Source organism: Taudactylus pleione, unplaced genomic scaffold, assembly GCF_031769625.1.
Source record: "Taudactylus pleione unplaced genomic scaffold, aTauple2 ptg000318l, whole genome shotgun sequence".
NCBI lineage: Eukaryota > Metazoa > Chordata > Amphibia > Anura > Myobatrachidae > Taudactylus > Taudactylus pleione.
The window spans coordinates 1,656,647-1,717,594 of record NW_028284719.1 but is presented as its reverse complement, the minus strand read 5'-3'; the positions used below and the strand labels follow the sequence as shown (position 1 = coordinate 1,717,594).

At 41.0% G+C, this 60,948-nt stretch overlaps 1 protein-coding gene and 1 pseudogene across 1 annotated transcript in view; both read left to right on the top strand.

Annotated features, from left to right (window-relative positions):
* The first annotated feature begins 4,016 nt into the window (after positions 1–4,016).
* On the top strand, positions 4,017–34,043 carry LOC148509622 (nicotinamide N-methyltransferase-like; annotated as a pseudogene).
* A 22,289-nt stretch (positions 34,044–56,332) lies between these two features.
* LOC148509621 (nicotinamide N-methyltransferase-like) overlaps positions 56,333–60,948 on the top strand; it is a 7,581-nt gene continuing 2,965 nt past the window's right edge. Inside the window, exons 1-2 of the mRNA XM_088442883.1 lie at positions 56,333–56,483; positions 59,802–59,997. Of these exons, the coding sequence (XP_088299009.1) occupies positions 56,333–56,483; positions 59,802–59,997 (347 nt within the window). The remainder of the gene's footprint in view (positions 56,484–59,801; positions 59,998–60,948) is intronic.

The window sequence follows — 60,948 nt, the reverse complement described above, 5'->3', positions numbered from 1 at the left end:
GAACCAGTTCCACCTCCTCCGGCCCATCTAACCCATCCTGTCAGCCTGACGCTACAGGGAGATGCCGGGTGCCCGCTGAGATTTTGTTACCAGCAGGCGTCCGGCTTTTTACCCGCAGCTGCAGCTGGAGACTGAAATTCACGTCTGAGCTCCAGCTTCCGGCTCCCACAGTGTGAACTATGGGAGAGACATCATGAAGTCTCTCCCATAGTGCCATGGAGCGAACAGCCAGATGGAGAGCAGATGATGCAGGAGCGGGGCTTAAGGTAAGTATCGTTACTGTTTTTTGTAAGGGGCACTACTACAGGGGACACTACTAATGGGGGCATTACTAATGGGAGCATTACCACTGGGGACATTACTACTGGGGGCATTACCACTGGGGGTACTACTACAGGGGGCATTACTACTGGGGCACTACTACAGGGGACATTACTACTGGATGCATTACTATTGGGGGCATTACTACTGGGAGCATTACTACAGGGTGCATTACTACTGGAGGCATTGCTAATGGGGCACTGCATAGGGGGCAATACTACTGGGGACACTAGTACAGACAGTATTACTACTGGGGGCACTACTATTGGGGGCACTGCATAAACGCCACCACTACTGTGGGCACTGCATAAGGGGCACTACTGCTGTAGGCATTATGTGTAATGAGCACTACTTCTGTGGGCATCGTATAAGGGACTCTACTACTGTGGGCATTAGGTGTATTAGGGGCTTTACTACTGTGGGCATTGTGTATAAGGTGCACTATTGTGGGCATTGTGTAAAAAGAGAACTACTGTGTGTCATAACATGAATAAGGGACACTACTATGTGGTGTATTGTAAATCAGGGAACTATGTGCTGTGTAATGTGAATACGATTGTGCTACTGTGTGGTGTAATTTGAATTGGGCATACTATTGTGTCACCATGCCCCTTTGCTTTTGAGACCACACCCCTTTAAAGACCACACAACCTACTGCGCATGCAGTCCCATTATAAGCACCGGGGGGCAGTGGTGTAACTAGGGCAGGGCCTCTGGGGCTCATGCCCTGGGTGAAGGACCGGTGGTACCGGCCCTTCCTAGTTAGCCAGTGTAGTGCTGACCGCGCAGGCTTCCCTGTGCCCAGTGCTGTCCTGTGCTGTATCGCCCCTTCCCTCCCCCTGAGTGCTTACCCAATAGCATCAGGCAAAGGGTGGGAGGCAGGCTCAGGCTAGCCAGTGCATTTACACACACATTTCTGCCAACGTGGTGGCAAAATGTGTGTTTCAGCAGCCAATGAGAGTCAGACAGACTCTCATTGGCTGCTGCTGCGCCCACTGCAAGAGTCGAGCTGGAGCTCACTCATGAGCTCCACCTTCTGGTTCCTGCAGTGAGTGATGGGAGAGACATCATGACATCATGACAACTCTCCCATAATGCAGAACGCACCAGCCTGGGAAGGCCGAGGTGTAGACGGTGGCGGGATCAGGGATTCAGGTAAGTGGTTTTTTTTAATTTTTTTTACTTGTGTGTCTGCTTTACTGGGGGCACTGCATCGGGATGGGGAACTTTACTGGGAGTGGGATTGCTACTGGGGGCACTGCATCAGGGGGACACATCTACTGGGGGGAACTACTAATAGGGGTACTACATCGGGGGTAACCTCTAATGGGGACTACTACTGGGTGGGGGACTACTACTGGGGGCACTGCATCAGAGGGGACCACTACTGTGGGCACTATTGGGTGGGGGACCTCTACTGGGGGGGAATACTACTGGGGGGCACTTCATCAGGGGACCACTACTAGGGGCACAATCTAAAGGGCACTGCATAGGGGGTACCACTACTGTGGGCACTGCATGGGGGAACTACTACTGGGGGCACTATATAAGGGGTACTGGATAGGGATGACCACTACTGGGGGCACTGAACAGGGGGGACCACTATAGGGGGCACTGTGTAAGAGGCACTGGATAGGGGGATCACTACTGGGGGCCTGCATAGGGGGACCACTACTGGGGGCACTGTCTAAGGGGCACTATTGGGGGCACTGCATAGGGGTGACCACTGCATGGGGCACTGCATAAGGGGGACCATTACTGGGGGCACTGTATAAGGGGCACTAAAGGGGGCCTGCATAAAGGGGGCCACTACTGGGGGCACTGTATAAGGGGCACTACTGGGGGCCTGTAAAAGGAAGACCACTACTGGGGGCACTGTATAAGGGGAACTAATGGGGGGCGGCATAAGGGGAACCACTATTGGGGGTACTATATAAGGGGTACTACTGGGGGCCTGCATAAGAGGGACCACTGCTGGGATCATTGCATACTGGGGGTACTGTATTAGGGGCACTACTGGGGGACCACTACTGGGGGCACTGTATAAGAGGCACTACATTAAGGTGCATATGGAATGGAAAGGAATGTTCTGAGTGATGATAAAGGGGTGTGTGTCATGTTGACACACCCCATTTTAAGTGGCCATGCCCCTTGTGACCACGCCCATTTTTGCCATACGCGCCTTCGGCGAGTGCACATGGGGGGGGCTTCATTTTTCAATTTGCCCTGGCTCAAAATAACCTAGTTACACCACTGCCGGGGGGGGGGGGGTGAGTTCCACACATTCTTTGGGACCACTTTAAGCACGGGGCAAGATCATGTACATTACATTAAGTACCTGATTTATCGCCAGAAAAACCAGGTTGAATTAGCATTTTAAGTGCCTGCTACTTTGCAACATGCTGTTGTTTTGCATGGGACCTACCGATGTTGAAGTTCACAACCTGTTACATGTACCCCCTGGGCTTACCAGTTTGGGGCTGGTTTTAAATAATGGCAGGGTGAACCCACACATTTTTTTTAAATTAAGCCTTTATTTACTCTTTTAAACACAAAAGTCTGCACAGATCTTTGGACAAACATGGAGCTCATAGTCAGGTCTTATGACTTCATGCATTGTGCAGCGATTTTGGTGTGAGTTTGATTGTGTTTGGCAACTTGATTCTTAGTAAATCCATGATTTGTATTTGAGAACATGTAAAGGATACAATGTATGGTATGATGGTGCATTGCACTGAATTAGTGTATAAAGTCATGTTTCACCTGCAACTTGCAACCAAATTTTTTAATCTCAGATTTGCATAATCACACCAAAATCAAAAACAAACCCACAAATTTGGCAAAAATTTACTTTAGTAAATTGACTCCCTATACACATGTTCATTTTAATATGAAGACAATATTTCACAGTAAATGACCAGATATCCCATCCTGTCATTATATCTTATATCACTTTGCATACAAATATTAAGGGCTCCATTCAACAATGATCCGTATTCTCAGTGACATATTTCATGTAGTGTTACAGTGATACTAATGATTACAGCACCAGTATTTAAAATAAAATGTGAGGTCCTAGTGTGTCCCTCTCCTCGGCGCCTTACTTTTCTCTTTCTCTGGCAGCCTATCGCTACATAATGTGCAGGTGTGATGGCCGCCTACTCATGTATATTACAGTTTCATCTGAAAGGGACTCGGCAAAGCTTGAAGGGCTTTGCTGAAGCTGGAAAAGCTTTTACTGGGCTCCCATCGCCACCGATATGGACCATACCATTATTGCCATCTATATATATAGCTGAGTGCACCATTATTTTTTAAATTGATCAGAGCTCATAACCCCTTTTAGTAAGTGCTAAAGGCGTATGGCTTGCTTTTAAATGAAGCCCTACGTATTTGCTACTATACACAGCCCATAGCAGTTTTTCATAACAGAAACCCAAACACATCATGAATATGTATTACTATATTATTACCGGGGGCAGAGCAGCTGTTGTTTTACATCTTTTATAAATAGCCATTATATTAACATCAAGTTTCACATGACAATAACTAAATTCAACTTTGACATTTGTTATGTGTACCTATGGTGCATATGCTTGGTGTGTAATGTTTAATGTGTGTTCATATTGCTCAATAAAACATATTTATATCTGCTATTTGGCCACGTTAGTATCATACGACTCTCCTGTGTCAGGATGGATCCCAGCTGTGTTAAACACTATCATTTACATGAGTGTGATCCAAAAACTATGTTTAATGTATATTTTTCTTCAACTACTGAAAAGCAACTGTTTTAAGAAATTGTAACATTCCCTATGGAACAGCTTCAGAAACTCAAGACTTTAGGTATGTACAGTATGGATTGGTTTATGTCAGTCTTTATGTCAGTCTTTTGCCACGGAGGGATACATTTTCAAGACATAAGAGCATTCTGTTTAGTGCAGTTAGAGAGCTGTTTTTAAATAATATAATACCTTCAGAGCCGTAACTAGACTTTTTTGGCGCCCTGTGCCAGAAAGAGCATTGGCGCCCCCCTCATTTTTCAAAGGGACATAATGCACCCAAAAAAGAGCCATAGCCTCATGGGGAAGGTCCAGGGAAGAGATATGAGAGGCCAGGAGATGCTGGAGATGAAATAAGAGGAAGCTACAAGCAAGAATGATAATAAACAGAAATTTGACAGGCCCAAACAGCGCCCCCTGACCAGTGGTGCCCTGTGCGATGGCACCGGCCGCACTTCCCTAGCTACGGCCCTGAATACCTTATTCCTCCCAACTGATAGTGGAGAAGGACATGTCCTGTAATAGTATGTTTCAGAGGCTAGTACTAATTGCTGCTGCCATATCGTACTAAGGGGTCTATGTATTATGACCTGGGCAGAGATAAAATGGATGGAAATAAAGTACCAACCAATCAACTCCTAAATGTCATGCTTTAAACACAGTCTGTAAAGTTGGTTGGTACTTTATCTCTGTTTACATTATCTTGGTACTTTATCTCTGGTTGGTACTTGATTGGTTGGTACTTTATCTCTGTTTACATTATCTGTCTCCAAGGCTTAGTACATAGACCCCATAAGGATGAGCAGGAATGAATTCCTTCCCCTCTACCTATAGCTTCTATTATATACAATTATAAATATCGCTGAGAATAAAGAGGGATGGTAAAAGGGTTGATGAAAGGGGAATGTTGGGGCAGAGACAGGGGTGTGATAAGTAGATCAAAACATTTTGAAACTTTATTGAATCTTATTGATTTGCATTCTCTGAACATGTTTGAGGTACACTCGCCAACACATATCAACTCATACTGGGTACAATCTATTTTACTTTGTCTGTTTATACATATATCTACTCTCCCACCACAAATAGCATAGAACTGGCATGTCTTGTGATAAAGCTTTTATTTTGTGTTAAAGAAAAATGTAAGGATAAAAAAATTGCTAAAAGATAATGGTTTAGGTAGGTTCTTCTCTTCATTTTGACAGTTCTAAGGACTCACAGTCCTAAAAGATTTAAAGAAACTGTTATGTGACCATTAGATCTCTCAGCTATTTGAGGGCATTTAGTATTAATTACATTTTAAGAAGTCAGCCTAGCAATATTACACCGTTGTCTCTATTCGCTCAATGAGACATCTGAAAAAAACAAAAAACATTCTGTAAGTATCTCAAATTTGTTACTTTCCATGCAGGGATCCTGTGAGGTTTCACGTGCTCACATGTTTTAATGTTTACATTAAATTCAGTATATTTGTTATATAACCATTTTATTGATATAGATGTTTCTGTTACATACAATTTCCAATTACATTGGATCTTATTAGAGATGTCTTGTAAATCTTTGGAATACAAACAGGACATGTGTCTGGGACTTTCATTGTCTAAATATCATATAGTAGAGTCCCCAGGGTAAGCCACAGTTTTCTTTGAAGTGCAGGTTACAGATTTGTTTTTAATTTTCAGGTTCCTCTATATATTGTCCATTGACAAGTCCATCAACTACTAAGGCCATGCTAAAAATAAGCACTTATTTGGAGCTTGATAATTTGCCTACTAGCACAGATCCCATAAGCAACGGTTGGGAGAGCTTCTATGACAGACAGCAGAAGGACTTTCATAAAAATGGCTCTATGGCATAAATTATTCTGCAAGCCTAAAATATTTTTAATAAATGGATTAGCATTAAATATAGATGGCTAAGATATGTACAGATGTGCGGTGATGGAGTGAAGCATAATTGGCCCACCAGGAGAATGCAGTGATAGGGGCCCATGTTAAAGGGTGTGGCCATCAACCAGGGGCTTGGCTAACCAATAGGCAAATCTATAAAAGCAGACCAAGAAACAATGTTTATCAGTGGTCCTGCTGACCCTATACTAGAGTAACAATGCTCAGTCAGGAACATGACTAGAGGAGGGGGTGGGCCTCCAGGCAGTGGACCCACTGGGGACTTCCCCTGTACCCCTGTGGGTCAGTTCAACCCTACAGATGTGTAATAATATACTGTGGCTTCAGTCGCACAAAATAGCCCCTCTTGGCATGCCAGGTCTCAGATGAGCCCACAGTGTGCATGGATTCATGTGTATTTTACCTGTATATATTTTATTGTGTTACCAACCCTAAGTTCTGATGACCATCTTTTATGTGTATAATAACTTTGTCATCTCTTTAGATTAAGTCTAATCACCTTATCCCAATGATTTTTGGGTAAATTAGATTCAAGTATAATATACAGTATATCCCATTAAATTGGGTAATCTGTAATTAAGTACACTATGTAGACAAAAGTGATTGGACACTGACAGCAAATACATCAACAAGATTTTATTGATGTCAGTACTTTGTATGTCAACCACGTGCAGCGATTACTGTAGACTCCCTTCTTGGCAAACTGTCCACAAGTTCTGGACAACAGCTGGTGGTATGTTTTGACATTCCGCCTTATTTACAGTGACCAACTGTGACACTGAGGAAGGTCGAGTTGTCCTAGAATGCACACGTGGCTACAATTCATCCAAGAGGTTCCCAATGGGATTCAGATCTGGACTCTGAGCTGGCCAGTCCATTCGGGTTACTGAATGTTCTGTATACCAGGCCAGCATTGCCCATGACAGGTGGCATTATCATCTTGATAAAAACATTTGTTGTTTCCATAGAACTGCAAGTGAATGGGCCTCCCTACAAAATGTTCTTGTCAAAGCCACCACATTAGTGGCCACCTGGAACTCATGTGAAATGGTATGCATGGGACCATTTTGCTTGTGTAGGGGTGTTCAATTACCTTTGTCTACATAGTGTACATATTTCAGATCACAGCACTGTATGTATCCACATACTGTATTCTTATTTCTAACCTGCATGTTGAAGCCAAAATTATCCTGCAACTGTTTCTGCTGAAGTCCACCAGCACTTTAGACTGCCTGCCTCTTTCCTGGTTAATCATCCATTATTTATCCCTGAAATTGTGACAGTAATAAATGCATTAAGTAAAAGCAAAGCATAACATTTCACAGTTTCTTCTATCTCCGAGGATCCCCTACCCAGCGTTTCATATTTATCTTTTCTCTTGATTGTATATTTTATAAAAAAAAACATTTAAAAAATATAAGTTTATTAAAATGTAAATGTTACTCTTTTGCATTTACTTTTAAGAATACATTTGTTTGATTGTTGATGGTACAAAATGCAGCTTCCAGGCTAGTAACCAACCAACCCCATTCTAGCCACATAACACCCATTCTCTACTCCCTTTACTGGCTGCCTGTCAGATGGCAAATTGTTTCCAAAATTGGCTTACTAACTTTCAAAGCCCTACATGACCAGGACTCATGGTACCTGAAGCAGATTCTGATCCCTTACTGTCCCACTCGAGTACTGCAATCCATTGATGAAGGATTATGAACAGTACCTAGAATCTCCCAGAAATCATCTGGGGGTCGAGCTTTCAGCTTTGTGGCTCTGACTCTACGGAACTCGCTTCCCTACACAGTACGAGAAGCCTCCACTCTAGAGTCCTTCAAAAATAGATTTAAGACATTGCTGTTCACACACACATTTCACTAATGTCCACTGTTAAGCTTGTTTTGTATTTTGTGCTGTAAAGGCAACTGTAAAGCACTTTGAGTCCTTTTAGGAGAAATACGCTATATAAATAACATCATTATTACTATATAACTAACGTTATTATTGTTATTACTCTGAAGGTTTTATTTTTGTTTTTTTATGGTTTATTTCATAGGAGATGTCTTGTGTGATTTTTCCACTGGACCTACAATGTTCCACCTGTTGACAATCTGTGAAGATTTTAATGAATTTATTGTTCTTGATTATCATGATTCCTTCATTAAGGAATTGGAGAGATGGAAGAATAAGGAGGAAGAAGCTTTTGACTGGCAGCATCTCTCTCAGTGTTTTCCTGAACTGGGAAGTGACTGGTAAGTGAATGCTCTGTGGTTAGGTCACATGTAACTGCAGAAACATCTGAATAATATATATTATACAGTACGTAAGGGGCAATTATATATTGTAATAAAAGATTATATATTGTAATAAAAACGCTAAAAAATAAAAAAATGGGAGCTACGTGTGCCCCAGATTCCTGGTTTCTACCTGTTGGACAAAAACTAATTAAAAACCTTGAGAAGAAACAAAGTGTAGCGCTAGTAGACAACAATGATAAATTTAATTGACACAATTAAACATACGTGCACATGAAATTATACATACCTGATCAATGTCTAATGTGATTAACCAAGCTGCTGTAATTAAAAATTGTTGGGGAGGTTCTTGCAATATGTTCCCTGACACAGGTCAGTCCGGGATTAGGAACAATTAATGAATAGAATTGTCTCACCCAAATATAGAGGCTCTGCAATGTCTTATCCACAGGGCACAAGGGAGAGATTTCCCAATGATATCTACCTGTACAATACAGGAGTGGGGAAGATGAAAATATGGCAACCGTGTGTAGAGGTGCCACAGTGTAATTCCCTCTGGGGTCCGTGTGGCTCACCTCAACCAGAGATAATGTCTCCCAAAACTTCTCCTGCGGTGACAGTGACAATGCTGTGGGTGGCCGCCGGGGCCCAAAGTAATGTCCGTTATGTCCATAGTCTCCCTCAAAATGAGCTGACAGCTGGACTATCTCCAAAGTAAGGCTCCAATGTATGCACAGCCAAACAGGGCTGGATAAAGGACGGGAGCCGGCCGCTTAGTAATCTCTGTGTGCGGCCGCTGGATGTCACAGCTGAAATGAGATCCAAAGTGTCGATGTGAGGTGGAAAGGATGGTAAATCATAGGCAGAGCGTCTTAAGTGTAGCAGTGAGATTCAGGATATCCCCTGTGCACTGACGCTCTGCCTATGATAAATAAAAGTAGCTGTGGATGGTGTACTACTAATTGACTGCTGTGCGAAAGCGCTACTGTCTACCCTAGGAAATAACATCCTAACACTGTTTTTGCCACTATAAATATATATATATATATATATATATATATATATATATATACTGTATATATGGAATTGGTATGAAATACCGACATCTGAATACCTGCTGGCTTTCATACCGACGCTAGAAGTCCAATGAAGACATCATCTGACACAAAAGTACTCTAACCCTCCCCCCCAACCCTAACCCTCCCTTGGTGGTGCCTAAGCCTAAGCCCCCTGGGGGGTGCCTAACCCCCTCATCCCCACACCCTAAGCCTAACAATCTTCGGGGGGGTGGGCAACCGTAGCCTCCCCAGGCCATGCCTAACCCTAACCCCCCTCCCCCTAGCCTAACCCTAACCCTCCCAGGGGGGTGCCTAACCCTAATCCCCCCTGGGGGTGCCTAGACCTAACCCTCCCCCCCAGGAGCTGAGCTAACAATCCCTGCTTACCTTTGTTCAGGATGCGGCCATCAGGATTTCGTCATCGAAATAACGATAGGCATTAGGTTTTTGACACCTATCTTTAGTCCCGGGTCAGCCTTCCAACATCAGGATTCTGACGGCTGGCATTCCAATATATATATACACATATAAACGTACAGCATAAGTTATGGAGATCGACACTGCTGTGATTCAAACATCAAAGTGTTTATTCACAGTATTTGAAATATACAGCAATGTTTTGGGCAGCCATGTGCCGTTTCCTAAGTCTTGACTGTCCAAAATATACTGTAGCTGTATAATTAAATTCCTGTATTTAAGAACTTAGTGTGTGAATCACAACTTGCAGAGTAATTTTCCATCTCTTACACTGCATCTTATATATTTTGGCACCCTTGGCAAAACAGTGGGCGCTGGAGTGCCTATTTCTTCTCTCTTTCTCTCTCTCTCTCTCCCTCTATATATGTATATATACAGTAAATACGTATATATATTTCTATAAAATGTAATAGTAAATGCAATTCAAAATAAAAAGTATAAGTAATAGAAACTATTAAAATAATTTTAGATATAATATTATACCACAGTGATAAAATATAAGAACACAAATCATGAACACATTTTTAAAAAAAAGAATCATATACTTAGTAGAATATTATTAAAATTGTATTATTTATTAAATTAAATTAAAACAATGCAAGGCACTGGATCTGACGAGGCTGAAGTTGGCTTCTTATTCACTTCTTATTCATTTCTTATTCACTTCTTATTCATTTCTTATTCACTTCTTATTCAAGCTCCAGCATCTTATTCAGAAAATGTTAAATTTAAATATTTAAATAAAGTTAGATCACTAAACTAATGCTATGTAAACAAAGAATTATGTCCCTTACACAGTCTACAATTATTATTTTTCTGGCACAATAAGGATTTGGGCATGAAAAGGGCAGTAAAGCGGGCACAGGCACCACATTTTGTCATTTTGAATAAGAAGCTGTAGTTGTGCAGGGGTTAACTAGCTTCGGTCATCAAATGTTACACTTGAAACCCACAGAGGGTGGTCTGGTACATATGACCCACTTGTCATTTGTCTTGACCAACAAGGATTTTGGCATGAATAGGGCAGTAAACGGGCACAGGCTCCAGAATTTGTAATTTTGAATAAGAAGCTGTAGTTGTGCAGGGGTTAACTAGCTTCCGTCATCAAATGTTACACTTGAAACCCACAGAGGGTGGTCTGGTACATATGACCCACTTGTCATTTGCCTTGACCAACAAGGATTTTGGCATGAATAGGGCAGTAAAGTGGGCACAGGCACCAGATTATCTCATTTTGAATAAGAAGCTGTAGTTGTGCAGGGGTTAACTAGCTTCGGTCATCAAATGTTACACTTGAAACCCACAGAGGGTGGTCTGGTACATATCACCCACTTGTCATTTGTCTTGACCAGCAAGGATTTGGGCATAAATAGGGCAGTAATGTGGGCACATGCACCAGGTTTCTTAATTTTGAATAATTACCTGTAGTTTTTCAAGGGTTAAATAGCGTTGGTCAACAAATTTGACAATTGGGGTCTTTCCCTAAACCTCTGAGCATGGTCTGGTATTGGAATACAGGAAAAAAAATCTGTGCAGGGTTCACCTTTTCTTCCGATAACCAGCACTAGGTTGGTTATAGGGAGGAAGGGGTTAACACTATAGCAGGGAGACACACTTAGCGTGGTGTCCTCCTGCCATCACATTATCCAGCACAAGGCTGGTTATAGGGAGGAGGGGGTAACACTATAGCAGGGAGATACACTTAGCGTGGTGTTCTCCTGCCATCACATTAACCAGCCCCAGACTATTCAGCATGTTTCTGGAATCTCTCAGAAAGCTGGTACACCGGCAGTGGCGTAATAAGGGGGTGCGTGTGGGGCACCTTGCCCTGGGCACCATCTGACAGGCCCGGCAGAGGGGGGAGCTGATGTCCAGGGCGATGTCCAGTGCTCAGTAGCGTAACTAGGGCAGGGCCGGTGACGATACTGGCCCATCCTAGTTAAACAGTGTAGTGTCAACCGCAGTGAGGAGCTCATTCAGAGTTGGTCGCTGCTGGTGGCTCTGCATGTGGGCAGGTGTTTTTTTTTTTTATCTCCGGCCGCTCGCAAAGCTGTGTGTGACCATCCACAGCTTGTGCGAGCGGGCTGTAGACAGTCATAATTATCATGACCGTTGGGCTTGCGACGAGACCCTGGGGTAGGGTCTAGCTGCCGCAAGCCCGAGTGTACTTCCTGCTCTAATAGAGCAGGAAGTCCACTACTGACATCACTAGTGATGTCAGTAACCCCTCCTAAAAATGACAGACGTTCCTAAGGGAACGCATGTGTTTGTCTGCCCACAAAACAGGGCGAGCTGTCAATCAACATCGACAGCCGTCCCGTCTTGTTGTGAGCCACGTAGCAACTGACCTTCAGTCGCTCAGCTGGTCTCGCACATGCACCTGCTGGACGCAGTGCATACGCAAACATCGAGCTGCTTGCGATCGCTGTGCGCTCGTGAGTGGCTCTGAGTGAGCTCCTGAGTGTGGTCAGCATTTACTCAGGACCAGCGCTAGGCTTCCCTGCGCCCAGCACTGTCCTGTGCTGCACAGCCGCCCCCTTCTCTCCCCCTGAGTGCTTACCTAATAGCACCAGGTGAAGGGTGGGAGGCGTGGTCAGGATAGCCCATAGAGCCGCCAGTGCATTTACAGCAGCCTATGAGAGTCAGACAGACTCTCATTGTCTGCTGCTGCGCCCACTGCAAGAGCTGGGCTGGAGCTCACTCATGAGCTACGACTTCCAGCTCCAGTAGTGGGTTATGGGAGAGATGTCATGACGTCTCTCCCATAATGCAGAGTGCGCCAGCTCGGGAGGACTGCGGTGGTGCGGACGGCGGCGTGAGCAGGAGCGGGGATTCAAGTTATTTTTTTTATTTTTTTTACTTGTGTGTTTGTCTAATGGGGGTACCATTTTTTGTCACACGCATATAGGGAGGGGTCCATTTTTAAACTTGTCCCGGGCTCCATATACCCTAGTTAAGCCACTGCCAGTGCTGTGGCCAAATGCTTGATCCCAGTGCCTTAGTCCTGCAGTCCGGTGAGATGTATCCCCAGCAGGACACATAAGTGTCCGATGGTGCCTAAGGGCGCATGCACACGACGGAGGGAGCTCCGTCATGTGCATGTGCGAGACCTGGCGAGTGATGGGGAATCTGTCGCTCGGGGTCTCGCACCAAAGGGGGCGTGCCGGGGGCGTGGCTGCCAGACGGAGGCGTTCCCATGGGAACGCCTACCATCTGGGTCCGGCCCCACTGACATCACTATAAGAGCCAAAATCACTCCTGGGCTTGCGGCAGCGAGACCCTACCGCAGGGTCTTGTCGCAAGCCCGATGGTCGCGATGGTCTTGACCATCGCGACCATCATCATGGATGCTCGCATAAGCTGTGGGTGGTAACCCACAGCTATGCGAGCGTTCAGGAGGCCGCTCCAATGTTAGGTAGGAGGGCCCTGATCAGAGCGAGCGCTCTGGTCAGAGTGTCTGGCTCTGAATCAAGCCCAGTATGTCTGTTTTCAGTGCCGGTCAAGGGCCAGCAGCGGCTGACATGTGGCGCCAGCTAATAGCTGAATGCAGCTCTTTGACCGCCGGCCATTGAAGAGGGGTGACAATTTGAATTTGAGCCAATCACAGTGGTGACAATTTTGACAATCTGAGCCAATCACAGCGTGCACCGGAAGCCAATAGAAATCGGCCACAGTAAGCCATTTGTTGTAAGCCGCATCATGGCTGGCTACGCCCGTGGCGTCTAGCATCAGATGTCTCTGGGAGGAAGAGTCAATTTGGCGGAAATGGGTGAAGAGCTCCAGTGGCCGTGGAAGAGTCCAGAAGACACCGGGCTCAAAAGAGAAGAGCTCCAGCGGCTGCAGAAGACGCTAGGAGACACTGGGCTCAATAGAGTAGAGCTCTTACAGCGCCGCTACTGGCCAGAATGGGCCAGCGACAGAAAAATGCGGCTGAGGACCGGAGAGTACTGCAGTGGTTGGGAAGTAAAAGAGCGAATGAAGATCCTCACTGCATCCTCTCCCACCCGACAGATAGACCCTCTTTGAGGCCTTACCATCATTAACCCCTCCCTAGACCATCAGATTGTTAGGCAGCAGGCACATAAGGGTCATGAGGCCTTAAGCCTGTGGCACAAATAGGCGGGCATTAGGCCCATGCTCCTAAGGCTATAATTGACCCTTGGCAATAGGCCCAGGTCACATAAATAAGTGAGGTGCCAACTTCTCATCTTGCCTGGGTGCCAAACACCATAATTATTCCCCTGGACCTTGGTCACTGCTACCTGGGTGAAGATTGCTGTGGCAGTGGGAGTTTGCCAGCTCAAGGTGAAGACTACAGGAAGCACTGAGATCGTGGGAGTCGACCCACCTCGGGTGAAGAACACATAGTAATTGTGGATGAACTAGGCTTAGTTCAGCCAAAGACTACTGCACTGGTAAATCTAATTGCATTGTATTTTCATTCAATTGCATGCTATTTTAATTGTCAGGCATTAGGCCCATGGCCACTGTGGGTGTTAAGCCCTAACCATCAGGGACAGCCTTTGCTAGGCGGACAATAAGCCTGAGCCAGAGAGGGCACTAGTCCCACAAGGTATAAGGGGCATTAGGCCCTATAGGGTTAATTTGGAATCCACATCATTAACCTATTGTTAGGTGTCATTGATCCCCTAGAAGGCAGGCACTAGGCCTGACGCAGCAGAAGATGATTAGGCCCTGTAGTACTGTTGTTCTGATTTGATAAGAATGTATTGAGGTTTGTAACCTTGTTACCTCGTCATCTCAGCTACTACAATCAGGCCTCCATTAAAAGGTAGGCTGTAGTAAGGTACCTGTTTGTGATTATGGTAATGTTTTGTAACTGTATTATTCCCTTGTCCTGTAACAATTATTGCATTATTGGTGTAGATGCATTGTTGGGGAGCATAGGTGTAGCATGGTGATATGGAGTGCACTACATCCACCCTGTATTGCTGTTGGCAGGGTGCTGATGTATGTATGAGTAGTCAAGTTGGTGTGTGTGGTCAGAAGCATCACCTACCTTGGTGTCACCTGGTGCGGATGCTCTGAGTCCTCCTGCGCGCCATAGGCGTGTGCTCCCGGAAGGGGCGTGGCTTCGCAGGAAGGGGCGTGACCTTGCCCGTAAAGCGACACCCCTTATGTGAGCCGATCTTGGGTGCGTTACCGCCTCCCGTTCTCGTCACACAGTGGGCTTCCCCAGTGCTCCTGCAGCTGTTGGGGCAGCCCACATTCTCTCCCTGCCTCTCTCCGCGTCCTGGCATCACGGTGACACCATCCGACGGGGTGACACCAAAATAGCAGAGCAGCTCTGCTATTTTGGTGTCAAAGCCTTCGGATGGTGTCACCCAGTGCGGCCCACCCCCAGTGGCGGTTCTAGGTTCGGGCTAACAGGGCAGTCACCCAGAGCACCGGCCCCTAGAGGGCACCACTGATTCCCCAGGAGGGCAAAAATAAAAATCCCATAAGAAAAATTTAAAAAAAAGCAGCGACAGTCACCCCCGCATTGATATTTGTTATCAGCGGGCACCCGGCTCCCTCTCTGCAGCGGCAGTCGAAGCTCACTCCAGAGCTCCGGCTCCCGCATAGAGCACTATGGGAGGGACGTCCTAATGTCATGACATCTCTCCCATAGAACCGTGGAACCGGAGCTCACTCCTGAGCTCCGGCTCCAGCAGAGAGCACTATGGGAGGGACGTCATGATATCTCTCCCATAGATCTGTGGTGGAGCCGCGGTCGGACCAGACGGCAGCGGACGCAGGAGTGGGGCCTAAGGTAAGTATTATGTTTGTATGTTTTATTTTTCAGAAGGGAGACATGGGGCATTACTACTGGGGGCATGTCTATAAGGGGGCATTACTACTGGGGACATTACTACTGGGGACATGTCTATAAGGGGGCATTACTACTGGGGGCACTACTATAGGGGGCACTAATGGGGGCATTACAACTGTGGGCACTACTATAGGGGGCATTCCTACTGTGGGCACTACTACAGGGGGCATTATTACTGGGGGCACTACTAATGTGGGCACTACTATAGGGGGCACCACTATTGGGGGCATTACCAATGGAGGCACTACTATAGGGTACTTTACCAATGGGGGCATTAACTCTGTGGGTACTACTGAGGGCACTGCATGGGGAGCACCAATACTGGGGCCATTGTGTAAGAGACACCACTGCTGTGAGCATTCTATAAGGGGCACCACTACTGTGGGCATTGTATTAGGGGCACTACTACTCAGTACTGGACCTTGTGTATAAGGGGCACTAATTTGAGCATTGTGTAAAAGGGGCACCACATGAATAAGGGATTAATGTGTGGCGTAATTTGAATTGGGGACACTGTATTATAGAGGACATAACTGTGTGTGGCACAATGTATTATACAGGGCATTACTGCGTGTGACAATGTATTATACAGGGCATTACTGCGTGTGACATAATGTATTATACAGAGCATTACTGCGTGTGGCATAATGTGTTATACAAATTCTTACTGCGTGTGGCATAATGTGTTAAACAGGGCATTACTGCATGTGGCATAATGTGTTATAAAAGCCATTACTGCATGTGGCATAATGTGTTATACAGGGCATTACAGCATGTGGCATAATGTGTTTATAAAGGGCATTACTGTGTGTGGAATTATGTGTTATAAAGGGCATTACTGCACATGGCAATTAATCGCCACGAGGGGGAGAGCTTGAGGGGAAGACCAGCACCTTCGTAAGTGCTGGGCACGCCCTACAGTGTGATGAATTGGGGGAGATCCGCAAGGACACACCCCCTTTCCGGAAGCGCATGCGCTTTCAGTGCAAGCTGAGGAACGTCTTCTAAAAAAAAGTTGGCAACTAAAAGTTGGCCCTAAGCTCCACAATGTCTAGAACCGGCCCTGTCCGCACCCCCCTTGTGGTGCCAGTGTGTGTGGTAAACACTAAAGAAAGAAGTCAGTATAGTGAAGCCATGTAGGTGGCTGTTGTTTTGTGTTTATCTGCAGGTACCGAGATCCGGATCATTTCTCCATTGCCCAAATTAATTATGCCAAAATCCTTGTTGGTGAAGGGAAATGGCAAGTGGGTCATGTGTACCTGACCCCCCTCTGTGGGTTCCAAGAGTCAAATTTATTGACCAAGGATAGTTACCCCCTGCACAACTACACATACTTATTCAAAATGACAAATTATGGAGCCTGTGCCCACTTTACTGCCCTATTCATACCCAAAACCTTCTTGGTCAAAGCAAATGGCAAGTGGGTTATATGTACCAGACCACCCTCTGTGAGATCCAAGTGTAACATTTGATGACTGAAGCTAGTTAACCCCTGCACAACTATAGCTTCTTATTCAAAATGACAAAATATGGTGCCTGTGCCCGCTTTACTGCCCTATTTATGCCCAAATCCTTGCTGGTCAAGACAAATGACAAGTGGGTGATATGTACCAGACCACCCTCTGTGGGTTTCAAGTGTAACATTTGATGACCGAAGCTAGTTAACCCCTGCACAACTACAGCTTCTTATTCAAAATGAGATAATCTGGTGCCTGTGCCCGCTTTACTGCTCTATTCATGCCAAAATCCTTGTTGGTCAAGGCAAATGACAAGTGGGTCATATGTACCAGACCACCCTCTGTGGGTTTCAAGTGTAACATTTGATGACTGAAGCTAGTTAACCCCTGCACAACTACAGCTTCTTATTCAAAATTACAAATTCTGGAGCCTGTGCCCGTTTACTGCTCTATTCATGCCAAAATCCTTGTTGGTCAAGACAAATGACAAGTGGGTCATATGTACCAGACCACCCTCTGTGGGTTTCAAGTGTAACATTTGATGACCGAAGCTAGTTAACCCCTGCACAACTACAGCTTCTTATTCAAAATTACAAATTCTGGAGCCTGTGCCCGTTTACTGCCCTATTCATGCCAAAATCCTTGTTGGTCAAGACAAATGACAAGTGGGTGATATGTACCAGACCACCCTCTGTGGGTTTCAAGTTTAACATTTGATGACCGAAGCTAGTTAACCCCTGCACATCTACAGCTTCTTATTCAAAATTACAGATTCTGGAGCCTGTGCCCGTTTACTGCCCTATTCATGCCAAAATCCTTGTTGGTCAAGACGAATGACAAGTGGGTCATATGTACCAGACCACCCTCTGTGGGTTTCAAGTGTAACATTTGATGACCGAAGCTAGTTAACCCCTGCACAACTACAGCTTCTTATTCAAAATGACAAAATATAGTGCCTGTGCCCGCTTTACTGCCCTTTTCATGCCCAAATCCTTATTGTGCCAGGAAAATAATAATTGTAGACTGTGTAAGGGACATAATTCTTTGTTTACATAGTGTTAGTTTAGTGATCTAACTTTATTTAAATATTTTAATGTAACATTTTCTGAATAAGAAGCTGGAGCTTGAATAAGAAGTGAATAAGAAATGAATAAGAAGTGAATAAGAAATGAATAAGAAGCTGGCCGAATAAGAAGCCAACTTCAGCCTCATCTGGATCTGGTGGTTAGGATGTTTTGTAGAGTAATAAGCATTGTGCTACCATGCAGTGGCAGATCCAGGGGTGGGACGATTGGGGTGATCGCCCCCCGTAGCCCTGTGTAGCTGTAATCAGGTCTCTTGTGTCTGTAATGTCAGTACTTTGCTGGGATCACAGATCGCAGATTGATTAAACTGTCTGCTGCAGTCTGAACCTATCGAGTACTGAGCTGCTCATTAGTTAGCCGAGACTCTGCTAAGACACCCCCCTGTGGCAGCCAGTGGCTCCCGTATGCTGCATATATAGTTTCAGTGCCTGCATGAAGAGATCTGACAGTGAGTACTGAGCTTTTGCACTGCAGAACGTTTCATGACAATGGCCCTCATTCAGACCCACTCGCAAGCGGGCGCACGTACATTAGGCGTACGTACAAAATTATTTAAATTCAATGGCTCGCTCGTATTTTCGTTCGCATCTAAAATTCCTCCCTAAACTCAGGCGACCCCTCCTCTAACTAACGAGCGTGCGAAATAGCGAGCGTACATCCCCGAAATGGCTTGAAGGGAACGCACGCACAAGTGAAACCGGAAGTGGCCTTGTCAGATGTCGATTACCTGCTCCTTTATTCTGCCTACCTCCCTCAATCGTATCATGCCAATCAATGTATCAATTAGCTTAATTGTTTTTTTTTTTTCAACACAATGCAAGAAACTTTACTCTTGTCCGTGTTTGTGTTTACCCGCAGAATACGTACGGATGGAACATTCGCTTTTATTGTTCAAAAAACATGTGAACCACAATTAAACAATTGTTCTATTGCTGTGGATCCCCGCATATTTTCCGGGGTTCATTTCTTTATTTAAATTTGCAAACGCATGTCACTGCATCAAGCCTATCATAACTCTCCAGAGATTTCTGGCCCTGTTGAACACATGACTCATACACTAACCAATAAAATTGCTCCTGTTAATTTCCAAAATACATTAGCCAATCAGAAATTTTTGCCACACTTTATCAAAAATGTTTTGTATGAAAAACTCCATTGCCATCATGAGAGCCTCCGCATTCACCAGGCGCGAGCTGCTGGTGCTTACGGAGGTGATGGATAGGCGGATCACCAGCCAGCCTCCACCCATCACCAACCGGCAGAAGCGCTCCGCGTATGCGGAGGCACGGTCCCACCTGCGGTCATTGGGTTCACGCCGCAACATCGGGCAGCTTGAGCACAGGTGGTCAGACCTGCAACGGCGAACGCCCCGCTTGCTGGCATGCTTTCGCATGCAGATCCTTGAAAGTAAGTGTTATGTATTGTGGTTTTCATGTTTGTGTTTGTGGGGCAAACTGCGTGTGCATGTTTTCCTGTCTGTCCTATTAATTATTTGTCCTCATATCTGCGTGTGCATGTTTTCCTGTCTGTCCTATTAATTATTTGTCCTCATATCTGCGTGTGCATGTTTTCCTGTCTGTCCTATTAATTATTTGTCCTCATATCTGCGTGTGCATGTTTTCCTGTCTGTCCTATTAATTATTTGTCCTCATATCTGTGTGTGCATGTTTTCCTGTCTGTCCTATTAATTATTTGTCCTCATATCAGCGTGTGCTTGTTTTCCCTCTATTTCTGTTTTTTTCATTCTACTCCTTTTTGCATGTTTTTTGTTGCTGGTTTTTTTTTTTTTATTTGGGCCCCGGATTTGCCCAGAAACTAACCTCAATTTGTTTGACATATTTTAGGAGGACAGCCAAGACTACGCCGTCACCGTCCGGCCAGACGGCGTTCCCGGCCACTATCCCCAACCCCCAGCCAACACTCCACCCCAAATATTTCCCCTATACCCCACTCCTCCCCAGCCTTCCCAGACCCTCTCCCGGAACTGTCGGGCCTCCTTCCCCTCCGTCCCACTTCCCCCTCTCCTCCACCCACCCCTCTTCCAATTACCCCCTCCCCGGAGTCCATCATTACCCCTCCCCGTTCTTTGGGGAATGAAGGCTCCTCCGAGGAGGAACATGGAGGGACTTCCGGAGCTCCCGTTTTGGCTCCCGGTATGTTTTTCTTTCTCATTTTTTTTAACCACAAACTGTTTGTATGTAATCATGTGTCGTGCCTTTATTCGTGCTTGTTTGGTTTACTTTTGGTGATTTAGCAGTTTGCCTTTACCTCTTCCTGCTGATTTCAACATACACATATCACACCTGTGTGAATTTGTACATAGGCCTTGTATTTTTGGCAGCACCCCCTTTTTGTTTTGGTTTTTCTTTTTTCGGTTTAGGAGTGATTTCGTTGTGTTTTTGTTTTTTTAATGTGGATTCCCTATTGTTTTATTAATCCACACACTTTTCTCACCCACAGAGGAACAGAGGCGTCGACAAGAGGTGGACGATTGTGTTGGCCAGATGCGCCAACATGTCATTGGCATTCTTGTGGCCCTTGACCGGCTGTCTGGCATCCTTCGCCAGTAGTTTTTTTTGTTTATTTTCGTTTTGTAAATAAATTTTGTAGTTCTAATATACGTTCTGGCTCATTCTTTTTTTCAAAAACAAAAATAGTTTTCCCTGACATAAGTAGACTGTTCCTGCAAGGATTTCCCTTTTTTAAAAGTTAGATTGTATTTTGTATTTGTATGTTAAACAGCCACAAGAAACACATAACAGTAACAATGTCATTTCCCTTTTTGGGTGTAGTGTCAATTAGATATTTCGCCATTTTACAGGTTCCTAGTTGGTGTGCAAGCTGCTTAGGCCAATCTTCAAAATCCAAAGATTTGGACAGGCTTCCTTTTGGTGTGGGTTGGGAACCTGCAAACATATTTCAGTTTACATCAACTGGTGTCAGTACTGGATTACCCCTTAGTCAAATGTAAGGTGTGTTAACCTGGTTACACTTGCTGTTAACGTCCAAAAAAAGGAAGACCATTTCACTCTCCAAACATTTATTCACAACATAAATGAGAAATCAAAGTGGTCAGTCCCAAAAAAAAAAAACAGTGATAATCTCAAATACAACACATACAAATAAAATATTTAATTAAAAAAAACAATCAAGAACTGGTTGACGAAGGACCATGCCAACATGATTCCACAAACATGGCGTTGCGATATGGGTTCCAGAATATATGGACAAAATCACCAGATCCAGGTTTGGTAAGGGTAGCAGGAAGTAGTGAGCGTTGGAGTGGCAAAGATTATGTGAACAAACAGAAGATGGTGAAAAAAAATAAATAAATTAGATGTTCGCAAACAAACACAAACACATTAGGTATAAACACTGTAGTTTGGGTCAAACTTACCTAAAAAATCTGGCCACCACATCATCGCGTATGGCCCCCCCACATACTGACCTCCGACCAACCTCGGGGGGGCCATCCTCAGGTAAGGCATCCTCTGGCTGCATTGGGACACCACTCCTTATGGCGATGTTGTGAAATATCCCACACAGGACCACAATTTTCGACACCATATCCGGCAAATACATGAGCTCGCCACCAGAGCGGTGGAGGCATCTGAATCGGCCTTTTAAAAGGCTGATACAGCGCTCCACCACTTGCCTGGTGGCTGTAAGTGCAGAATTATACTCACTTTGTGGGCCTGGTGTGGGAGCCAAATAAGGAGTGAGCAGCCAGGACATGCAAGGGTATCCACTGTCTCCTGTGAAAAATAAGAGACAACATCAGGAACACTGTGTATCAAGCTTAACATTGTTATGTACTAAAGGTCTCCACTTACCCAGAAGCCACGCATCACCAGCTTGTAGGTTGGTTAATTTCTGCCATATCCCTGATTGCCGGATGACGAAAGAGTCATGTGCACTTCCTGGTAACTTAGCATTCAGGGACTGGATCTGGAGGGAGGCATCACATACCACCATTACATTCAGGGAGTGATAGTGTTTCCTGTTTCTAAATATTGCCTCCAGCCATGCTGGAGGCTGAAGTGGTATGTGAGTACCATCCACAACCCCTATGATGTGTGGGAAGCCAGCTATTTGGTAAAAATTGGCCTTGGCCACACTAAGGGCACCCATATCCAAAGGCATTTTAATAAAATGATGGAGGTGCTTGAAAAGTGCCTCCATCACTGCCCTCAGGTTCCGGGAAAAGGAGGATTGGGAGATGCCCGCCACTATTCCCACCGTTGTTTGAAACGATCCTGAGGCACAGAAATGTAACACCGCCATAAATTGCGTCAGTGGTGGTATTGCTGTTGGACTGTCAATTTGCCGCTCAAGATCACTTTCTATTAATGAGAGAGTGTCTATGATGATTTTGGGAGGTAGACGGTAGCGTCTTAAAACCTCATCATCGGGCATTCCAAAAAGGGTGACACGTGTTCGAAATATCTGGGGCCTTGCATGCCTACGATGCCTACGCCTGGGATGAGATTGAGGTTGGTCGGCTTCCGGGAGCATGGCCAGAACAATCCGCCCCAGATCAACCTGAAATTCAAAAATTTCAAAGTAAGGCTTTTGACCCACCCCAAAACTATATTAAAACAACTTAGCTTGATGATACCATCCATTGCTGCTTACATGCCGGGGTATTGTCATGATACGTCCAAACTGAAAATAAACAACAAAATTACTTGACACATTTCACTCTGTGCATTTTTGTTGATACATTTTGTGCTAGACCAAAGTTCTAATATGCCAAACACCCATTTAGCAAAACCGCAAAGCGACATTTAACACAGTACATCAAAACGGGTCGAAATGTTGGCTCAAAAAGCGAAAGCTAAACCATCAAAAGTTAGAATGATTATTAAGCTGTTTAAAATGCGCTAATTAGTTCGCTAATACAAGTCACAAGAGTAACTACTAAAAATGCGTTAATTAGTTCGCGAATACAAGTCACAAGAGTAACTACTAAAAATGTGCTAATTAGTTCGCTAATACAAGTCACAAGAGTAACTACTAAAAATGCGCTAATTAGTTTGCTAATACAAGATAAAAAATGGACTTACCAAGAGCAAATATCTAAGATGAAAAATCAAAAGGTCTTTGGGGTCGAAAATAAACAAAATCTAAAATAGAATAAATTAGGTATCCAAAAATTACAAAATATACGAAACACAATGAAACAACAATTGAACAAAAGTTAGACTTCACAAAACTTACCAAATCAACAAACGAGGTCCCAAAAATATAAACCAACAAAGATAACGGAAAAAAAAATGCAAATCTAACCAACAAACGAATCTCCAACCTCCAACTCCTTTCTACGCAATCAATAAACTCCAGCCAAGATAACCTCCAACAATCCAAAAACGCCACCTCGACTTGAGACACACCAAGCCATAAATAGTGTTTCGTTTCCCGCACAAATTAAGGAGGGATCATAGGGCCGCACAATCAATGATGCGGCCGCAAAATAAGGACGCATGTATAAATACATCACGAAAACACATTCAAATTCTGGTGTATTTCTTGTTTGGACCTCAGACATGGCGACAGACCAGGGAAAAAATGCCCAAGAGTCAGGCGGTAAGTCTTTCATGCATTTTCTATCAACGATTAATTTGAAACATAAGATTAGGCAAGTTGTGATTTTGTGAATTCTGTAAATTTACACAAATAGGTGAGGAGGATGACATGGAAGAGGCTGCTGGGCCCAGTATTCCGGCCAAAGCGGGCAAAAAAAAAAGGCAGCCACATTTCACAAGAAAGGAGATGGAGGTTTTGATCCAGAAGTGTGTGGACATCCTGCCACAGGCAGACAGGAATATGAGTCTAAGCCAGAAGTGGAGAATGTGGGAAGAGGTAGCCGTTGCTGTCAATAGAGTGGGTGATTATGTCCGTCTAGCCCGGGATGTCAAACGGCGGTAAGTAAACCCTTGCCCCCCCTAAAAACAAACCCCATTTTAAACCAAAGGATAATGGCTTCCATTTTTCCCCACAGATGGGGCGACTTCAAATATCGCCTAAAGCAAAAACTCACGGACAGGGCTAGGCATGCAAGGGGGACAGGTGGGGGTCCCACCCCTGTGTCATTGGAGTTGACGGATTTAGAAGAGCTGGCACAGGGGTGTGTGCAGCCTGTGGAGGTGTTTGGCGTGTCCAACATGGATACGGACATGCCAGACTTTGCGGCTCCTCATGTTGGCCCAGGTAAGTATTGTGATGTCACCAACTCTGAAATGCTATTGTGCCAATATGTAGATTCTAATGTGACTCTTTTCTCATTTTTCCAACAGAGACACAGGTGGATGAGTCTGCTCCAGAGGGAAGCCTTGGCCGCAGAATTTCTGCTGGCTCTGCAGGGGAGGAACCAGTACATCCGGCTGAGGACCCTGCAGAAGCCAGTCCAGGGCGTGCCCCCTCGCAGGCAGTGGGCCTCCTCACAGAACTCAATTTCAAATCGGATTTCCATACAGAGATTCTGCAGAGGATGGACGCCAGTCTGATACGGGTGGCTGAGGCCCTGGAGCAAAATGCTGCGGCCAACGTGACCATTGGTCAGGCCCTGGCGGAAAATACCAGGGCCAACATCCGCATCGCCGATGCCCTGGAGCAGCTCGTTCGCCAGCACATGGTGGAGCCGACCTCCCTTCCTGCCGGAACATCAGGATCCTCCACCTCTGGCACAACATCAGCCAATCCTCCAAATGTGCCTAGCCCTGTGCCTAGTCCAGAGGCCACAACATCTGCCTCTGGACAGGCCAGCCCGATGGCATCCCGGACCCGGTCTGGCGCCCACCCTCCCCCATCCAAACGGGCGAAAAAACGGTGACAGCAATGGCGACTTTTCCCACACTCCTTCTGTGCTTGGCTCATATTCCTTTCTGGTCAAAACTTCCCTCTCCTTTCTTGTGAAATGTTTTTAAGTTATTTTTGTACGTTTATGTTATCAGTTATTGATTATTTATTTTTGATAAAAAGTATCTTTGGCAGAAAAAAAAATATATATATTATGCCAATTGGTTTGTGTTTAAACAATAAATTTAAGAAAAAAATCTGACATTGTATTGTGACATTATTGTACAAATGGGTTACATTTAATCCTGGCCCTAAAGGCAAAAAAGGACACAAAAAACCATTTCATTTGTATAAAAAAAGGCCTCTTGAAGGAACGTTTAAAAAATCACATAACGATGCAAATTGCACATTAACAAAAAAAAGGGGAGCTAATTAAAACATGATGACATTATTGTCACAATAGGCCATAAACAACAAATTGAGGCCAAAAAACCCCCCAAAAAATGTACGCCAATTGATTGTGTAATCCTGACATTAGCAGGTATGATTTCCACCTGCGTACGGTTTTGTGCTATCCCAATAAACTGCTTTCCAAACACATACCAAGCCGGTTTTCAATACAACACTAATTGCTTTTGTGACCACCCGCGATTAATCGCTGCAACATCATGGTGTCCCGGGACGGAGGAGAAGGCCATCGCCAATGTGGTCGAGTAATCCAGACCCTAAACTGTGCGAGCATTTTGAAGGGAAAGAGGATGTTCCAGTGATGTATGTGACGGTCCGAACACATTTGACGTTCGCATCTGCTAATGTATGTACGCCCCAAAAACGCCTCGCCACGCCTGCGTTTTTCCATCTCCACCCCCGTCAACACCCAAAAACGCCCTGTTCTGTCAATCACATTTGACATGTCACTTCCTGTACGCTATTTTAGGAACGACAGAAAAAAAGCTCGCAATCTGCCGTACGCACATGCGCAGTGTAACACCGACGCATGCGTGGTTAGTCAACATCGGAACGCAACGAGCGTACTGCTGTTTGCGAGTGGCTCTGAATGAGGGCCAATGTGGATTATGCAAACACAGAGGGCTGACAGGCAAATACAGCATGGTCACTAGAAACAACTGTATGCAATGCATAGGACAGACAGTGTCATCAGAGCAGGATAATTCACACTGCTTTCTCATAAGCACAAGTCCCAAACTGTGGCTCACATGGCATGCTGGAATTTCTTGTTGTACCAGCAGGCATTAGTAGTTATTTCAGATTAATTACTGTATAATAGTTGCAAAAAAAAACATTTAATAAGTGTTAAATTAACTATTAAATAGTCACATGCTGTGATTTTAGTGTTTTCCTTAATGATTTGCAACAAGTTATCAACAGTTTTATCAACAGCTCTATATATACAGCACCTTTACTCCTCTGCACTGCTGGCAGGGCTGGATTAAGGTCTGTGGGGGCCCCTGGGCAACAAACTTGTTGGGGCCCCTATATACCACCATCCCCTGTAGTGATGCCCTTTATGCAATGCCTCCAGTAGTGGTACCCCTATGCAGTGCCCCCAGTAGTGCCCTTTATATAGTGCCCCCAGACCCAGTAGTGGTCCCCCCCTATGCAGTGCCCCTTATATAATGCTCCAGTAGTGGTCCCCCTATACAGTGCCCCCATTAGTGCACCTTATATAGTGCCCCCAGACCCAGTAGTGTCCCCCCTATGCAGTGCCCCTTATATAATGCCCCAGTAGTGGTCCTCCTATACAGTGCCCCCAGTAGTGCCTCCAGACCCAATAGTGGTCCCCCCTATGCAGTGCCCCTTATATAACTCCTCAGTAGTGGTCCCCCTATACAGTGCCCTCAGTAGTGCCCCTTATATAGTGCTCCCAGACCCTGTAGTGGTCCCCCCATGCAGTGCACCTTATATAGTGCCCCCAGTAGTCCCCCCTCATGCATTGTCCCCAGACGTAGTCCCCCCTATACACTGCCCCCAGTAGTAGCCCACCCCTATTCAGTGCCACCAGTTGTAGCCCACCCCTATTCAGTGCCACCAGTAGATGTACTATGCATTGCCCCCAGTGCCCCCATGAAGCGGCCCCCCCTATGCAGTGCCCCTTACACACACAAAAAAACACAACTTACCTGAAACTCCGCTCCTGACGCGACTGCCGCTGTCCGCTCCGGCTCCTCTTCTCCTGCAGTATGGGAGAGATGTCAGCGTCATGACGTCACTCCCATCATCACCCGGGGGGGAGCTGGAAGACGGAGCCCATAAGTGAGCTCCAGCCGGCTCCCTCCGTTGAATCAGCAGCCAATGAGAGTCTGTGTGACTCTCATCGGCTGCTGTAATAAACACACAGCTGCCGCCGGCGGCTGTATGTTTGTCACTGTGTAGTGTGGCCGCGCTCACTGTATGGTCTACACTACACTAGAGGAGGGGACACTAGCACCGGCTGCATCGCTGCTAGTGGGGGCCCCTCTGTGTGTGGGGGCCCAAGGACGACCACCCCTGTTGCCCCCCCCTTAATCCAGCTCTGACTGCTGGCAATCACAGATCACATCCATATGTAGATATAATGAATAGTGGGTCTGATTCAGAGCCGGACGCTATTTGCGGTCGTTCGTTCAGAAAAAAGGGGGTGGCTATTCAAATGAACCGTTCGCTCTTTGCGGTCTGTTCATGCCTATATGTCTGAACGAGCGTACAAAACTTGCGGTCATTTTTTGGATAACTACGCCCCCTGGCCGCTCGCATCATACGTCATGTCCGCTATTTATTAGATTAATCGAGTACATCGAACAGCGTATAAACTGCTTGCTATTCTTGTGGTTGGTTTTTCTTACCACTATCTTTCGAGCAGTTCTGAATATAAAACAACCAAGTGACGTGGTCAATGATGCTGCTGTATTAATTATGCACACCCTTAAAACGCCCGTTTTGACCTTTAAGCATGCCTGCGTTCTGATCTCCACTCCCCGTTTTCAAGCACCTTTCCCTGTTACCACCCATATACGCCTCTTCCTGTCACTCAAAATAGCAGGCATTCGCTATTTAGCGTACAAACGATTTTTGGCCGCACTGACTGGTTCGCGCATGCGTATTACAATCCGTACGCATGCGCAGATGAGCAAACATCACTCATAACGAACGAGCGGCCGCTTACAAGTGGCTCTGAATGAGGGCCTGTGTCAGTATTGCTATGAAGTGCTGCTACACACTGTAAAGGTTCAACTGTGGAAGCCCATTTGGATGAGACTGTCAGACTAGTGCGATAGTAGAAAAGATTCCTGCAACATTAATCTTTGGTGGTAAACTTGTTACTTATTGCCATAGATAGGCACTGATGCAGTCTTCTGTCCTGTACAAACTATATCATATAAGCCTGAGGTTCCTAAACTAGGTGCCTCAGACCCCTTGCAGGAGTGCCTCGGGTAGCTGGTCTAATACCAAATAAAATTATTTTTATTTTGTGTGATAGGCAAAACCAGTGTTAATGGATGCCAATCAAAACATATGTGGACCAAAAGAAGCACAGCCCTGTCAGCCACCACATAACTGAATTAAGGGTGACATTTTTGCTGAATTGCTCAACAAGAAACTTTTGCCCCAGGGGTGTCATGGAAAATATGCTGATACTCTAGGGCACCGTGATTCCAAAAAGTTTGGGAACCACTAATATAAGCAATAGTAAACATAAATACATAGTTATTACTATACTAAATGTAGGCCAGTGGCAAGAAGGTGTTCTATAATCTAGGATTTAAGAACTTTTCTGAATTGTGCATGGTGACGTACATAGAGCACCAGTGATTTGGAGGTTTTAATGGAAGAAGTCAGGACTCGAAGTGGGTGGAGTAATAAGGAAATAAGGGAAGGGTTAGGATTAATTCTTAAACCACCTCCCTCCTAAAAGAAAAGTCTAGATCCGCCCCTGCCACCATGTGCCCAGGTGATCTAAGTTAAGAGATTCCTGAAGAAATCAAGATCAATTTTGGAAGACCCCAGCCATCCACAACATGTGATCTTTGAGAGTTTATCATCAAACAGATATTTTAGAGCTGTGGGTTCATGTACAAAACGGTTGCACAATAGCTTCTTTCCTAGTGCTGTGCATCTGCTAAATACAGTGTATAAATTGGAGGAAAAGGGGGAAAGGGGAAATCGACGCACTGGTAGTTATTATTATAGCTAATAATGGTTATTAATGTAGCCACTATTCCCTTACTCATAACGTTATTAATGTTCAATATTTATCAGGCTGCGGAGGTGCTCACTAGAGTAAAATACAATGAGAAGAGTACTTAGAAGAAAAAAGAAACTGTTATATGAGCACTCTTGAAATATGAACATTCTTTAAAACATAACTTTTAATAAGACTAATTAGAAAATAAAGACATAATGTATGTTAAACAAATGACATAGACGCACTACATATAACATAAAAACCTGACCCAAGTATGTTATAAGCTCTTTACATATTTATTAATCCCAGCCTGAATAAGATATAAATTATGTAATATAGGTATTCAAAGAGGTATATAAGATATGTGTACCTCTGTGATATTCAGTTTGGTTAAATATCCAATTTGAAATGTTCTCTGCTGAGAGGCAAAATTCAAGCTATAGGGCAGGTAGGAAGTAACTGTGCCTCCTAGTTCAAAAGAAAGGGAGGGCAAGATGTAAAGTCACATTCATTATCATGCAAAGCCTAAAGGTATAATTCAAAATTTAAATGTTAAATATAAGATTTAAGGCAAGATATTTAGGTAGCAATAATTCTCATGTATAGCCTCAATAGCATCATTTTGAAGTTGTACCAGTTTGTACGTATTGTACCCTTGCTCAGATAGAAATACCAGGAGGGTCAGGGTAAAGATACTGCAACTCTTGATTCTACTTCTTCTCACTTAGCCTTAGGCCATCAATGAGGAGTGAGAGTCATTCAAGAGCATAATTAGCCCCTTGAAACAACAGTGTAACCGCAATGTTACTCAATATTTTGCTTCTGCTGTTGAGGGTCTTGCATATAGTATATAGTATTGGACCCCCAATGAGAGAGTTACTCTGATTGAGATAGTCATCAGTTAATAGAATGGATAGAAAAGATGTAAAAAAAGTAGTATATATCAAATCCTGTTCCTTTAACGTCTTGTGCACAATATCCTAACAAAATAACATGGTATTAAAGAGCCTAAAATAAATGGTTCCAAATATACCCTAATACCTACTGACATAAAGGAATTAACGTTTGACATAAAGGAATTAACGCTGCACAGACACAGGCACCCGCCCTGCTGATGTGCATTTCGCCGATCAGGCTTGTTCATGGAGGAAGCAGCACTGTGTTGCTTCCTCCGTGAACAAACCTGATCGGTGAAATGCGTGTTAGCGGGGCGGGTGCCTGTGTCTGCGCAGCACAGGATACCCCAGCTACCAGTTTGTACCCTTGTTATATGTTTCATGTTTGACTCACATGCATATTGTAGCATACCGAATACCCTGAAAACGGATATAATGCTGATGACTTAACATTATATCTATGCATACGCCTGGTTACTACATATGAGGAACAACTGAATACCAGCATGTTTATTACTTTTTGTGAATCCATGCATGCAATCATATGGGTTAGAGCACAGGGATTACATTGTTAAAACTATGTTTATACTACATACTTTGATGCATGTGTACGGATACTAAGCCAGCTACATTTATTCATTTAATGTGATATTATTAAAGAGCTTAGATATATGCTGAAAACGCTCCATGTTAAACTACCTGCACCTATTTTTCTAGGGTAAACTTCCAAAAGAACTAAGGCATATGTTGCAAAAATCTTTATATGTGATATTCTGTTACCATGCACTGGAACCCATTTGTATAATTTCTACTGCCAATTAAGGATAGCCATTATTCATAAGGCTATGTAACACATGTGCTGTTTCTATTATGTGAGCTTGGTTTACTGAAATTTTGGAATTTATGTGTATCACACGAATCATATGTCCCAAACATCATTTACTATGATATGTGTATACAATGTTATGGAACCTGACAATTATGATCTATCAATACTCACGTTAATTCCTTTATGTCAGTAGGTATTAGGGTATATTTGGAACCATTTATTTTATTTTAGTACATTTAGAACTACTTTTTGCAAGGAGCAAAAAGGAAAAAGACCAATATGCCTTTGTAGGGGAGAATTGGTATGAAATACCGCCAGCCGCGGCAGGCCGACATCAGCAGAGATTCCGGCAGCGGAAGCCCGACAGCGCTGGAAATCCCGATCGTGGATAGATGAGTATCTACTAACCTTACCTAACCCCCCTAACCCTAACCTTCCCCCCAAGTGCCTAACCCTAATCCCACCTCTAAGTGCCTAACCCTAACCACCCCCTTCCCCGCTGCCTAAACCTAAGTCCCCCGGGGGGGGTGCCTAACCCTAAGTCCCCCCTGGGGGTGCCTAACCCTAACCCTCCCTCCCCCTAGCCTAACCCTAACCCTCCTGGGGGGGTACCTAACCCTAAGTCCCCCCTGGGAACCCTAAACCTAACCCCCCCGTGGCTGTCTACTCGCGGCGCACGGCATCACAATGATCGGGATGCCAGGCTCCGGTCTCCCGGCATCGGGGAAATGCCGGGCATCTACATCTAGACCCTAATATATATATATCTTGTCCCTGATATATATATATATATATATATCAGGGACAAAAAGGTATGTCCAATGGGATTTAAAATATTGATAAGTAATCTGCTCCTATCTAGGGTGAAAAAAATAAATTTACCCCTAGCACAATCTATAAAGATGCGTAATGGATTACACTAAAGCAAATGTGTCGGGAGAAAATAGCTATTATATGTTAGATCTCTGTTCGTGATTGACATTTTTATAAATAGCTGTCGATCAAATGAAAAAACACACAGCTTAATGAAATGAGATAAATAAATTAATAAGAAAATATTGATGAATGTCTGTTGTTAATACACACAATCAGGCATAGAGTACCTATATAACTGAGTCAATAAATGGCAACTATGAAGTCTATGTCCCTATTAAACAATTGGCAAGTGGAGATATATGCTGCACCAATATATCCACTATGTATTCATTAATATTCGGTTACACTAGCGAGGTCTATGTCCCCATGTTACAAATGTGAAAATGAAAATGTCTAGATAATTCGATTTAATCCAAAATCAATAATTCACATTTGATTCAGCAGAATTACACAGTAAAGTAGTGTTGTATACCAAAAAGCAGCTATAAATGAATCAATGTATCAATGTATGTGTTGGATAAAAAAAATGAATTGTTATTATCCAAACAACAATTGTGGGTTGGCAGGTGCAGCTATGGTTTCATAAACAAATTAATCAATGAATGTGTTGGATACAAAAGTGATTTGTTATGAGCCAAACAGCAATTGTGGATTAATAGAGAAATCAATCTATGCGTGTGCTGGATATCAAACTAGATTCAGCAGAATTACACAGTAAAGCAGTATTGTATACAAAAAACAGCTATACATCAATTAACAAATTGATCAAAGCATGTGCTGGATACAAAAATGAATTGTTATTGTCCAAACACCAATTATGGATTAGTGGAAAAGTAAGTCAGTGCATGTGCTGGATATCAACAAAGATAATTATTATATATGACATGTGATGAAGTTACATATATATATGAGCACATGTATTGTGGTAAAGACTGCAGAGAGAAGTAAGACCTGGGATGTAAAGACGTGGAGTCATATCTGCTTTCTCCTGTCTATATCAAACAGGGGATGAGAGAGTGAATGCAATGTTGACCCCAGGGGAAACAACAGACAGCACTTCTGTTGTCTGAGAATGGAGCTGAGTCTCTCCACCGTTACTCTCCAGCATTGCAGGGGGAGTCACAGGCTGGGACTCAGATGAAAGAGTGCATAGAAAGATACCTCACAGGGACAGTCCGTAGGTCAAAGCTGCAGATGCGGTGTGTCAGAGATCAGCATGCTGTGTGAAAATAGCAAAGAGGACGCGCGTTTCGCCGGGAGGCTTGGTCTCCTGATCACTGGAGTTTGCTCTAGCTTCCTGCCTTTTACATGATGTCTGCCCAATCATGGGGCTGTATTCTGGAGTGGCTGTACAGACGTCAATGACCAGGAAGAATCATACAGCCAATCATATTAGTAGTTAAAATGGAGGAATATACCCAAGTTAGAAAATTAGCATATGTAAACAAACTGAGATATTTATGTCTCTGACAACGTGGGACCAGTAGAAGGTAGAACTATTGAAAGGTACATCTGCTATATTGTCATAAAGATCTTGCTTGAATTTTATTGGGATCTTTATATTTTTTATAAACTGCAATGTAACTGCTGCTTTTATGTGGTAATGTTCTAATGTTTTTTTTTGTTGACATTACTAAGGTGCTCTTAATGAAAATAAAGTATTCTAACAAAACAAGAAAAATGCAATCCTTAAATTAGCCAAAACAGTAGTAAATCGCTTATTAACAGAGTAACTTGCATGAAAAAAATTATTCTGTAAATGGTAATTTAAACAGTAAATAATTGACAAAATATTGTATAAATGATCATTTAACCAAAAACTTCTTAAGAAAATAAAAATGCCATATTGTGAATCTTATTAGCATCTCATTCATATAAGAAAAATTGCACATTAAAAGAAGAAATTCTAAGAAGAAAAATTAAAAATATTAGGAAATGCAACCTTGAAAAAGATAACCCCACAGAGCCATTTGTCATGGAGAAAGTAGACTGTGTAATAAGTATATATTTAATGCAACATGTTAGCAAAGATAAGGATTCTTATAGCAAAAACCTTAAAAAACTATCTTCCTTCATTAAAGTAGGTGGCTATCTATTATTGATTGGTTCATTTAATGGAAAGTATTATAAAGTTGGGGAGCACACTTTCCATATCTTAACATATAATGAGGAATTTTTAAGGAAGACTGTAGCAGATGCAGGATTTACCATAGTTCACCTTCAGATATTAGAGAGCACAGTAGACATAGCAATATGTACAGTCTTAAGGCTCTCAAAGAGAGGGAAGTTTAAAAAAGCGTGGGTCAAGAAAAAATTCAAAGAAGCATGGAAACATCAGGAATAAATACAAATTTTTTTGCTTGTTTGAAAAAATTTGTACAATTTTGTCAGAAGTAATTAATTATCAAAGAATACAAAAGGTATAGCTAATAATTACAGTGATAATGACATACAAAAGGATATACAGTATACAAGTTAACAATTATATTTTTTACTAATTAACTAATGCAAGCTGAAAATGTTTTACTATATTATTGAAATCTTATACAGTATATCCAGACTGTAAGCTCCATTGTAAGAACTTTACATGAATTATAGCAACAAGTATTTTAGGTTAAAATGTGATTATTGAATTTAGCTTCTTTTTTCAATATCATTATATAAATTGATCATGCATTACAAATATCCAAAAAAACAATTAAATGCAAAAAGTACATTAAAATATTAGGTTCTGGGGGCACCTCATTTAAAATGTTTACATTAAATTATTATAATACTGTAAATGGAGTCAAGTAATTATAATTCTAATATCCAATTTTAGTAATTTTCCACACAATTCCCATTAAAGTAGAAAGATTTATTCCATTATATTATATTTATTATTTGTTATCATTTATTTATTTAGTGGCACTATAATACAAAATGTTGCGTCTGATGATAAGGATGCACCAATTGGTATTACTGCCTGTACAGAAGCTGAAAGTGGGCATCTCAGTCCTTGCAAATTCAGTCACATGGATGTACACAAGGAAAGTATCTTGTAGTGTAATTTGCATAACGATTTAGATGGGCTCGGTCAATAGACATTGCTGCGTACAGTTCTGTGTCCACCGCAAAATCAGACACCTTGTTTTTATTCCTTAAAGCAGTAGGGTATTCCTCTGTATCTCCATGTTTGCAGTTGTCTATTATCAATCATACTAACATAAACTAACATTACAAGACTACCAGGGACCAATAGATTAATCTCTTCTTCAATAATACATGTTTAAACTTCTTTGTCTGGATCAGGAAAAGCAGCAGGGACATATCTAGCAAACAAAAATATAAATCTACTCATCACATCACATGGGTTCCTTGGTAATGGGACAAGTTGCAATCATATAGCTAGAATTTGTTATAACTTGTTATAGGATACATACATAGTCAAAGTTCTTCTTTGGTTTCATGAACATGTTTAAAAATAGGACAACTGTTACCAGGAGATTGTATTTTATATATCATTTAGTTAACCCTCTTCAGAGTATCCATTGGTGGTGAGATTTTGCTCTATGTATTGTAGGAGGGCACTTGATCTGCTTATTTTTTGCATCTCACTTGGCATGTGGTACAGTATGCAGCATCTGAGCATTCATGGTTCTTCCAGATCTGTGAAGGACCATGATCGCTACAACATAAGCTGACATTGAAACCTCTGATTGTAGGGATTGATTTGAGATTGGTTTAAATCTTCTTTCTACAGACTGGCATGAACCAGCTTCTGACCAGCCTAGACCTTTTGCAAATGGTCCTGTGCAAAAGAAAAAAAAATAATAGGTCCTCCATCAGCATAGTTTTGACCTTTTAAAATGTTTATGGTATCTCACTTTGTGCTTTACTTTTATGGCAGAACAATTAATGATGGGAGAAAATAGGTAAATATTTTCACACATATGGCCTGAGCAAAAACAAAGCAAAAAAATTAAAAAATTACTTGCTAGGCTAGACAACTTTATAGGCATAATGAGTGGTTGACTCACTTAACACTAACTCATTAATTGTTATAACATTAAAAATAATTAAAGTCATCCTTAAGTGCCACCAAATATATGTTTCCTGCATAGCTAAAAACAGGAAACTGCATCAGCCTTTTTCCCAGGTAATATATAAAATGCTACTTGTTATTCCACACACAAACATATTTTTGAAATATAACATAATGATTTATGATTATCCTCATAAAATAAAAAAATTAGTTTTGAAATGTCCAGATCTACTAAATATGTTTATCTCCACAATATGTCAGTATGGAACAACATTGTCACCAATCAGTTAATAAGGTTAAACATAATTTCTACATGCCTTTTAGTTTTAGTATCTGAGGCCATGAGAAGGAGTATGTACAAAGGGGAATGTAGTTAATAGACCGGCGGACTAAATGCTTCTGGTCTATATCCTGACACCAGAAGACCAGCAAGGGACAGAAGATAGGCGTCAAAATACTGACACCTATCTTCATCCCGACACCGGAGTGCCGAAGGACGCCGGACCGATCGAGGTGAGTCCGGACATCCTTAGCACTTAGCCGCAGAGGGGGCTGGGTTTAAGCACTCCCCCGGGGAGGGTTAGGATTAGCTAGGGGAAGGGGGGGTTAGGGTTAAGCGCCGCTGGGGGGAGGTTAGGTTTAGGCACCCCCTTGGAGGGTTAGAATTAGGGTTTGGGGGAGTGGGTGTTGGGTTTAGGCATCCCCAGGGGGGATTTCGGGTTAGACACCACCCCGAGAGTTTAGGGTTAGGCACCCCTAAGGAAGGGTTAGGCGGGGGAGAGGGGAGGGTTAGGTGACTTACCTGCTGCTGTTGGGATTTCCTCCTGTCGGGCTGACGCTGTTGGGCTAAACAGCCACCGGCTTTTCAATCCCATTCCTTACACAGAATTTACAGACTTTGCTTGTGTAAAAGAATTCCAAACAAACCTTGAAGATAAGTTATGGTGTTGTCTGTAACAGAGTGAGTACACTAAGCATTATGGGCCAAATACCAGTTAGAACAGTATCTTAAAACAGTAGCTTCATTAGTAGAAACTATAATATATACTGTATGTAAGGGTCTACCCACTGTTTAATTGGGACTCTGCTTGACCATCATTTCTGAGCATCATTTGATTACAGGTCCTCCTCAGATGATTTGCAGATAATAAGGACATATTTAAAAATCTTCACTTTTAAATGCTGAGTATTAACTTATAATTGATTCTTGTTAAAATACCTTTTAATTGTATTGCATGCTGTTTTCTTTGTTAACATCACTTAGATGCACCAATAAATTGTATTTTTAAATGTTAATATAATACTGAGTCTCACAGTATATTTACAGATTGACATAAAATCCTAAAAACTGGTGAAGGTTTACAATTGGCAGATGAGGGGTGTGTAATAAGATTCCAGATGCACAAAAAGTATTATATATACAAACAATGTGAACATTACATTTTTACACACATCTACGGATGCTGAATAAAAGGTGTGTTTATTAAACCATGTTTGGTGTACAAACTAGTGTAAAAGGTTATGAGGAACAATATATAATAATAATAATTATTATTATTATTATTATTATTATTAATTATTATAATATCCTTTATTTAGTGTACAAGGGTCCGCAGCACCATACAAAGTACATAAACAGAATAAGGAATACACAAGAAACAAGTGACTTCCATTAAAAAATATTGCAGAACAAGGATATGGTTGATAAACATTCCTGCATCAGCAGTCATAATACTGAAGTAAGCAGCAGAGTGGCAGAAATGAAGGGTTATGTGCTATTGTAGTCAGTATGGAAGATTCCACAAATTTATTTCCTATGACTCATTTTGAAGTCGACATGTTAAATGGGAACCTGTGACATTCTGAACATGTCGACATTTTAACCATGTCGGCCATTAATGCATGTCTACATATTGATTGTAAACTTACTGACCATGTCAACCTTCTGACTGCTGACATTCAGAACATGTCTACATTCTTGTGTTGACATTCTATTTGTTGCCTTCTGAATGTCAAAAGTCATATCACACCCCACAAAACATGCTTGGCATATTTCAACACCTTATTATATCTCTGTCTAGTTATGCACTTGTAATACAGATGTGCTCACATACAGTACACTGTGGCTTCAGTCACACTAAAATTCCCCTCTCTGCTTCTTAGGTCTGATACCACGTGGATACAGTGAGCATTTTTTGTTTACTTCAAATGTGGGTCTTTTTCACACAAATAAAACAACTTGAAGTGCCAAAACTACTTTGCTAGATTTAACTGATTAATTTGAAGTGCTACATTTGTACATCTGTGTGCGAATACGTCTGAATCTGTATACGAAGTACTGCGATGCAGCATCCCCGGCTTTTTCTTATGTCAATTTCCACTGTGCATTCATCTGTGACTTTCTATGATTTTAAAAAGAAATCAAGTCGCTTCCCAGCATCTGTAGTGCACTGTGAGTGGTGTTTTGCTGTTCTTGCAATACTAAAGAACATCAGGCAGTACAGATCTATTGGAACATCTCAAACATCCTGAAAAACATATGGATATCTGAAATATGAGGACACATCTGTATTCAAAAGTTGTTCGAGAGATTACAGTAAAAAACATTTTTTTCTTTAAAAATAAAAATAACAAACAGTTTATTTCAGATTTAAAAATAAATTTTCCTTCTATTCCAGCCATGTGAGAGAAAGAGAAAGTTATATAACTTTAATAAAGTAGGAGTGATAAGAGAGAAAAGATGTTGCAGAAAAACTGGAAAGTTAAATTTAATATTTCAAAAACAACACTAGGCTATTAGGACTCTTCAAAAAGAATCCAATCTATATATAAAACTATCTGGTAGCGGGGTAGGGGATTTATCCTTATGAACAAGGAAGATTACATTTAATAAATATACAAACAGTTAAATGATGAAAAAAACTGCAAAAAGGTAGAAAAATTAACACACAACTAAAGTTGCTAAACAGCTTTTAGAAAAGCTAGAGATAAATAGAGAGAGGATGATAGGGTAATAACAAAAGAAGAGTTAACAATGATTAACATTAGGAATCCATCTTGACCTACAAGTTATGTGCTCTTGAAAGTTCATAAGAACATATTTCACTCCCTGCCAAGGAGACTCAAACTTATCTGCTGTGATAGATCATGTTCTGCAACCCCAGAATCAGTCCTACTGTACCTGAGAGACACTGGGCATTTTTGAGGAAAATTCAGGAAATCAAATGTGACAAATTTAGTCACTGTTGATGTTAGCACTTAATGTGTTGCGATAGACTCTAGTGAGGGCTTAAATTTGGTACCTTATTTTTTAAACAAGAGTAATATGAATCAGGATCTGAAAGAGATCATTCTAGAGAGCATATTGTGTATTCAGTTCTCCAAAACAATTGTAATTAAATCAGTGGTTCATTGTTTGTTCAAATGGGCAATGGTTTGACCCAGTTATGCTAATATGTTTAATTGTTCATGGTATACCGGGAAGACCTCACTACATGGGCTAATTACCCAAAGGAGGTGAACCACATTTTTGGAACAGATTCAGTGACAATATTTTCTTCATTTTCAGGGGTGCTAAAGCATCTGTGACAATTTGGACATTAATGTGGTTAATATTATGTAGGAAAGCCTGTAGAGCCTTTAAAGTATGGTTACCTTAACATATTTATAATATCAACAAAGGTTTATAAAACCAAACAGTTTCAGCTCCAGCCATAAATGTTCATAATGAGACATCATTCATTTCTTGGTAATCCAACAGGTTATCAATACATAAAGATATTTAGATATAAGATTATCACAAGCAGAATTTAAATGGATCTACTAATTAAAAAGTTGGTACCAGCAGGTGTAAATAGTGAATTTGAACTAAATTGGTTTTTGAATTGAACTATTGTTATTCTAATCCACAAATTACACAAGTCTGCGACGAAAAAGCTTTTTTAACGAATTTATGTGATACTTATAGATTTTTGGCTCCTGAACACGAAATTGACTACCGATTTTGCATATCACATCACGTTTTTCTGCAAAATGTGTATATATGAATGTCATTTTTTTTTATATTCTTTAAAGTAATAAATGTATTCTGCCTACATTTATTATAAAACATTGTTTTAAATGAATTTAGTTAGTAGTATAGAATGTTAGACAGAAAGAACAAAGGGAACAAAACATTTGCACACTATACATATAGCTATAGAAAAACCCCATATTCAGTGTATATAATTTGTATTCAAATTGGGGGTGCTGCCATCTGACAATTGTTCATAATTACTAAGTTACTTGGAGAGGAAGGAAAGGAATTTGTCGTAATGTATGGTGCACATACATTAAGACAAATTAATTTTCTTCCTCTCCAAGTAACTTAGTAGTATAGAACATTGCAATTCAGTTCTCGTCATAAAACTTCCCAGTGCCAAATTAAGGTCCACATGGGCCTGGAGCTGACATTTACAAAGGGCCTAAACCCCATACTGTCTAAAGGAACATTGCACACACACAACAACTACATCTACAAGGTGAGCTGGCGAAGGTGGAACCAAATACAACAGATGCAACACAGTTTTGCTCTGTGCCGGCTCATTTTTGTAAAAGCACTGCCTACCGCTACATACATACAAACAGTACACACTACACACAGACAGTACATATACAGTACACACTACACACAGACAGTACATATACAGTACACACTACACACAGACAGTACATATACAGTACACACTACACACAGACAGTACATATACAGTACACCTCTACATATAAAATAAGGACTGATGAAACAATTTGTAAAAGCACTGCCTAGAGATGGAGAAAATTTCAAATATCTTTGCACCAAATTTCCTAACCTAGCTGATGCTAAACTGAAGGAAGGCATTTTTACAGGCCCTGACATTAGAAAGTTAATAAAATATTAACATTTTGGGCGTGTAATGAATGTTGTGGAACTTTCGGCGTGGACTTCATTCAAACAAGTGATTTCAAAATTTTTAGGCAATGTCAAGGATCCAAACTACAAAGAAATTGTCAGGGAAATGCTTTTAGTAGTTACAGAAACCTTGGCTGCAATATGAGTTTAAAGGTAAATATTTTTAATTTCCATATTGAGCATTTCCTGAATAATCTCGGAGACTACAGTGAAGAACAAGGTGAATGATTCCACCAAGACATTAAAGATGTAGAAAGAAGATACCAGGGTCATTGGGACATAAGCATGATGGCTGACTACTGCTGGATGATACACAGAGACGTCACAGAAAACGCTTATAAGCAAAAAGTGACAAAACAAAGTTTGAAGACAAAAAAAAACAAGTTATTAACGATAATTTCAATAATTATGGTTTTGTTTCTATTACTGTATTGTTGCTTTTATTGGTATTTTATTATGTAATTAATAAAATACCAATAAAAAACACAGTGATATCATCTATACTTCTTTGTATTTCACAATAATTATGTAAAAAAAAATTAAACTTCTGTTTTTTCTTAATGTATGTAACCCTCTTATACTGTAGGTAAATGTGATGTGGTATTTTATTTTAATATGCTATTTCTTGATGTATACAGGAGTATAATTAAGAATATAAAAGTATTATTAAAAAAGCTTTCAATACCTTAAATTTCGCAGACCTGTGTTATCATTCCAATTTTTTTATTGTTTTTTTAAAAGTGTAAAGTACTGCTGTTTTCATCTGTTTCTATGTTAACGCTGATAAAGGATGTAAAAAGTATACTTTTAAAGTAATTTATTAAGGTCCAATCAGACCTGTTGATTTGTATAGTATATGTGTGATGATTTTCCAACACTGACCAAATGTAGAACATAGTGTATGAAATGCAAGACTATGTGTAACAACACATATGGTTTAGAAAAAAATAGTTTCCCACCATCATCTTCTAGTTTAGTGGAAAGCATTGAGGAACTCACAGTAGCCTCTCTTTGGATAAGCGAAAACTATTATCCACTGTGATTGCTAGGTTTATGTAAGGGGCTTTCTGTGACTATAAACCACACACACTTTTGAAAGAGAGATTACTCAAAAAGCATCACTCAAAAGGCATCAATCAGCTTGGGTCCATCACTCCTTTGTGGTCTACTTTGCTGTAACCATATTTTTACCAGTGACACTGTTACATACCCTGTATTTGAGAGGTATCACTTAAGTTTTGCTCTGATGGAAACAAAGCTATTAAAGGCATGGGAGCTGTGCCTGTCCAAAACTGCATACCTCAGAATGCTCTGGAGAAGTGCAGAGATGCAGGCACATGTGGAATGTATACAGAGAGACAGGAAAAGTCCTACAGAAGGAAGAGAGGAGGAGTGATCCATGGAATGTTGAGTCAACAGTTGTCAGATGAGCTTAAAGCTTCAGGAACCAAAAGCACCAGATGAGGTGTAATAGGTCAGTTATAGCGAGTCTAAGGTGAACTACAGGAGAGAAGACCTACTATGGAGTAGCAGTGAAATAAAATAGACAGAGCGAGAACTGGTCAAGACATGAGTGCCCATTTACAGTTTGTAGAGCCCCAGTCAGTTGAAGTGTTCTAGTGTTTTTCATACCTTCTGGAGAGGAAGTTGTGTCCTTCATATTTTGAGTTTAGTCAGATAATTCCATTTATTACAACAATACATGTAATTAGTTGGTGGGAAAGAAATTGCTACTACTTATTTTCATAATAGGGCTGCTACATTATATGTGCCCAAATGAGCACACAGAGGGCCTGATTCTGACCCGCTCGCGAGCGCTGTATGCTCGCAAGTGGGTCGATGGTGCCTAAGTGCAAATGCGCACGACGGAGAGAGCTCCGTCGGTCGCATGCGCGAGACCTGGCGAGCGACATGGAATCCGTCACTCGGGGTCTCGCACCAAAGGGAGCGTGCTGTCGATGGTGAGTGACAGCACACCCCCTTTGGTGGGCGTGCCGGGGGCATGGCTGCCAGACGGAGGCGTTCCCATGGGAACGCCTACCGTCTGGGTCCGGCCCCACTGCTAGTGATGTCAGTGGGAGTGATTTTGGCTCTGATAGAGCCAAAATCACTCCAGGGCTTGCGGCAGCGAGACCCTACCTCAGGGTCTCGTCGCAAGCCTGATGGTCGCGATGGTCTTGACCATCGCGACCATCATCATGGACGCTCGCATAAGCTGTGGGTGGTAACCCACAGCTATGCGAGCATCCAAGAGGCCGCTCCAAGAATAGGTAGGAGGGCCCTGATTCAGAACGAGCGCTCTGGTCAGAGCGTCCGGCTCTGAATCAGGCCCAGAGACCCAACTGCAGCCTCGGTTGCCACTATCCAAAACACTGAAAGAGTACCCATAACTTTAGAGTGTTTTTGATATGTTAGATAGTCTTAAATGGACCTTTATTTATTTGAGAATCATCTTTGAACACCAGCATACATAGGACTGTAGGAATTATTTTTATTACCGAATAGTAAGTAAGATCTCGCAGACATAAATAAGTAATATAATTGTGATATTATATTTGTTAGTAAAAGACAGTTCATCCATATTTGTGGTATAATTAATAAGTTTTTATATCATGGAAAGTGTTATTTACACAAATGTAAAAGTGTGTTACTAAAAGGGTGTTACTAAAACAGTATTCCTGTTTTATATAGATTGTACCATAACAAATTATTGATATACTGCATAATATTTTGTTTACTGAATATTGCATTGCAGATCTTAGGTACTGCTAATATATTAACTGCTTGTAGTTTAAATCCAAAGAAACAATTTTCAGTACTCCTTTAAATAAAGTTATCAATTCTTACATACCTTTCAGGTCATTACAAATAAGCCTAAAAACATTTAAATAATAATATAAAAATAATACCACCTTTTATTGTTCACTGTCTGCATTTGGCTGGGGGACCCTTGCCTCTCTTCCAGGCTGTGGTCTGAGCCAAGAGTTGCCACTGAAGGAAGAATTGAGAAGATGGTTACAGTGCATAGATTACCCTAGCTTACACCAACACTACACCATCTGTAAACTCACATCTATGGAGTACCACTGTATCTGTCCTTATACATCTTTAACAGTTAATATTATAATAATAATAATAATGTTCTCAGGCTAATAACCAGTTACAGTGTACTTGTGACTACATTGTGATCAAAGTTATATTTAATTTTAAGTCATATGTTTGTTATGTAAGGATTAACATCTGCTCTAGGTGATCAACATATTATAGTTATATCTGGCATTTGATTACAGTATTATCATAAGATTCACCACTGTCAGGATGGATCCTAGCTCTCACAAACACTATCATTTACATCAGTTTGATACAAAGCATTTTCTTGATACATACTGTTCTCCCACCTATGATATAGAAATGCTTGAGGAAGTTATGTTATTTCTTTTGAAAAAGCTTCATAAACTACAGGCCTCAGGTATTTGTCTACCTTGTCTACCTTGCTTCATGTCACTGTTGACTCAAGATGGATAATATTTCTGACATACAGGAGTAATTCAAAGAATTAACCTAATTATTAAAACACACATACCTACAACCATCCTATTTACACATTAACCAAGTACTTGCTGGACATAAAATTAAAACAGCAAGATAAATCAAACTCCTACACACTCCAGGGGCTAAATTTACTAAAGTGAGAGTTTTTAGAAGTGGAGATGTTGTCCATTGCAACCAATCCGATTCTAGCTTATTCTTCTAGAAAGTGCTAGTTAGATGTTAATTAGAATCTGATTAGTTGCTATGGGCAACATCTCCACTTCTAAAAACTATAGTAAATATACCCCCAGAACTCTGTGCTCATTTAAATATCTCATCCTGCAACACAAATTTCCTGATTTACTAAGAATTAATTTGGTAAAATCACATAATTTCAATTATTTTGAGGATGTATATTAAAAGGGACATTTTGTTAACAGCAATACTAGCCATTTTTGGTAAGACAATATGTACCGTATTTACCTAATTAAAAAAACAAGAATAATATTGGTGATTATACAAGACATTTAATAAATACATTTGCAGGTATTTTATGAGAATAAGCCAGCAGGAATTTCCCTGATGTGCCCCTGACTTTCTAAAGCCTGTGCAAACTATTAGGGGCAGAATCAATAAGGTGCAAGGTTCAATAGAAACATTACAATGCTCACACTGTGGTTAAAAATGTTGGAAAAACTTTGGACTATGGAGTAGATTGGATCGGTCAGCTGGAGGATTGGAGTAGATTGGACCGGTCAGCTGGAGGATTGGAGTAGATTGGACCGGTCAGCTGGAGGATTGGAGTAGATTGGACCGGTCAGCTGGAGGATTGGAGTAGATTGGACCGGTCAGCTGGAGGATTGGAGTAGATTGGATCGGTCAGCTGGAGGATTGGAGTAGATTGGACCGGTCAGCTGGAGGATTGGAGTAGATTGGACTGGTCAGCTGGAGGCCTGGAGTAGATTGGACCGGTCAGCTGGAGGATTGGAGTAGATTGGACCGGTCAGCTGGAGGACTGGAGTAGATTGGACCGGTCAGCTGGAGGATTGGAGTAGATTGGACCGGTCAGCTGGAGGACTGGAGTAGATTGGACTGGTCAGCTGGAGGCCTGGAGTAGATTTGACCGGTCAGCTGGAGGCCTGGAGTAGATTGGACCGGTCAGCTGGAGGACTGGAGTAGATGCACGGAAGAATCTCAGCTCTTTGATTCTTGTGAGCAGACTTTATGTTGGTATTTTAACTACATTTATTTATCAGAGTGGTGATTATTATATTTATAGATACCTAATTGGATTGATTTAGATAAAAAAAACAGATGGATGTTATGAAACCTGTGGGCCTGGATACTTTTTTGATATCTTGGGGCTAATTATGTGACTGCCTTGGCATTATTTGCCATGATCATGTCTGCAACTTTATGTTAATGCTAGTGTCAGCCCTTCCCCTGGTGTACAGCCATGAATATAAATGAGCAAGACCACTTTGCTTCAACACTACCTGGTGCATCTTTAGATGCAACCATTGGTCGCACCATCAAAACTTGTACAAGGCCCGTGCTAGGTGCAGAATGTCTGTCCGAGTATGGCCTCCAGAGTGAGCAATGAAGTGTCTGAGTATGCAATCATTTCAGCAGCACACCCACGACACACCCATAACACGCCAATAGGATGGACCATCATTATAAGTTTGAGTAGCCAACTCAAAGTCATCGCTCAGTCACCACCCAGGATTGTCCAACACATTTCTAGCACATTTTTTAAACCATGCCTGTCAATAACAACTGTGCCACATTGTAACACATGCACCATGAGTTTTACAGATTTTTCACACGTGCAGTAATAAAAAAATTTCTCAATTGCATTAACATTGGAATTATATGTGACTCACAATCAGGCTCCATGACAATGAAAACAATCATAAAATATGGTAAAGGGCTTTAATTGAAGTTCAGATCAAACAAACATTGGACTGATGAAGAGATGTGACTGAAGTAAGCATGGTGTGATTGTTAGTACCAGACAAGATAGTTTCACTATCTCAGAAACTTCGTATCTGGAGTCTTCACACATAACAGTTTTACAGAGTATAATCCACAAAATGTATAAAAAAAAGTGTGAGCAGTAGAGCTGTGAGTATAGATGCCTTGTTATTGAGAGTGGTCACAGGAGAATGGCCAGACTGATTCAAGACAAGAAGCGACAGTAACACAAAAAAATCACCTGTAACAACAGTGGTATGCAGAAGAATACATCTAGATGCACAGTACTATATTGTAAGTTAAATCTTAAAATGGGCTACAGCAACAGAAGACTACACTACGTTCCATCCCTTTCAACCAAGAATAGGAAAGTGAGGCTACAGTAGGCACTGACCCATCAAATTTAGTCAGTTGGATGTTGAAAAAACATTGCCTAGTGTGACAAGTACAGTATAAATTTTTGCTAAGAGATGCAGATTTAAGTGTTGGACTTAGAAAACATAAATCACATGATGCAGGTGGTGGAAATGTTTTCATGGCAAGCATTAGGTCTCCTAATATGAGTTGAGAAAGCCCCTGGCATATGTGACATGACTTAACAGAACAGTGCCAATGGAGAACCTTTCTAGGTCACTGAGCTAGCTGCAAAAAGATACTTTAATGACAGTGACCATACTGCCTCCTTGGCATTGCTCTCTGGAATGCAGCACCAGTTTCACACCCATTGTGACAGTCCTGGTTAAAATGCCACAACCTACTTAAATACTGTTGATGATCAGATGCATCCATTTATGGCTACTTCTAGAAGGATAACACACCATGTGACAACCCACATGACATATCAACAACATGCTCATTGCACTCATTCTCAACCCTGGGAAAGCTGAACAGTACGCTCACATGTCATTCACTGACATATCACAATCAGGGCCGTAGCTAGGGTAGTGCGGCTGGTGCCATCACACAGGGCACCACAGGTCAGGGGGCGCTGTTTGGGCCTGTCAAATTTCTGTTTATTATCATTCTTGCTTGTAGCTTCCTCTTATTTCATCCCCAGCAGCTCCTGGCCTCCCCTATCTCTTCCCTGGCCCTTCCCCTTGAAGCCATGGCCCTTTTTTGGGTGCATTATGTCCCTTTGAAAAATGACGGGGGCGCCAATGCTCTTTCTGGCACAGGGCACCAAAAACGCTAGTTACGGCTCTGATCACAATGACATGCAGCAGCTGCTGTTTTGATACCCCATATAAGGGAGTAGTCTAACCTTCATTTTTGGTTTCTATACTTATCTGTCTGCTCGTACCTGGATAACTCTATAGGCGACTTATGAATGATCTGCCCTTGGGTATTTACACATATGAATGTATTTAAGGGATGCTTAAACTGATTGGTGCATATTTACTTTATGTGATGCATAATCTTTGCTTGTGTGAATACTGAGATAATATTGTAGTGGTACTTCACACTCTTTATATTTACATTTATAATTTTCACACAGCAAACAAAGTTGACTTAAATGTTATTTTTGTGTCTGCTACATTTTGATTAGCTATTGTGCCACATGGTAACTGTATTTAAGGATGCTATTTTTCATTTTTGCACATCTCCCTAATGCTATGCGCAATCTCTGTGTGAATACTGAAATTATTTTCTATTGGTATTCCATACCCTTTTATAAATCAACATACACTAAAATAGAGCTGATTAATGTTTTTGTGCTTGCTGCATTTTGATTAGCCATTGTGCTATTACAATAGATACCATTTCAATACAATATTCAGATATTTAGGTGGATATATATACCTCCACTGCAAATTGATTTTGTGATACCATTTAGTAATATTTCACTTAGCTTCATAAGATCTGAGATATTATTTTTTATTAAATGTTTATGTTCATGTCATTTTGTTCTTTTTGCTCTCCTTTTTCTGGTTCATACCCCACTACTGTTTTTTTAGTAGGGGTATACGTTAGCGGGTCTGGACTTGCTAGTGTATTTTAATGTATACTTAATAAAAGCTTATTATTAATATTATGAATTTTTGATACATATAATTTATACTAGAGTGCCCCCTAAAAAGAGAGTTTTCTTCTTCTCTTCTCCCACTATGTCCATATATTTATTCTCTCAAGGGGAGAGCCTCCACATTTGATATCATTTTTGACACCCATCTCAGGGACTAAACTAGATAATTGTGGATTGATTTATTTCAGTATGAATTGTTTATTATCTGTAATATCAGATCCTTTACTCAAATTACATTTCCCTACTCCCATTTCCCTGTTTTTTATGTAACATGACTATGAGTTCATGCTTTCCAATGGCCTCCACAGTCACAATATCTCAATTAAAAAAAAACACCTTTGGAATATGGTGGAATGGGATATATAAACATTGCCCCTGAAAATCACACAATCTTTGTTTGAAATATATATTATAAAGTTTAATTAAGAGACTCGATATTTTAAATAAAAAAATGTCTGTTGGGGTGCTGCTTACTCAGACACAGCACAGTATTTTTTTGGCCAGCTAACTTTACAGTCACAGTTTGCAATCACAGTACTGTCTCTGCCCCTAATGTACAAGATATATACCCTTTATACCCTTCAATTGTATATACATTAGACAGTAATAGCAGCTCAGACTATTAAATACAAGCAGGTGTCTGTGCAGATTGCTAACTATAGTGTCTGTTCCTTAATTGCCCCTAGATATATATAGCTTTAAAGACAGGTTTTTTTTGTCCAACAAGACACAACACTGAACAAACTAGATCTTTGGTCAGTGTATGGGTGAATAACAATGGTGTGACTTTTGTCACACATTTAAGCCATTTTGTACTGTTTGAACTGTCTTTTTAAATGGTGCTAGAAAAGTGCCCTTTGACACACATATTCTGATTGTGTGAGGCCAGGATGGGTTAATGATAAAAGGAATGTGCCTTTAGTTTATATTCCATCCAGCTGCCTTTGTTTTACCCTAGCCAATGGAACGCATATTGTATCACAAACACCAGTTAAATATTGCTATCACACACATGTTCTCATGAACACGTGCACTGCCAAGTATTTTAACTGATATAGACTTATTAAAGCGTAACTTATTATCTGTTTGTTAAAATATTTAAGGCAATTCTGCCCCCTGCCAATGAATAAAGTAGAATATTAATGCAGGCATGCTATATATTCTAAACATTTTATATACATTAATTGGGAGGTCACTGTTGCCCTCACCCTTATCCCAGGGGATAAAGTTGGCTTGCATGATCATGCACTATGCCTCATTATGTGAGTGGAGAAACCAATATACTGACAGCACATTTCTTTGACTACCTGGGCTTTGCAGAAAGAAGAAGGGGCTCTTAACCCAAATGCTGAGTATTTTGTTAATCTAGTTGCTTATTACTATTTATAATATTATAGTGTCATGTGCAATTACTCTATTAATGTAATATTGGTTATTGATAAACCCGGGGTTCATGTAATAGGGTGCAAGTTTTACAAACTCGGAGCGTCTCGCACATTAAAAGCTTCAAGAAAGGTCTCAGCAAAAAAAATAGGCTGCAAACTTGTGAGTTTGAAGCTATTACACTGTGCGAGTCCATGCATGTTTTTCAGGATGTAAACTCACACCTTGTAATGCGACTTTTTTTTTTACAAGGGCCAAGTTATACAGAAGCCTTCACAGATTAGTGAGATCCATGAAGGTTTCTGTGTTTAAAAAACCATGAAATTTAAAAATTAAAAAAAAAAAAAGACTATCTGATCCAAGTCAGACAGGAGGAAGTGTATGTGTTAACACAACAATTCCTCTGTGTGAATTAGCTGGGCCTGCATGACTGTCATTACAGGAACTGCCAGCCAATCAGTGGGCATCTCCATAGGAGCAGCCTGCTGATTGGCTCTGTCAAACTTTCCCCCATAGACTTCAATTGTGGGAGATTGCCTTTGAAGTCTATGGTTCGAACAGCTACATAGAGTACTATGATGGGAAACACAAGGTTCAACTCTACAAACCATAACTTAACATAATAAATAACAACAATATATATAACACTAAACATAAAGAAACATACATAGGGATTTGCCATTAAAAATCAGCATTTATTTAATATAAAGTAAACCTATTAAGAAAATGTATGGTGGCAATGAAAGGACAGCTAGAATAAAGCAACGTGATACAATGCACAACTATCTATAACAAACATAGATTGTAGGTGGAGACCACTCATGATGTTCAATCAACAGGAATATGGGTATCCAACTCCTGCTAAACTTGACTATTCATCCCATTAGAGAGCTGTTGCTGCCCCTATAAGCAGGGTGCTTTCATCATGTGGCTGACACAGGGGACACCCTTTAGTCAATAGCAGTTTTAAGGAATATTATGTTTGCGAATATGATGAAATGTGGTGAGGTCTTCATCAAGAAGAAAGGATTGGTCTGATGCTAGATTTATGTATATTTCTCCTATGCAGCCAGGCCTTGATCTAATTCAAGATTCCCAAATATTGTACAAATAATTGCATAATTTCAGGTTGACCATTCTGCCAAATAAACTTTCTGAATTCTGTATTGAGATGTAGTTCATCCGTAATAGTTAGTAAAAGGTAGTATTTGCTCAGAATACAATAATTTGGGGATGATAGTCATGCTAATTAATTAGCACATGCCAATTAGAAAAGTAACAGATATTTCTAGCCCTACATTTCATCCATTACAGTCTTGACCACCTCTATGAGGTAGATATACTAAAAATTGTAGAGAGATAAAGTACCAAACAATCAGGTCCTAACTGCCATTTTACAAACACAGCCTGTACAATGACAGTTAGGAGCTGATTGGTTGATACAAATGTATTGCTCCATGGTGGGTCATTAGTGGAGTCCAAGGACATCACCATGGATATACTGTAGTATGATTGCAAGCAGAAGTAATAAGAAGTGCTTGTCTTTGAGATGTCCATTTCTGATTACTGCAATCAGACTCTCTCTCACAGCCATAAGCTTGACTCTACATTTGTATGGAGGCCATTAGTAGGATCTAACATTAATCAAGAGAAAAGTGTGATAACTACACAATGACTATTAATGGATTACATTAAGTGTCTGATTTATCGTCTGGCTATACTAGCATTTCTGCATTGTAAGTTACTAATGTCTTGTATAGTAAATACAGATGTGTTTGGAAAAATCTTTCACCTATTGACTTCATAATGATTTCTGCAGTATTGGGGTGTTCTCTGATGATTGCACATGATCACCAAAGAATAACGTTAGTTGTTAGTTGTAAGAAAATCACCAATGATAAAGATGGTATATAAGTGCCACATTCCCACCTCCACTGGAATGAGCTTTCTCGCTCGATCAGGCTCTCACTGACCTTGCAGAGCTTCAAATATGCACTGAAAACCCACCTGTTCACCAAAGCATACCCTTCCACCACATGTTACCAGGTCTCTGTCCCTCCTGCCTCAGCCATCTCTACCTTGCTTACTTCCTGCACTCAGGTCCCCCTCTACACACTCATGCCTCATGTCATCTGTCTGTCTCCCCTCTCCCCTAGATTGTAAGCACCTAGGAACAGGGTCCTCCTCCCCACTGTCTCACAGCCGTCTTCTCTAGCACTTCTATGACAGCCTTCAGCTTCAGAGCTGTACTGTGTATGGAGAATTGTGTTGCTAATTGTTACCTGTGTTCTGTTTATATTTTGGTTACTGTATTGTAATGTAATGTTCTGTGTATCCTTCACTGTATGTATGGTGCTGCGGACCACTTGTGGCACCCTATAAATAAAATGCAATATTAATAATAATAATAATAATAATAATAATAATATAGCTTTTTTTTATCATCCAGATCTAGAATGGTCAACATGATTCACTACAATTCCTATGGATAATATATAACAATTTATTAGGATAAAAGAGTCCATAATAATACACATAATGGAAGATACCATACAACCCCAACCACTAATTCAAACAAGCACATACAGAGTACTGAATGTAAAGTGCCAACAGTGCATAGTGGTATATGAGTGTAGGTAAAATTGGGGCCTCCTCTTAGTTATGTGAGATGTCACTTCAACATTATGATGGTGTGGAGACTATCAAGAACACTTCAGAAAATAGTAATATGATCCTAATTTAATAGATTTCAAAGAGGAGGGGATCATCTTAATTTTGTCCAATAACTATTTTAATCTTGATGGGGTTTACTACAGTCAAAAGGTAAGCCCAGCTATGGGCACCAGTTATGCCATCAGCTATACTAATATTTTCAAGTCACCATGGGAAGATGCCACCATTTGGAATGGACATAGCTGGTTGGCAAAACTGGTCCGCTGGTGGCACTATATAGATGATGTATTGTTTGCATGGAAGGGTGATAAAGTCTCATTAGATACCTTTTTTGATTACTTGAATACTAATAACAAGAATATCCATTTCACCTTTTCAAGCAGCGAGTACCAAGTTAATTTTCTAGATCTTGATATGTCAATGAAATATGAATAGATCAGGATAGCTACATATATATAACTAAAAGATTCAAATACATACATTGATAAACAAAGTAACCACCATCAACAGTGGGCAGAAAAGAAAAACGCTATATGAGGTAAAGTAGTGACAAGGAGGTATTACATCTTTCATATGCGTCAGCAGATGGAGGAACAGCAAAAAGCCATCCAAAGCTACACAATGAGCCATGACATAGGAAGAATGTAGCCACGGCCAGATACAGTGGCCGGTGTATCTTCAAGCAAAAGCTACATGCACATATATTGAGGGTTAGTATGGCCACAAATTTGACAGACATCCCCGCTGTTGGACCAAGGTGCACATTTTAAACAGCGCTGATTTCATATTTAAGATGTGGTCTTTGGATACTCTGTAACTGAACAAACATGTTACAGAATGTATTTCTAGAGGGAACCACTGCTCATTATATTGCTACATAAGAAAAAAGTGGTTACAATTATTACCAATTTTGCTGGATATAGTATCTTTTTAAGCTACAGAGGATATTATGTGTACAAGCATATGAATTAATCCAGAAATTTTATAAAAGTTGTAGTGAATTTTTTGTATTTTATTCTACCTTTCTAATATATATGTGTTACACTGTTTATATTAATCTTGTGTTTATTTGTTTGACCAATTAGAGATTATTTGTACTATGATATACCAGTGCAGTTTTGATTTCTTTTATGTATTTCTTTGTGGTGTTTTGCAATATACTCCTTCATCAGGAAGTTAGTCTATGTGTACGGGTGTTTTTTTGAGCTCTGAGGTTTTGTGTTATTATACTTTTATAATAAGCAACATTATCATACATCTCTTTAGCCACCCCTCAGTTGCTTCCCAGAAACACCCCATACACTGCCCCAATACAGTTCTTTGTGCATGTGTCTGAAATGGTATATGTCTCTGTATAAACACCATGTGCGTTGCTACTCATATGCATACTCTTAAGAAAAACATTGTCCATTTCCATTAATATTGTCAAAAAATATCTGAATCAGGCCCAAAGAGCAGACTGTCTAAAATAATAAAATAATAGCTGTAAAACTTGCATGCAAGCCCTTTCCTATATCAGCCTCTCTGTTCTATAACCAAATACCAATGTTTAAGCATTGGAAACTCCTTATAGGTCAGTGGTTTTTGCTTGACCCTAATATTTGCCAACTAGCCAGCCAGCCCCGACTATAGGCAATGGTTCTACTTTTTGCAGCATGTCCATTCTCATGTATTCCAAGAGCCCCGCAAACAGATTCACAGAGTATCTGCATCAGAAATAAAACATATTTTGTTTTTACATTTTGTATTTTTCCAATAGACATCTAGGGTTACATCTACTCAGAATTGTGTTTTTTACATTCAAAATCACAAATTTACTAATCAGCTTATATGACTCTCTATTTACTGTAGATTTGATGGTGATACTCATCAATTTCTGTCATGTGTGAGATCAGTCAATTTGCACCATTTACAAGAAACTGTGTTGAGGCTCTGATTGGCTAAGAATTGGCAACATTCAGCAAATCAGCAGATTCTGCCATAGAAACAATCTGATTGAGAGTGTCCAAGTTCCTGCATGCCGATACAGGCTTGCTGGGACCTGTATTTCCACTGTAAAGAACATAATTAAATCTATCTTTTACACATTACCCCTACATCTACTGCCAACAGGGGTGTGGGGAAGAGCGGGGAAGGTCCTTGGAAAGGGGTCCCACTATTTGTTGGGCTCCTCACTTTGCAAGGATTTCCAGCCCTGGGCTGACCAGTTTGGGGCTGGTTTTACATTTTGGCAGGAGGACTTAGGGGGACTCATGATATTCCAGTACCAAACCAGGCTCAGAGATCCAGGGCTGGTTATGCTTTTGGGGGATCCCATACATTTGTTTTTTAAAATTAACCCTTTAAGTACTCTTTTAAACATGTGTGTGCTACAGACAAGTGTGCTTCAGACAACCATGCAACTCCCAGGCAGTTCTATTGACTTCATGCATTGTGTTGCAATTTTGGTGTGTGTTTGATCGTGTTTTACAACATGATTCTCAGTAAATCTGTGATTTGTATTGAGTCCATGTAAAGGATAAAATGTTTGGTCCGATGGTGTGTGGTGCTGAACTAGTGTGTTAAGTCATGTTTCACTTGTGATTTGCTGTAGGACTGGCCTTTATTACATCTCCAAAATTCAAAATCACACCAAAATCCCCCAAAAACCCACAAAATTGAAATAAAAACCTTTGGAAATTTCCCGCTTAGACACATATATTTTAAAAGCTGTTATTCAATTTAATGTGAAGAAGACAATATTTCACACTAAATGACCACATATTCCATCCTGCCCTTATACTGTACCCAGTGGCGCACCCTACCTCACATTGCACCCGGTGTGGGCAGGTAAGGGAAGCCTGTATTCTGTGTGGCACAGCCATGTGTGCCAGAAGATAAGGGGCATGGCTTCATGGGTGGGTGTGGCCTCATGTTTGGGGGCGTGGCCTCGCAGGCCGAACCCCCTTTTTTTTTTTTAAATCGCAGGTGCTGGAGGTGCAGGCTGCCCCTGGGGACCGGCCTGTGTGAAGTGCCAGCTCCCACACTGTGCTAGGAGCTGAGTGCTGCATGTAATGCAGCACCTGGCTCCTGTCTGTGAGGGGGAGCTAGCACTTTGGTGTCACCCCTCGGCTGGTGACACCCGGGTGCAGCCCGCACCCCCCGCACACTCCTTGTGACGCCAGTGCCTGTACCTTTCATCACTTTGTATTCAAATACTAAGGGTTCCATTTAACAATGATCCCTTATTACCGGCGACATATTTCATGTAGTATTACAGTGATACTAACGATTATGCCACTGGTATTTAAAATAACTTGTAAAGTTCTATGGTGTTCCCCTCTTCTACAGCATCCCCTGCTCTGTCTCTGGCAGCCTATTGCTACATAATGTGCAGGTGTGATGGCCACTTGCTCATGTGCATTACACTTTCCTCTGGCAGGGACTTGGCATAGGTTTAAAGTCTTTTCTGAAGCTGGAAAAGATTTTTCTCGACCCCCATTACTGCCAATGGGGACCATACTGATATCGCCATTTATAGATATAGCTGAGCCTACCGCTGTTTTCTAAATTGAACAGAGCTCACAACCCGTTAGTGAGTGCTAAATGTGTTATGGTTTGTTTTTTAATGGACCACTACATATTTAGTACTATACAGTATATAGCCCATAACAGTGTTTCATAACAGTAACCCAAACACATGTTCAATATTTACTATTAGATTTTATCTTAGGCAGAGTAGCTGTTGTTTTATATCTTTAATAAATAGTTATATTAACATCAAGTTCCACATGACAATAATCTGATTAACCTTTACCTGGGAAAAAAATGTGACATTAGTTATATTTACTTGCTATTAAATGGAGCCCTACATATTTGCTACTATACATAGCCCATAGCAGTTTTTCATAACAGAAACTCAAACAAATTATGAATATGTATTACTATATTATTACCTGGGGCAGAGCAGCTGTTGTTTTACATCTTTAATAAGTAGTTATTATAGTAACATCAAGTTTCACATTGGCCCCTTTAGTATCTTACGACTCTCCTGTGTCAGGATGGATCCCAGCTGTGTTAAGCACTATCATTTACATGAGTGTGATCCAAAAAACATACTTAAAATATACTTTTCTCCAACTACTGAAAAGCAAATGTTTGATGAAATTGTAACATTCCCTATGGAAGAGCTTCAGAAACTTAAGATTTCAGGTATGTACATTATGGATTGGTTTATGGTCTTGTGAGTTAGATTTTTGAGACATAAGAACAGTTTGTGTAGTGTACTTACAGCTGCTTTTAAATAATTTAGGGGTCTAAATATTAATCCTTGCAGAGAGATAAAGTGGACAGAGATAAAGTACCAACCAAATCACCTCTTGTCACTTTACAGACTGTGTTTGAAAAATGACAATTAGGAGCTGATTGGTTGGTACTGGGCAGTCTATTTACTTAGCCTTGGATGGAGCTAAAGTACCAATCAATCAGCTCCTGGCTGCCATGTCACAGGCTGGGTTAGAAAAATGACAGTTAAGTACTGGTTGGCTGGTACTTTATCTTCATCCACTTTATCTCCATCTAAGGTTTAGTAAATAGACTAAATATCTCCATCTAGTTTCTCTCTCTCCAAGGCTAAATACATATACCCCATAATACATTATTCTGCCTGACTGACTGACAGAGGAGAAGGACATGTCTACCAATAATACAGTAGTATGTTTCAGAGACTAGTACTAACTTCTGCTGCCATATTATATGAAGGGATCTATATTTGAAGCCTTGGAGAGAGATAGTCGACAGAGATAAAGTGCCAACCAATCAGCTCCTGTCATTCTTCAAACATATCCTGTAAAGTGATAGTTAGGAGTTGATTGGTTGGAACTTTATCTTCATCCACATTATCTCTCTCCAAAGATTACTACATAGACCCCTAAGGTGGAGCAGAAATTGAATCCTTCCCCTCTACCAATAACTTCTATTATATACATTTAAAAAAATGGCTGAGAATAAAGAGGGATAGTGATGGGGTTGATGAAAGGTGACTGTCGGGGAAATTACAGTGAAAGGGGTGTTATGAGTAGTACAAAACATTTTTAAACTTTATTGAATCTTATTGATTAGCAGGATCTGAACATGTTCGAGGTACACTCGCCCACATATATCAAATCATACTGGTTAATCTTTGTGTTTTGGTTTTGCAAAACCACACTAAAGTGTTTTGGTTTTGGATTCAGATTCAAATAGATAAAAATACAAAAAGAGGGAAAAAGGGCACTCTAAAAAGGAATAGTCTTCACAATTGCTAAAGGCATAAAATGTAGCTTTGATTAGAAAAATAGATTCTGCCAATCGAGTATTTGAGAGATGTGGATGAACCAATCGAGACTTCCAAATGTCTTATTTTGTAACTTCTTTAAATAATACTTGGTTTTCAAGACCTTGGAGGTCATCAAACAGAAAATTTTTAAACCACGGATGAATCTGGTAAATTCCTGCAAGTACACCCTCGCACCAGAAAAGACACCCAGAACAATGGCCAAATGGCTGACTGTTATATAATGATTTAAAAAGGTTTATTTTCACATTAAAACCAACAAAGCATGATAAGAATGTGCTTACATGTAATGTGGTTTTTATAAGGTGCTAATTTAGTTTGCTGGACCATGGGAAGATGGCAACAAGAAAACCTCTACCTCACCCAAAAGGGTGCGAGCTTGTGGTAGTGGACCCCAGGAGTTCAGCATTAAACAGACACTTCAACTCGGTGCATTTTGTCCCTTGATAGGTCTTCATCAGGGGTGAATCTTAATATATCAACTATATACTGCCACAAGCACCTTCAGAAAATGTCTCCACAGTGGATTCCACAAGGGATATGATCTTTCTGGGTGTTCTGTAATGCAGAGCTCTGGTATGAGAATTCTGGCTGGTGGTGTTTTTCAGATTGCTGTCCAGAAGGAGAAAGTGTTTCCCTGCAGAAAAAGTCTTGCTGGATCCACTGTGGAGAAATTTTCTGAAAGTGCTTGTGTCAGTATATAGTTGATATATTAAGATTCACCCCTGATGAAGTCCTATCAAGGGACGAAATGCATGGGGTTGAAGGTATCTGTTTAATGCTGAACTCCTGGGGTCCACTATCATGAGCTTGCACCCTTTTGGGTGAGGTAGAGGTTTTCTTGTTGCCATCTTCCCATGGTCCAGCAAACTAAATTAGCACCTTATCAAAAATACAATATATGTAAGCACATTCTTATCATGCTTTGTTGGTTTTAATGTGAAAATAAACCTTTTTAAATCATTATATAACAGTCGGCCATTTGGCCATTGTTCTGGGTGTCTTTTCTGGCGTGAGGGTGTACTTGCAGGAATTTACCGGATTCATCCGTGGTTTAAAACTTTTCCGTGTGATGACCTCCAAGGTCTTGAAAACCAAGTATTATTTAAAGGAGAAGTTTCAAAATAAGACATTTGGAAGTCTTGATTGGTTCGTCCACATCTCTCAAATACTCGACTGGCAGAATCTATTTTATTAATAAAAGCTACATTGTATGCCTTTCGCAATTGTGAAGACTATTCCTTTTTAGAGCGCCATTTTTTCCCTCCATTTGTATTTGTTTGTATGTTAATTCCACTAAAAGGGGATCGGGTATTAAGGTGCAGCCTTCTTAGTGTGTAAAGTGCCATTTTTATGTGAGCTCGTGATAAGGGCTTTCTTGTATTACAGATATAAAAAAATCAATAAAAACAGGTAAAATTTCCGAATCAAAACCCGAGTTCATTTTTTAACTCCAAGTTCTTAACGAGTCACAAAAGTGAATCCGAATCTTGACCCGGTTCTTCTCGGAACCCCTTAATTCAGGTGTGTTTGGTTTCTTAAAGCCGGTCCCACACATATCTAGTATAGAAATATATCTACACTCCCACCACAAATGACATAAAACTGGCATGTCTAGTGACAAAGCTTTTATTTTGTATGGAAAAAGATTTAGAATAAAAAAATTTTAATAGATAATGTTTCAGGTACTGTAGGCTTTTCTCTTAATCTGTTTTGAGCTATACTTACAGTCCTAAGGAGTTGGAGTCCTAAGAGAAAGATTTAAAGAAACCATTATAAAACCATTATAACTCTCATCCATTTAAGGGCATTTAGGGTCATTATTTATAACAGGACTAGAATTAGTGAGAACAATGACTACTAGAAGCACAAGATAGGGTACACATGCATTCCAGGATAAATAATGGATGACTGGGTAGTCATCCATTATTTATTCCTTGTGACAGTAATATGTGTATTAAGTAGAAGCAAAGCATAACAGTTTACAGTTTGTTCTATCTCTGAGGATCCCCTTCCCAGTGTTTCCAATTAATCTTTTCACTTAATTGTATAGTTTATAAAATGGTAAATAAAACATTTAGAAAAAAGCTTATTAAAATGTAAATGTTACTTTTTTTACACTGATGAATACATTTGTTTCACTGTTATTGGTCTGAAGGTCTTATTTTTGTATTTTGTTATGGTTTATTTCATAGGAGATGTCTTGATTGATTTTTCTTCTGGACCTATAATGTTCCAACTGTTGACAATCTGTGAAAATTTTAATGAATTTATTGTTCTCGAAGCCCATGATTCCTACATTAAGGAAATGGAGAAATGGGTGAATAAAGAGGAAGAAGCTTTTGACTGGCAGCATCTCTCTGAGTGTTTGCCTGAACTGGGAAGTGACTGGTAAGTGAATGCTCTGTGGTTAGGTCACATGTTACTACAGAAACATCTATATAATATATATTATACAGTAACTTATTTTGTGTGATAAAAGCACTGGAGAATTTCAAAATGGGAGCTACATGTGTCCCACATACCTGGCTTCTGTCTGGTGTACAGAAACTAATTGAAAACCTTGATTGTCAGAGCAGCTGTTAGAGGCTGATTTAAGGTGTTTCAGTTGCTAGTTTCCATCTCTCACGACCTGGGGAACAGGCAGCAGGCCAGTTGAGAGACACTGTGATTACTGGCGGTAAATACTGTGCAAATAATGTGGCTTTGTGAGAGGGACATTAGGTCCACTTACTCTGAGAGAAGACAACAATTTGTTTAATTATAGCCTTACTGAGGCCACACCTCAGGCTAGAATATTGCTGCAGTGAGTGTAGGTGACTTACATACACACACACACACACATATATATATATATATATATATTTGTATATACAGAAGTGTTCCCATAAATCATTGCTGCAGTTGTGCCAAACAGCCCCTCTCATCCTACCATATTCCTTGCAACTCAGCTTGCACCAAGCATCTTTTTTACATGCAAATACATCTTTGTAGGAATGTTATGTTACTAGGATGTAGGTAGCAGGAGACTGCAATGATAAATTTGATATGCAACACTTGTATATCTGTGTGAAACTGAGTCTAAATATATATACAATATGCTGTGATGCAGTGGTCATGGCTTTTTTACCACACTAAGTTCCATTGTGCTGCTTATACAGATTAAATTGCACTGAGATATACAAGTGTAGCATATCAAATTAATTAGCACAGTCACCTGGTCCGTCTTAGTAACAGGACCTGGTGGCTGACTCGCACCAGGCACCTTGCACCAAGAAGCATATTGAGGCTAAGTGTATTAGGACACATGTGTTTATAAATATATATATATATATATATATA